This window comes from Bidens hawaiensis, unplaced genomic scaffold (assembly GCF_021521415.1).
Source record: "Bidens hawaiensis isolate Kalapana, Puna unplaced genomic scaffold, B.hawaiensis_p1.1 tig00001960_1, whole genome shotgun sequence".
Taxonomy (NCBI): Eukaryota; Viridiplantae; Streptophyta; class Magnoliopsida; order Asterales; family Asteraceae; genus Bidens; species Bidens hawaiensis.
The window spans coordinates 3,135,706-3,196,039 of record NW_027491108.1 but is presented as its reverse complement, the minus strand read 5'-3'; the positions used below and the strand labels follow the sequence as shown (position 1 = coordinate 3,196,039).

Genomic DNA, 60,334 nt, shown 5'->3' with positions numbered 1-60,334 from the left:
CATGTTCTCAAAAATTTTGTTTAGTTTAGGAATAATGTATTCCATGACTTGTAATAAATATATATTACAATGTATCCAAAGTTTTATGATGGAGTAAAAATTTGTAACTTTGTTTTTAATTATACAATTTTATATTCACTGCTAAACAAATTAATAAAGGAGCATCAAAGACAAATGGTTTCCAACGGCCATGTCCAGTTGGCAATTATCGAAAGATGTCAATAACAAAAGAAAATAAGAAAATCAAAAAATAAAAATAAAATAAAAGGGTTTAAAAACAGATTTTGGGTATCCATCGACTCAGTGACATGACATGGGCTAGGACACCATATTCCCATGGACACCGGGTTGGAATATTCTGGCCTCATAATTTTTGGGAAAATTATCAAAATAACAAGTTTAACTAAAAATTTTCTAAAATAACATGTCTAGTGAAGGCTACATCTATCCAATCATTGAATTCTATTCAATAAACAAATGGCATGTCAACGAAGTTGGCTAAGGTGGCTAAGCTTTAACCGCTACTTTACAGGTACATAATTTTGTGAAAAGTAAATGGCATCCTTGACTCTTTATAGGCACATAATTTCTTTTTTCTTTTAGCCGTCAATTTTTTTTACTCCTAGTTGGAGCTGGCTAAGATGGAAAACAAAGAGTCGGCTAAGTGAATAAACACATATTCCAAAGCCGGTTAAGAATGCATAAACAAGTTGAGTGGAGTTCACCCCCTTTTGATTATGTAACAAGTCCACGTCACCAAGTTATGATAAGGTGCTTTATTAGGTAGGTAAAAATATTTAATTTTGGTAGCTAAAACCTGCCGGCTAAGGAAAAAAAAAGAAGTCGACGGCTAATAATAAAAAAATGAAAGCGGGCTTGGTGTTTTATTCGGTAAGTAAAAAAAGCATGACGGCTAAGATAGAAAATGAAGAAGGCTAAGAGAGAAATAAAGTGTGATATGGCAAAATATTAGTATTTAGTATGGCGCCTAAATGAAGACGACTAATATAGAAAAACAAGAAAATCGGCTAAGTATTTAATTGGGTAGGTAAATATTTTAAACTTTGACGGCAAAAATTAGATGGCTAAAATGAAAAAAAAGAAAACGGCTAAGTGAAGCTTTAGCCTACAAGCTAAGTTGGAACCGCTAAGAAAGAATATACGGAGCCGACTAAGTGAATAGACACATATCCCGAAGCTGACTAATTAACCAGAGATGTAGGCTAAGTTTAGCCGTCTTTGACACGTGTCGAATTTTATAGTCTAAAAGTGAGTCCCGTTTACTTTCACAAAATTCCGTGCCCATAAAGTGGTAGCTAAGCTAAGCCTCAGCTAGCTTCGCTGACGTGTCTCTTGTTTATTGGACTAAAAACTCAATGAATGGATGAATGTAGGCTAAATTAAACATGTTTATATTAAATTTTTTTTGATCAAACTTGTTTGTTTTAGTAATTAGCCCTTGATTTTTGAGGTGGGGGAAGCTTTACTTTACCTTAGGGATGGCAATGAAACCCGAACCCGATGGAAAAACCCGAAACCCGACATAAATGGGACGGGTTATACCCGACCCGTTAGGGTTTGAGACGGGTTTGGGATTAGTTTTGAAATTTTTTGCGGGTTTGGAATTTCTATTATACCCGATTACCCGACCCGATTACCCGATAACATAGACCGATTTACCCGATTATATACACGATGTACCCGATATAGCTTATTATATTATATATATACTATATTCCAAATATATTATTTGTCGAAACTTGTTTATGTTAATTATTTGAGATATTTTACCTTTATGGTAACCATCTTTGTAATCGGGTTAGTTATATTTTGTCGAAACCTCGGTAGAAACCCGACGGATTTTGAGCCAAGTATATCCGATGAGTATTTTGTCAAAACCCGATATGAAACCCAAAAGCCGATGGGAAAACCCGAAACCCGGTGGGTAATTGCCCGATTAAAACCCAACGAGTTTAGACGGGTTTGGGATGAACTTTTATAACCGGGTATGGGTTTGGGAATACATAAACCCGACCCATTGCCATTCCTACTTTACCTACGACATTTTAACGGTAATCCTTCGCTAAATATAACCCGATGAGATTTTTATATGATTCTTGCTCATATTTTGAGAGCTTGCCTCTGGTGGCCCAATTACTAACAGAGAATCCGTCTATAAACATATCTATAAATAGCAACGATGTTCTACAAAAATGACAATTGAACATCAATTATTCGTTTTTGTCAATTGCTTCCATTTGATGCCTATAACTAGGATTTCTTTCCTTAGTCCACGTATCAAATGTTGGAATATAAAATGCCACAAATGTAATCTCGGAATCCCCGGTTCTTAGAAGTTAGACCATCTCCAATGGTGGTTTTTCTTTGGTTCAAACCAACCCAAAAACCAAGTAACCATTGAAGAGTTTGGTTTATATCAAAAATCAAAGTCTCAAGTTTGATTTTTCAAACCACCAAAAAACCATCCATTGTGGGCCCCAACATCACATCTTTCACACACATATACACACACATATATACCCATTTTTACATTTATAAAATATATTAAAATATTATACATATATACATATTTTTTTATATTTATTTCAAAAATTATGTATTTTTTTTGTTTGTCTATTTTTACATAACGGCAAGTTTAACGCTTAAATTTTTTAACGGCTAATTTTAATTATTTTATTATCTATTTTACAACGCTTAATTCGAATAAAAAAACATTACAAGAAGTCTAGAAAAAAAAACGTTACAAGAAGTCTTAGAAAAAAGGATTTACGTAACAATGAAGCTCATGATGCACTTCAAAATGATTTAATGGAATATTTGTGGACGGTTAATAATAATAATTCATAGGTTTTATTATTAGGCAAAAGTTTTAAATTAGCCCTCTTTTATTTTGTTAGTGTAATTATCATTTTAAATTATGTATTTTTGTTTGCTTATTTATTTGTTATATTTTAGTTAATATATTTTTTACAAAATTTTTATTATATTGCTATTTATTTAAATAAAAATTAAATATTTTATAGTATTGTGAAATTCTTATTTAAAATAAATGTAAAAGTAAGTGATGATGTGAAAATGTAAAGATGGTTTGATAAGGTGTATTGTTAGAGTAAAAAATATTGTTTTTAAGAAAGCTAATACGACATTGATGTGGATGGTTTGAACAACAAACTATTGGAGATAGTCAACTATTGGAATATGGTGTCAGACTCAACAGTAGTAAACTGAGATGGTAGGCAGGAAGGTAGAGAAATTATAGCATGTGTACCAAAATGCTACCACGCGAGACGTTCGAGTTTGCTATAATTTCTCTAATTGATTCGATCACGATTTAAGAATGGTATAAATGACTTTATATTATGGACAGTGAAAAATGCACAACTTGTGCATCTGGGACTAAATATTGAATCTCTTATTACTAAACACAAATCACAAACGGTCGTGGAAAAAATGTACGAGATCAAAGAAATACAATTTTAAATCAAAATAACAATGTAGAACGAAAAGTGATTAAGATGACACTCTATAACCATAAAAGATAAAACATCCATGACTTTATTCACACTCATCATATTTCACATCATAAAACCATTATTACACTAAAACATTAAACATGGATGATTGTGTTCTACCATATGAAAATATTTATATATGATATGCGTTTATTTATTTTTATAACTACGGGTTCTACCATCTTAAGGAGTCGCTTCATTTTCGTTAAAGGCTATTGCTTCGGTAAGAGAGCGACAACACCGACTACATCCTCCTCTATAACGGTACCAACTACCACAGCACCCAAATCTACAACCCCAACGACCACCCCCACCACCACCACCACCCCCACCAGGCCCACCCCAACCACCACCACCTGGTCCTCCTCCACGTCCACCCCATCCACCGCCACCACCGGGACCTCCATATCCACCACCACCGTAGCCACCCCAACCACCACCACCACCAGGACCTCCATATCCACCACCACCGTAGCCACCCCAACCACCACCACCACCACTACCATACCCTTGGTTCACATGATATTCTTCTGGAGCAGTTTGCACTACAACCATGAAAATACTATTAGGTTGTATACACACGTACACCATTAATTAATTTATTAAATACTACAAAAATGATCTCATAAACAACCAACACTCACCATCTTTTTCATCCCTAGACGTTTCGACATCTGCGTTCGATGAGACAAGAAGAACAAGCGCAAATAGAACACATACAAGTGTAAATGATCTGATCTTCATATTTCAAGAAAGAGAAGTTTATGTTTCTATTTGATGAACAAGTTCGATGCTTAGGTATTTATAGGATCGACAAAGGATGCGTTTGAGAAGCCGAATGGATATCGGGCATTTACTCCCGTGTATGGTTGGTGGTTGTACGGGCATGATTTTGGATTCTCACTGCGAATTCAAAGTGTTATGCCAAGTTTGAAAACAATTTTTTCTATAAATAGTAAAATTCAGCTCGTCCTCATCTTGTTCATAAGTTTTTTAATTTGTATGGATTAGCTATTTCTTATTCAATCTAGGATGCACCTATTTATGCCCAACATCCAACGGTAACAATATTTCATACTACTAAAAGGTAATTAAATATACGCACTAAAAAATTGGTTAGTAATATATATCGGGCGTTATACGATACGATGACATTTGGCAATCTTGATTTCACTGGAGTGGGCCATATGACTATAAGGTTGAGTGGGCTGCACAAGAATATTGGATGCAATTAATACTAGTCTATAATGGATTAATGGGTCGCATATGAATTGGGCTATTTGGTTGTGAAGTAGGTCCAGTCGAATTATTTAGACAGCAAAGAATTCGGTCCAGTCTAATTATCTTTCATCTTATTTTCAATTCTATTATTTTAGAAAAAAAAATTGAGCTATTATTGATAGTTTTCATAAGGACTGACCAAGACTTTTTTTATGTCCGCTTGTATGAAATTGGAGCATAAAAAAACAAATACATCGATCATATGCTTATCTAAGATTAATTTCCATCATGCATAGCGTTCAATGAATATAGAGCTAAGGTATCATTTTATATTAGGAATGATCAATCAAGATCTAGTGAAGTTTGAATATTGTAGTACACATGAAAAAGCCGTAGATATGTACTCGCCAAAGCCCAATCTTGTGCAAAGTTTGATTTCTTTCGTTACATGATACGAGTAAAATAGTGTGAATTACGAGAGGGTGTTGAAGATAATTTAAACTAATGGGTCATCGATCATGGATTCGGGTCAACTGAAGATTGCAAGTCAGATAAGTTCATTTGATTTACCAAAAGACCTTCGGCCTAGTATCAAGGTGCTAAATAAGGTTTATCCTTTTTAAAAGGTGATGGTTCAAGTCCTCGCCCTCTGGCTAATGAATAACGAAAAAGGGTGTAATAGTTTAGGAGTAGACTAAAAAGAAAGGATAAAAGTCCATTTGAATTTCAAATAACGGAGTAGTTGGTCAAGTCTTCTTGATTAATTTGTTTTCCTGCTAGTCTTTAGCTTTCTTATATTCACGTCTAGTTTGTTTGACAAACCAGTTTATTTATTCGTGAATTTCCTTTTGTATTTGAAATTTACAAGTTTACTATTAATAAAAAGAGCAACCTTTGGCTTCATCTCTCTTGTTTACAATTTGTGTTATATATGTGAATATTTAAGTGTACGTTCTGATCCAACACATGATCCAATTAATTTCCAACCGTGTCATACTTTCAAATCTCATCAGGTTATCTTCACAAATTTAGAAGGATGCAATGCATTTGGAAAAAAGAAAACCAACACAAAATTTCGTACGTGTTCTTTAATCCTTTCACTTATCTATAATTCTATCCATACATTGATCATACAATCTATAGTTTAACGTGGAGTTCACACCAACACCCAAGGTGCAAAATTCACAATTCGAGACGATAATTACGAACGCAAAGTTTGACTACCAAGTAACGTTTGATCACGTACTTTCCCCTCAGTTTCAACGTGCCATCATATCAAGACACCTGCAACAACCTTAGTCCAGACACGAGTTATCGTATGCATGCATGCTCATTTATCCAAAAACTAAATTCATATATAAATATTATACTATGACAGTTTGACTAAAAATAACAATATTCAACTTTATCCACCATGCATGCATGCACTGACGTTCACTATAAATACAAGCCCAAATACTCGGTTTTCTCACATCCTTACAAAACAAAACAAAATGAAGATGAACTTGTGTTTGGTTTTTGCACTTCTTGTTCTTCTCGTTTCCTACTCTTTGGCCGACGAGACTTCAGAGAGTTAGTATTCTTACATTATAATAATTGGGGTCGTCTATATACACACCACCACAACATTATAAACAGTTGTTCAGATAAAAGTCGGCGATCGTTTGACAAAAATTTTTAAAGTTTGACTGTTTATGGTCATCCGTATATTTGTTCAAACTCGCACCGCCATGACATTTTAAACAGCTGTACGAAAAAAGGTCGATAGCCGTTTACAAAAACTTTTAAACTTTATGACTGTTTATCGTTATTCGTATATTTGTTTAAATTGGCGCTCTGCCCAATAATTTTTAAAAGTGTGATTCTATTTTATTTTATCAAAACGGTCGTATTAATGTATTGTGAACGGGCGTTTGATGGTGTGATATCGTGTGATATTCGATTGGGATGGTGTTGCTATAGGATGACCTGAAAGTTATTTATACCACTCGAATCATAAATAAAACATATTTTGAAAAGGTGCACTAGCTTCCTGATATATACTAGGCTAACATATGTTTTCTTTTACCGACTTTATACAGAAGCTACTGATAAGGTTGAACCAGCTGGCGGCGATGGTGGAGGCGGTGGACATTGGGGTGGCGGCGGTGGTGGCGGTGGATGTCATTATGGATGCTGTAGCCGGGGACCTTACGGTTGTCAGCGATGTTGCCATTCAGCCGAAGAAGCCAAAGCTTTTGCTGAAAAACAAGATAAGGTAGAACCAGCTGGCGGTGGTGGTGGAGGAAACTGGGGTGGAGGTGGTGGTGGTGGACACTGGGGCGGTGGATGTCATTACGGATGCTGTAACCGTGGACCTTACGGTTGTCAACGATGTTGCCATTCAGCCGAAGAAGCCAAAGTTGTCATGGAGAAACAAGCTAGTGCTACTGCTCACCCGTAGATGGGAGGTGGTAACTAGTGCGAGAGCGTACTAATCCATGTATTTCAGTAGACTATATATAAATAAAACGGTACATGGTATGTAATACAAGCTAGTATGAATAAAAAATCAAGTGGAAAAAGCATCTTTTTCCACCTTGTCTTCTGTTTAATTTACACCAGCTACTTATTTATTTATTGTATGTATGTCTTGTGTGTACTGATTCATAACGGAAAAGGTGAACACCAACTATCCACCTTACTATCCAAATCATCATGTATCTATTTCCCTCATTATTCAAATCATCACTTATTTTATATATATTTAAGTAATAGTTTATTAAAATAAAACTACCTTTTTATTTATTTATTTACCTAATTTGATACAACTTTCAAACAAAAGTATGATGATGTGGATAATACAAATAGTTACATTCATAATGCTTTTCGATAACAAACATGATTTATAAAGCGTGTATTTTTCGTGTTGGAACATTGTTGCAACACAATTTTCAACGAAAATCGCATTTTTACAATTTTAGTGAAAAGCTATAACAGAATCCGTACAATCTTTATTTAACTCGTCTAAAATTTGTTTTGACAAATTTTTCTTAAGTCGTCTGAAATGTAGGAATTTTGATAAGAAAGATAAGATTTTTCTAGTGGTCTATAGCTTAGAAAAGCGTGGTAATTTTGTTTTCTAAAGAGCGTACTTTTATAAAAAATATGTAGTCGATATGTGAAAGAAAACAAAAGTGGCAGTCGCAGCCTTGCCCCCCAAACAAAGAAGTCGCATTGTGGTCCCAAAAGTCAGTAGTCAACTAGGTCGCGGAACTTAGTGACCGTTGCAATCCGGTCACAATGCTCACGGCGAAAAAAGTGTTCACAAAATAACTCCTCGTCGCAAAAGTGGTCACAATATAAGAAAAAAGCGTCCACAAAATAACTCCTCGTCGCAAAAGTGCTCACAATAATATTATGAAGGGTTTTGCGACTGATTTGCAACCGAAATGAGGCAAATTCCCCATTTTCTAGTAATGATGTCACCATGCATGCACAAATGTTAATACGCAATCCTGACTTCACTATAAATAGATGCCCAAATATCAACATCTTCTCATCATTGTGGTGGCACACCATTCGACTTCTCTAACCATTTCTCATTATTTTTCACACTCTCTCTTAATATTTACATTAGCGTCACATGCATCATTCCATCCCTAAACATCTCAATCCATATTTCAACCCTTACAACCATCTTAATGCATCTTTCAATCATTTAACTTTTTTTCTTTAATTATATTAAATAAAATATTTTTAGATTAAAAAAACATAATATAAATTAAAAAATCAAACCAATTAATGTTTTTTAAGTAAACAAATTAACTAAGTTGTTTTTAAACAAAACTAAGAAATAACGTTAAAATTAAATTTATTTTTTTACATGCATTCTCCAAAATTAAATGTTTTTAAGATATAATAAAACAAAAATTAATTAGATTATGGACTTTCAAATATATATAGGCAAAGTATAGAATGAAAACCCACTTGAGTTGTGAAAACCCGCGAAAACCCTATGTAACATCGTTTTTTTTTGTTACATGTAATATATGTTGTAACATTTAATATAAAACATCGAAACATTAAAAAAAATTGTTTTGCTATTTTTTAACATTTTTTTACTAATTTTTTTATATGTTTTTAGGAGAGAGAAAAAGTCATATTTATGTTTACATTTTTTATTAACTTTAATTGTGAACCACAAGATTTAATTTTTAATTAAAAACATGTGGCTGAGAATGAGTTTCTAGAGTTTTCACAACTCAAGTGGGTTTTTATTTTAACCTAACCATATATATATATACATATATATATATATATATGGTTAGGTTCAAATAAGAAGTTTGATTTTCCTAAGAAGGCTAGAAAGGAGGGTATTTTAGTCAACACTTAAATATCAAAACCCACTTACTTTAATCTCAAAACCCACTTACATCTTTAATTATATCCTACAACCACCACCACCCCACCGCCCACCGCCACCACAACCGTCACCCACCGCCACCACCTTGCCGGAAAAGTCCAAAAAAACACAATGGAAAACACTATGAAAAACACAATGGAAAAAAACACTATGAAAAAAAAACACAATAATAAAAACACAATAAAAACACAATTGTATGACACAATGAAAAAATACCATGAAAAAAATACAATGAAAAATACTGTTGTATAACACAATTTTGTAAAACACAATTTGTAAAAAACCCACTAATTTTTTTTTTATTTTTATATTACAATATGGTACTCTTATAAAAGATAAAAAGACACTCATTATTATTATGAATTTTTTTTCCAATAAAAACGTCGTAAAAAAAGTTATGGATGTTTTAAAATGATGGCGGAATTTGGCATGTGCCTTGCATGTGGAGAGAGAAAATCAACAAATGTGTTGCTCCTTTTAAGCCCTCCCCCTTCTTTCACACTTGATTTTTGTAACATTCGTATTTTGAGAATTTATAAATAACGAAAAGTTTATTATTATCGGTGTATCGTTAGCTTGGTTGTGTGCGTGTTTGTATTTGGATAAGATTAGAATGGAGGTGGATGGCGGGACCCATGGTTCCCTATATAAGGCCATTCCCCATCCTCTCACCATTTCTTTACACAACACACACACTAGAAAACACACACTTTCTCTTTAGCAATTCGGATTCGGATCCAAGCAAAAGGAAGGAAGAATCTTGGGTGAAAACACCATAAAACAACAAGAAACACCACCAATCTCCACGGATTTGTCCAAATCCGAACCCGAGACCAACAAAAGGTGAGTTTTGGTTTTAAAGGCTAAGTTTTAGGTCGAATTTGACATGCAAACCGATAGAAGGATAGAACGGGGTATATGATGGAAGAAAAACATGAACTTGATAAGTTATAACCCCACGAGAATGTTATATGGTAAAAATGTGATGTTCGGGCCTTATAAAACGCAAGTATACAAAGTTGGTACAACCCAAAACCTGCACCACCGGAGCCAAGGTCCCGGCAGTGATCGTGTTCGGTGACTCTTCGGTGGATGCCGGTAACAACAACCATATCGAAACGCTTTTGAAAAGCAATTTTCATCCATATGGTCGTGATTTTTTTGGTGGAAAGGCTACCGGGAGATTCTCAAACGGGCGTGTTCCAACTGATTTTATGTCCGAGTCGTTTGGTCTCCGGAAGTTTGTGCCAGCTTACTTGGATCCTGCATACAATATTTCGGATTTCGCTGTTGGCGTTTGCTTTGCCTCTGCCGGTACCGGTTACGATAATGTTACATCTGATGTACTTGTAAGTTTCTCCATGTGGATTTTTATGCTAATTTACCTAATAATAAATGTTATTACTTTATGAAAAATTAGAATATTAAAAGTTTAAAACATATATAACTATATTAGATGTGATGCATGTGTAGATATATGTTGCAATGAATGTAGCATTAATGGCCAGTTGTATAATTTGTTAATTACATTTTACAATTTTCAATGTTTGTTATTTTTAGAAAAGTTGTTACTTTTTTTTCTATATATTTCAAAACCTTTGAAGCAATAGGCATTTCGGGCTACAAACGAATTTAGTCAATTTGCAAAATGAGATATGCTGTTTATTAAAATCAATATGACCAATTCCCAATACATTTATTGTATTTTCGGTGGATTTATTATTGAAAAATATTTAATAGGAACTCAAAATTTTGATATAATTACATATTTACTTGCTTTAACTAGACTTAATATTAAAAAAAATAACAATAATACTAATAATGATAAAAGTAAGGTCATGAGATATACTTTATTTTTCTTTCTTTCACATAAGCATTACATCATTTATTTTTTTCTCTTTAACTTAATCTAAATCAAAGGTATGGTTTAATCCATTTAACTTCATCTCACTCCTACTAATTTTTTAATTTAATATATTGTTTTTTTGTCTTTTAACCCGTGAAGAGCATAATACATTACCTTTTTGACAAATTTAACACAAGTCTAGATTAGTCGAATTTATATTTAAAGTGCCATATCATCTTAATTTATATTGGACGTTAGAGTATACAAATAGGCGGTAGACCCTTTATTTCAACGTCTTATCACCTCATTAAATGTTTAATGTTTTCTTAGGTTTTAATTTTCAATTTTTTTGTTGACTTTTACTATTTATAAAATCTTAACTTTATTACTAATTTGGGATTATTATAGAGTTTTTAATCTTCTTTTTTCCTACTTATTGTTACCAATTTGCTCCGGTAAGTTTAATAGTCTTAACCTGCTTTTCTTAACAAAATCATTAGCATATTTAAAGCATGTATTTATATCAAAACTTAGTTCTCTTTTAGAATAGTTATTACTAAGGGATTACTCTATAGAATAGTGATCAGATTTTGAAATTGTTCTAATCAGACCACTCATAAAATATTATGATTACTCCTTAAAATAGTAACAAAGTTTCAGATTTGTTCCAATCAAATGTGTAAAGTTTTAGTCTATTCAGGTCACTTAACCTTTATTTAGTGTTTCAATCCTAAATATTTGACCTGGATAGCAGGTTATCTAGGTATTTTTTTTATTTTCAAATATTTTGGCATTGCATACTAATCTTTATTTTCAAATTCACGGATATGGGTTTCACCAAACCCAGATATACGGGTCTCACCAAATCTAGGTATTTTTTTTTTCAAATATTTTATAAGATGTTATAACATGTTTAAGAGTTATCTGGGTTTGGCAAGACTTATATTAAATTCGGGTCAAATACATAACAAGCCTCCCTTTACAAATAAAGCAATATGGTGGCTTGAGAGAATACAGGGAGCAACCAGAGAGCCGTTAAAAGTTTCGTTTATATATATATTTAAGATGTATTCACTAAATATATAAAAAAATGTTTTAAAAATTGGTCATCATAATTTTAATCCTCTAAACTTATGGGTTGTTTTTAAATACAGTCAGTGATACCTCTATGGAAGGAAGTAAAGTACTACAAGCAACACCAAAAGAAATTAAGAGCCCATTTGGGTGTCAAAAAAGCCAACACCATTATATCAGAAGCAGTCTACCTTATAAGCATGGGCACAAATGACTTCCTAGAGAACTACTATACACTTTCCAGCAGGAGATCCCAATACAACATCACCCAATATCAAAATTTTCTAGTCAACATTGCTGGGTCTCTTATCAAGAAGCTCTACGGCCTCGGTGCAAGAAAACTTTCACTCGGGGGTCTTCCTCCTATGGGTTGTTTACCATTGGAGCGGACCACGAGTTTCATAACTGGAAATGGAAGAAAATGCAATGCTAAGTATAACAAAGTGGCCAGGGTGTTTAATCTGAAGTTGAGTGGTTTACTCAAACGGTTAAATGCTGAGTTTCCCGGGAGCAAGATCGTGTTTTCCAACCCGTATCCTATTTTACAGCAAATTGTTCAAAATCCGTCTTCTTTTGGTAATCATTTCTTCTCTCTTTGGTATGCACGTAATTACTTACACGACCTGTTTGGGTTGTTATATGTAACTTGTTTAATAAATGGGTCGTGTTTGGATTTATTCATTTAGTTGAATGGGGTCTGTTTCGGTTGATCTGTTTAAACTGTTTGTTTACAGGTCAACGTAGAAACCGTTAGACCTATTGTTATAGCGCGCCGACTCATTTAGCACATTTAAAACTTGCTTACAAGTTATAACACTTCAACCCGTTTGACTTGTTTGTTAACCGGTTGCGTTCGTATCAAATGATTTAAACACAAAGCCCACCAATGCAACACGATTTGACACTTTTTGTGATACAATTTTTTAAACAATAACTTTTATGATGGGTCGGCGGACCCCACGATCCCTAGTTCCACCCGAGCTTCTTAGTCATGTATACATTGCAGTATCTCTACCTGCACCAGAAAACATAAATATTTGATTTGGATTTTGTCTTTTTAAATAATAATAGTAGTTAAGAACTAGAACTTTTCAACTGAGCTCACAATATAGTTATCATTGTTGAATTTTACACAGGATTCGAGTCAGCAGCGGTGGCATGTTGTTCAACGGGAATGTTTGAGATGGGATATATGTGCAATCAATATAATCCATTTACCTGCTCAGATGCCAACAAATACGTTTTCTGGGATTCTTTCCACCCTACCGAGAAAACCAACCATATCGTTGCTAAGCATTTGTTCAAAACCGTTCTTTCTAAGCTATTATAGTACCTTTGAAATGATGGATTTATAAAGTGTGGTTTGGTGCCATATTTATATGATTTGCCATATTCATGGCTGTTATGTATGGTGCATAAAAAAGAAATTGCATCTTGTGGTTTCAAATTATAAGTGAATTGTCATTGTTTGGGTTGGCGTGTGTCGATAACAATATGTTCGTTTGTTTAGGAATTATCGTTTGCTTTGTACTTAAAAGTGATGGTTTTTCTAGATTGTTGCAGCTGGAATATAAATTAAATAATGATAAAACGGTACAGCCCAGCCCAGACTAGCCAAGCCCATCCCATCCCATCCCATCCCATCCCATCCCATCCCATCCCATCCCGTTACGTTAAAGGAGGAACCTGATAAAACTAAATTAAACATACAGTCTAATTAAATAACATCATTAATCAACTAACCACTTAGACAAAGGCAAATCGTTGATCATCACTTAAAAGTGAAACCACGTACCATAAAGTAGTAAGTTTTATATGCATGATCGGAATTTAGGAAAATACTTGATCAACTTTTAAATGAATTAGACCGTTACTGTTTTAATTTAAAAAATACAACTCGTTTAAAATAAAACTATCTACAGTAAAACCTCTATAAATTAATAATGTTGGACCGAAATATTTTAATTAATTTTGCGAGATATTACTATATCGATAAATTAACAATTTATCAATTTCAAAAGACTTTGCATATGACCTTTAAACTTCCAAGCGCAATGTCATTCACAAATTAATTGAATTTGCCGATCTCATTGTTTTTGAATAAGTAAAAACCTTTTCACAACTTTCTGTTGCAATACGAGAACACAATGGCCCAACTCTTATGTGCAATGAGAAGATTTAAAGACGAGCTTAATATAGATTTGACGTTCAACAAAAAAACAAGTGCGTATAGATTCAATTTTTTCTAGACAATCTTAAAATTTAGAATCTTTTAATAATTATTAATTTATAGTTTCTTTGGGACCGACATATATACTAGGATATCAAAAAAGTTATATTATTATTTTATTATTTGTGATCCAATTTTGCATTGGCCTCAAGTTGGGACTGGACAAATAAGAGATTTTACTGTACTCATGAGTCATGAGGCTGCGTGCTATGGTTGGGGGCTTTGAAGCCCCTCCACAGCGCCACGTCAGCACCATGTGGGCACTGGGGGCATCGAAGCCCCAGGGCATAATGCCCCTCTATAGAAAGGGGGCTTCGAAGCCCAACCTTTTATTATTTTATTTTTTTTATAAAACAATAAACCAATACAAATAAAAATAAAAACTATGCAAATAAAAACACCAATACAAATAAAAATAAAAACCTTACAAATAAAAATATAACTAATGCTCGTCGTCGTCGTCGTCCTCGTTTGCATATTTGGCCAATATCTTTGCTCTTCTTTTTTCCATCACCGCCCGCGACACAGGATCTAGATGCGATAGATCTTTTGTGATGAGCTCGAGTTCCTTTTGTTTCGTTCGCTCCAAGTGGATCGCTTTGTATTCCGCAAGCATCACCTTTCTTTCTTCGTGCATCTTCATGAGGCCCTCCTGTCTTTGTTTTTTAATGTTGGCAATCTCGGCTAGCCTCCGCTCCAAGTTTTCAAGATGTGAGCTCGTGTCGGAACTCTTAGAGGATGTGGTTCTGGACGAAGATCCTCCACCTCTAGCCGCCGCCTTGGCTTTATCTCTTCCTACCGGCCGTGGCAACTCATCCGGTTTGTCAAAAATTAATTCCGGATCCAACTCGTTTAGATTAATTTGACAACGACCATCGGACATGGGTTGCGATGGCGATTGATCGGCCGAAATAGACGTTGTCTTTGACCATTTGGACAGTCGCGGTGGTGATGATGTCGGGACCGTATGCCACTTTGGCGAGCTTATGCATTGTCTCCAAACATCCAACATGCTAAAATCTTTATTATAAAGGGCTTTGTATTGTTTTAAGCAGGCCTCCAACACATCGGCATCGCTCATGCCGCTTTTTCTGTTGTTCTTCACGCGGGTGTGAACGGCTGTGAAGTCGGTTATTTGTGTGCGTAATGACTTCCATTTGTTGTAGACGGAATCATTCCCGTGATACTCTCCTTACCCATTAAAGCAAAGAACTTGGTGCGTATTTGTACCCAAAACTCCGGCGAATGTTTTCCGTCACCTTCGATACATATAAAAGCTTAATATTAGTAAACAAAAAAATATAACATGGAAAACATATAAATATTTTTATAATATACCTTGAATCGAGTATTCGGAAGAGTCGATCCACGCTAACGCTAACGCCATTACCTCGTCCGCTTCCCACATTTGTCGTTCGCTCTTTTCGGTTGTTCGAACGTCACCCTGGTTCTTTTTTTTTATGACTTCTTTTCGGACGCCGGATTTGCATTTCGGATACTTGCGTTTCGGGTATTGGGTTTGTGGTACTTGCGAGGACGTATACGGCATTGGCGCCCGAAAGAACATATCGGAGGTAAACGATGGCATGGGTGGAGGAATCGTCGGTCATTGTTGGTTTGCATAGAACGGGTTGCCAAGGTCGACGTTATTTGCGAGCAAACTAGCCCACCACATACAACTCGGATCCCATGGGTTTTGATTCGGGTTCGGGTTTGGGTTCGGTGTTGAGCTTGAGCTCGTGTTCGGGTTCGGGTTTGAGTTAGGATTCATGATTTGGTGTGAAGATGGTTAAATTTGATGTGAATATGAAAGTTGTTTGAGTAAAATTGAGAAAAAAGTTTGAATTTATATAGAAATGTTAAATTTTTTTTTTTTAAAACGGCTACAAATTGTGACCCCCCCTGGTTCTTTTTTTTATGACTTCTTTTCGGACACCGGATTTGCATTTCGGATACTTGCGTTTCGGGTATTGGGTTTGTGGTACTTGCGAGGACGTATACGGCATTGGCGCCCGAAAGAACATATCGGGGGTAAACGATGGCATGGGTGGAGGAATCGTCGGTCATTGTTGGTTTGCATAGAACGGGTTGCTAAGGTCGACGTTATTTGCGAGCAAACTAGCCCACCACATACAACTCGGATCCCATGGGTTTTGATTCGGGTTCGGGTTTGGGTTCGGTGTTGAGCTTGAGCTCGTGTTCGGGTTCGGGTTTGAGTTAGGATTCATGATTTGGTGTGAAGATGGTTAAATTTGGTGTGAATATGAAAGTTGTTTGAGTAAAATTGAGAAAAAAGTTTGAATTTATATAGAAATGTTAATTTTTTTTTTTTAAAACGGCTACAAATTGTGCCCCCCCCCTGGTTCTTTTTTTTTATGACTTCTTTTCGGACGCCGGATTTGCATTTTGGATACTTGCGTTTCGGGTATTGGGTTTGTGGTACTTGCGAGGACGTATACGGCATTGACGCCCGAAAGAATATATCGGGGGTAAACGATGGCATGGGTGGAGGAATCGTCGGTCGTTATTGGTTTGCATAGAACGGGTTGCTAAGGTCGACGTTATTTGCGAGCAAACTAGCCCACCACATACAACTCGGATCCCATGGGTTTTGATTCGGGTTCGGGTTTGGGTTCGGTGTTGAGCTTGAGCTCGTGTTCGGGTTCGAGTTTGAGTTAGGATTCATGATTTGTTGTGAAGATGGTTAAATTTGGTGTGAATATGAAAGTTGTTTGAGTAAAATTGAGGAAAAAGTTTGAATTTATATAGAAATGTTAAATTTTTTTTTTAAAACGGCTACAAATTGTGCCCCCCCACCGTCCCCTCCACCTCTCACCTCCCTTCCGCGCCTATCGTCCCCTCCACCTCTTCCCCCCCCCCCCCGGGCGGTGTTTGAAGCCCACCGGCCCCCCCCCCTCCCTTCCACGCCCCCATAGCGACCAGTCTGACCATTTATATCTAAGATCAATTGACTAGATTACTTCTCACACTTCTAATTTTCTGTTTACTTTTATTTTAACATAAGCCGTGGTTTCATATGGGCTCGCGTACATAATATTGCTATTATTAATAAGCTATATGTGGATGGATATGGGTGAGCTGCAACTTTTTTACGACCGTATAATCTCAACGAATTACATAAGGCATACTTTTTTTTGGGTAACTTTTGTTAAATTTTATAAATAGTTAATATTTAAATATTATATATAAATAGACCAAAATAATGCTAACTTAAATATTTTCTATAATTTTGTCTTAGGGTTGGTGACATAGTGGCAAAGACAAAATATCTTAAGCACCTAAAAGGTCGTAAGTTCAAGTCTTAAAAATTTAATATTGAAGTTATGCATTGAAAGCTGTTTTTTAAGGATAGAACCAAAGCTATCAGTTGTTTCTTGTTTTTTTCTAAATCGTAGTTGTTCTTTGATCATGTCACCAGCCTTTTCGGGTTATGCTATGTGAAGCCAATGCAATCCACAAACTTAATGGCATGTTGATTATGTGATGCCGACCTCACCAACAACCTTCACTATCCTTCTACTAATGAGATGTGATTTTTGCAAACGATATCTAAAGTTAGAAACTTGTTTTTTTTAAATACATATTTTAAGAATTTTCCATTTTCAATTCTTTCATCTGTGTTCCCAATGATCGATTTGATTTTTTACACATTTACGAATTTTTTTCTCATTCTTTTGAAAGTTGGAATCAAAATCTTCTAGTCGAATACTCACATCAAATAATATTAGGTGGCATACCATTTTCTATGTAGATATTGGGACATTACATAATGGTCGGTATATTCAAAATTTTGAAACCCTGATATGTAGTAATTTAAACAAGAATTTCTATGTTGGTATTGAGATAATGTGTTTGCACACTTAGATTCGGCGTACAACATCTGCTGGAGTTTGTTTTGCCGATGCCAACAGGTTATGGCTAATGGTGAAGTTTGGACGAAAACGTCGGAGGAGGAGGATCAATAGGTATAACTAAAGCCAAACGACTTTTAAAAAAACCACAAATTTTGATTTTTTGTTGAGTTTGATTCAAAAATCCATTAAAACCGACCTACATGCTCCTATTTCGCACCCACCTCTAGATGTGTCCCACAAGGAGAAAACTACCAAATAAGGTACGAACAAAAAATAGGCTAACCATCTAAATTCTAAACCATAAAACTAAACTAGTACGAGTGATCAAACTAATCACTAACCCAAAGACAAAGCACAGGATTTTTTTTAAGTTTTTTGCACTATATTGAGTTGCATTTGTATCATCTACATTCTAATGAAAATCAAACTTAATTAACTTTTGACTAATTTGAGGCCTTCAATTTTTTTATTTAAATAAACGCGGCTCATTTAACCTTTTACATCAATCGGCTAAAGTTGTATCTTCTAATTCTTTATAGTGATCTAAATATTGTCTGTTATTACGTCGACCTATAAATTTTGACCATTAATTTGCTATCCTTTTCTTTGTCATATAATGTGGTTTCATATTGGTATCCGTATATAATACTACGGTAAAGTTATGCTATAAATAAAAAGACAAATGAGAAAAATTAAAAGGATTTGTAGTTATAAAAAAACCCTCAAAAATATAATAAAAAATTAATATTAAAAAATCATTACTCAAAATTAAAAAAAAAATAAAAATAAAAAAAGTAAAACACAAAAATGTTTCCACTATCTTCCTCGTTCTCAGTAGAAATAAAAGAAGAAACAACGTTGAGGAAAAAAGATCATTGTGTGTGTGTGTTTTTTTTTCCATTATTGTTGTGTCTTTCTTTTTCTTGACATTGTGTTTTTTTTTCTTGATATTGTGTTATATTTTGTTCGGCATTGTGTTATATTTTACGATATATTGTGTCTTTTTTATTTATTATTGTCTTTTTTTATTTATTATGAGCACGTCTTTATGTAGGTAACCACTTAGGAAAATCTTGACATCAATCTACTAATATCATTCCAATACTAAAGGGACCCTTCTGTAATACAGATGAGAAGGTTTCCTGCTTTTCTAATAATACTCCCTTTTGAGTATAGCCTTTAATAGTTAATCTTGCACTATAATGTTTGACGTTTTCATTCGGGACTCATTTGATTTTGTAACTTCCATTAAAATAATTCTACAAAAGTTACTTTATTTTTTCAATGTTTATTAAATCATTTAAACTATGTTAATGAATAAATAACAAATATTTTGCATATTTATAGGCTCCAAATCGGCACTCTAAAGTTGGGTCACACTTCCTACCACTAAAATTATTGTTGCATGATTAGTAGTGTACTATTTTATCATGCTTAAAGTTGGGCCTCCATTTCCTTTGTTGGTTTTTGCACGTTTTTATCGATTTAAGTAGACTCGTTCATTTATGTCTAGTTTTAAGTTAACTCATAATCAAATCAGGAGACTAACGGTTTCCAGTTTAGTTAATCGAATGATCTACTTTCAAGGAATTACAGATATGCATTACAAAATTATAAATAGGACCTTGCGCACAATTATTTTTATAAACTAGATGAGTGCATGAAATTGAAATAATCGAATTCAATAAAATACGATGATTTAGTTTTATGTTTTATTAAAAGACGATTTTAGTCAGTTGTGTAATAAGTTAATCATTAATTAAACAAAAAAAAATTGATTAAGCCCACATTCATTACTTTGGGCTATTTTTTTAACCCAAAATTTTTAAACACAAATGGTAAAACCGAAAAAACCGAACATGTTATAAAAACCAAAAAGACTTGAATCAAACATTTTTTAAAACTTAAAAATTGAGTTTTCAGGCTTTTAGTTCAATTAAACACAAAACTATACATCTATTACTAATTAAATTTGTCGTTGTTGTTGTTGACTTCTTGTTGTTCATATGTGTTAAACTTTTCAACTTTTATGCTTAATTGCAGTAGTTAAGTTTTAGGGTTAATATAATAAAAAAGTAGCATAGCTTTCTATTTCTTATGACAAAAATCTCAAAAATATAAATAAATAACACGAAGAAGTCCAGCAATCTCATTGTGTTGTATGAAGTCTTTAAGTCGTTTAAAATAAATATACTTATAAATAATATTTAAAGTAATGATTTGTTACCGCTAAATCGATCAAAATAAGATTATGATCTCACTTCATTAAATTTGGACTAGTTTAAGGTTCGTTTATATAAGTTTAGAGAGTGTGATAGTGTGATATAGCAACTAACATGCATGACTACATATTATAATATATTAAAATATGATAAAAGTGTTTTTTTTTCAGGAAAAATAAATAGTATATATATTAAATTATTTATGATATTATTCCTAAGTTTATTCATTGGATTCAAACACACCCTTAGCCGGATAACATTTACATGTATTCGTACTATATTTAGTTATTTTAATCACTTTTAGTACATTATTACAAACAAATAGCTCCAGTTACTTTAAAGTATCAAGCAAAAAACTGGAATACGAATATGTTCCCCAAAGAAAAATAGGTCATGTTCAAAAAAGCATAATTAAGTTTGCCAATTTGGTATATTTTATGTTATCATAATCCGTATAGTATTTTAGTTTTACTCTGATTAAAAATCAAGAAAACATGTTTTTTTAAACATGACCTATAAAAATCAACACTTAATTGAGTGTTGAGCGAAATGCTTAAATCTACAAGCGAAATCGAGTATAATCAAATGTAAAGTGAGTGTAAAATCTACGAATTATGCTAATGAGATTGCTTTTGCCAACAACAGTAAACATTAAGATTTTTTATTAGTCAAATTGTAAGTATAAATTATTATCGACCAGTGTGTCATAGTTTGAATAATTAAAATCAAATTTATTTATTTATATATTACGAAGAGGTTAAAGGTTAAAAGAAGGGAGAAAATTGTAATTAAGTTGGGCTTACATAAATTTAGTAAATGACAACGAATAGTTGCTTATTTAACAATGGCATTTTAATTCGATTATCTTCTCAAAAACTTTGTTTGTAATTAAATAATTAGAAATCACACATGGTGTGTAAATAAATACTATTACTCACCGTACATAATTGATAAATATATATCATGTGATATTTTAATACAATATCTCCTATCCAATTAAACTTTTTAAAAACATATATTGTTTAGTCTTAAAACATCCTAGATAATAGTCATTGATGAACTATATAAAACAATTATTACCAAACTTTTATCCCACAATGGTTATCAATGGAGTTTGGTATTTTGTAAATAATCCAACAATTACGCATGGTATGACTTGTTAACTGGTCATCTCTAAGTTTAATAAAACTTGGTTTCCTTGTCTTAGGAGGTATTCAAACTAAAAAAGGAAGTCAAAGTAAATATATAAGTTGTAGTGTATACGAAACAAAAATTGTAATTATTATATTTTGTTTTAGTATATGATAAAATCAATCAAATTTGAACAATTTACCTTGACATTTTCAACAAGTAAAAAAAAAAAAAATTAAGATCAACTTCTTCTTCACTATCTTAACTAAAAAAACATTTGTTTATAAAATTTGACTCCCATCTAAAAGCTTTCCGCATTTCATTCTCTATATCTACATAAATAATACTTTTTACTAATTTTTTTTTAATTATTTTTTCTCCTCCTTACAATCAAATCAACTTACAAAAGTATGAAAAAGATGCATAGAAAATGAATAGTATATCTCAATATCTTCTCTATAATTATCTATTTTTATACACGTGATTTGTTCAGTTACGCAACTTTAGTATCGTTTTTGAATTTATTGCAAATGCCAACTTCAGTTTTCTAAAACTTACAATTTTAGTATCTTTTTTTCTAGCACTGTCTATTTTGTCCGTTAAGTCAGTGATACTTTTAAACATTTTAATATTAAAATTATATATATATATATATATATAAAAGATTAATTTATCTCTCTCAAACTCTCCCTCACTCTATTTGTTTGGATGACCGTACACCGGCTGCATAAACGCCATCATTTGCATCGCTGGCGAACTAAACACAAATCCACAAAACCCATTGTTTCACAACCAACTAGAGCTCCGTCAAAGTACATATACCTTGTAATTGTATAGACTGGTGGTGGGGGAATCAAATCATGAAATGCTGAATAGAAAGTTTCACATCTAGATTCTGTTATTGGGTCTTGAAATTAGCTCCAATTGTGGAAAGCAATGATGAAATTGCATGCCGGAAGAGTTATTATTCCCCGTCGTCGTTGATGAACTACCTGCCAGAAAAAAAGATTTGATCAAATCAAGAGATGCAGGCAAAAGGCTCGGATTTTGGTTATTACCCATTTGAATATAACAAAATTCTCATATGGTTGTTCCTCCAGTTCACTTAATCGATGATGATTTGAATTTTCAAGATTAGGGTTTGGCAATCGAAGTTAGATCGGCACTGGGTTTCCACAGTGGAAGTTCGACGAGCTCGTTCGTTAATAGAAGGTTTAGCTTTTTTAATAAGCTTTACTGGGTTTCCACGGTGGAAGTTTTCAAGAAACAAACTACCTATTTGTGTTCACTTTTCAGAAACACACCTACCTAGAAACAGTTAACAATCTCCTAACCCCCTACCTCCATGTTTGTTGGTCAGAAACACACCTACCTCTATGTTTTCCATGCCCGACTCCATGTTTGTTGGTCTGCCATATTTGTATGAAATTGAGCACACCTAGAATTTGGCACTTCTAATAAGAATCAAGATCTAAAATCTAACTATAGAATGGTCTCAATAGCCCATTTTCTTCCACTGATATAATATTGACTAAACTCAACATCATGTGGAAAACATAAAATTGAATACGTCATATTTTGGGTTTGAGATTGTGCTGAGAGCTTTTCATAAACTAAACGAAGGATGCTTCTATGTTTCTTTGAACCATCCCTTGTTCTTGTATGATTTTGGATGTGTGGGTCTTTCTGTAAGCAATAACTATTTTCATCTTGTTAATAGCTTTGATATATATATATATATTGTGTTACCATGTATGATTGTTGTTGTAAACTTGCATGCTTAATGTATTTTTTTTCACATCTCACAACCCACACCTCCCGCAAGACATAGGATAAACTAGACAGGCCGAGGTGTAACTAATTTAAAATTTAAATACTAAGTAATGAAGAGTCTGACGTCAGCACTTAAATTGTTTATCCCAATAATACCCCTACATTATATGACCTCACCTTTTGATTAAATGCTTCCTCCTCCATCTCCATCTGACCACAAATTCTTTTCAAAGAATCCACCGCACCCTTCACAAATGAGGAAACTCTACAACCACAATAAAGGCAAAATCCACCCGTCACCACCACCGACCACCACCGACCACCTATCTCTCTTACCGTTAGCCATCGCCACCCTCGCCGCCTCCTTGTCACCGGAGGACAAAGAAGTCTTAGCTTACCTTCTCTCATGCTCCTTAACCACCAACAACACCGTCGCTAAAAACTTCTCCGGCAACACCGGAGCCGGCGGAAGCCACCCTCCGAGGTTCAACTGCTACTGCTTTTCATGTTACACTAGTTACTGGGTCCGGTGGGATGGCTCACCAAACCGCCAGCTGATTCATGAAATCATTGATGCTTATGAGGATGGATTGATTAACAACAACAATAATAATAATAGTAACAAAAAGAATAAGAAGGATAGAAAGAAGAATAAAGTTTCTCCAACTCCAGATTCTTCTCACGCGCCGCCGAGTGTTGTGGAGGAAGTAGCTCACGCGCCGCCGCAAGAGGAGGAAAATATGGTCAACAATGATGACGATGAAGGTGACGGTCAAGATGGATTGATTAGTGCCACGTCATCATCGGAGAAAGGATCGGTGAGAAAATTTGTAAGTTTTATAGGGGAAAGGATTTGGGGTGTTTGGGGGATTTGAATTTTTATTGTTTTTTTTTTCTTTTTTTATTTTATTTAAGTTAGATTTTGAAGAACAGGAAACAGATTTTCCCATCTTGTAATGGTTTTTTGTGTGTTACTTTTTTTTTGGTATTATTTCTCCAAGCATGCTTACATTGGGAATAGGTGCAAATATTTAAGTTGATGATTCTTCATTATCATGTCGGTAAATTGGGGGATACTATAACATTTTTTAACTGTAAGAATTTGTAATTGAAAAACTTATGTAACCTTTCACTATCTACCATGCTATAGGTAAGTATGTTAATCATATTATTATAGGTTGTGGCACTGGCAGGTTAACCGGTTACATCGTTCTATCAGAATGCATTTTAGTGTAACACAATCAAGTTTATAAATGCGTTAACCAGAATGATAGTATGTAAGAAAATGGGTTAATAGGTCATGTTGTTTAATTAAATAGGTTGATATGTTGACGTGAATAATTACATACAGTAGACATAGGGTTAAAAACAACCGTTACTCATGGTTATATTTGATCTTTAGAGAGAGTATTAAAGGGATTTAATTGGGTTTTGGTAAAAACGTGTGTAATTCTTTGTCTTATGATATTAAAATAAACAGGTTAAAATATCATTGGTTTTTCTATAAAGGAATAGCGTTTCCTCCAAGAATTTCTCTGACCAGGAAGCAGAAGTTGGTGGGTATTTTCCTCAATTTTTTCCTTTTTTAGTCTTAATGTCTTAACTTTATTTATTTATTTTTTTTTTATCTTCATATATAGAAAGAAAAAAGGTATTTTTTCTAGAATATTCTTTTCCTCATTTTTTTTCATTTTTAACCAAATATTACAAATTTGGTTTTTTACTTTGCTAATTCATCTTTATATAACATTTAGCTTAAAGATAAATTGGATTTTTAATTATCTATAATAAGTTAGATTTTAATAATTTAAGCTATGATGTGTTTGATAATAATAGGATGTGATGCTGAGTGAGAATTCTAACATCTAGTTTTGGGCAATGCTGTTTGAAGGAAAAGTAACTTTATGTGCAAATAATGAACAATTGGTTTTTTTTATAATCAAAATTTGATAAATTGTTGTGTAACTACTTTTAATAAAATCAAATAAATGCTTAGTTACTTTTTCGATAATGATATTTACTATTGGCAACAATAGTGAAAAGTAAGAGTGTTGTGCTGTTGTTCGTCATATTGTTGGGATTATTAAGACTTTGTTTGTCCTAATTTAATTAGATCCTTATTAGTTATAAGGCTGAATGCTATGGTGAGGGGCATCGAAACCCTTCACGGGGTCACGTCAACGTCACGTCATCGCCTCGTAAAAAACGGGACATCGAAGCCCGTCCCGTTATGGTTAATGCCCCTTGAGCGCCCCAATATATATATATATGTGTGTGTATGTGAGAGAGGAGAGAGAGAGCGCCCTTTCCGCGACCATCTTCACGACCACTGGAACCCCTTCTGCGGCCCCACCGACGGCGCCCCGCGGCGGTGTTTGGCGCCCACCGCGCCCTCATCATCCCATCCACCGCGTCCATAGTGCATAGTCTAATTATAATAGTAGTTGAGTTTTTAGAAAGCAAAATTTTAATGATTGATTCATTTATATAGTAGTTGGCATTCCTCTATGGTTTGGAGCCATTTTATAAACCTTCTTAAACATTTTAGTATTAATTTTAAGCATTAACCATATCCAATTGTTTAATCAAAGTAATTATTTTCGGAAAAATTACCAAAATAAGTATTTATGAAAACAAAATTCTAGTTATAGGTATTATTTGTAAAAGAATTCCAGAAATAAGTATTATAAACTAGTTGTGACGAGTAGTTTTTAAAACCAATTAAAAGTTGTCACGTGTCCTTAAACTGAACGTAACAAGCAAGTTCACTGATCATTTACTCGTAACGACTAAATAAGTTTCATGCCTCGTAATCAACGCCCACGAGTTATTTATAAATCCTTTAGTCGCGACGACTAGTTTACCTGGTTTACATTCCATACACTAGGGATGAGATCGGGACCGTACCAGTACCGACCGGTCCCGGTCCCGAAAATCACCAATTTTTGGTACCGTTACCAAAGGTAAAAAAATTGGGAAATACCGGTACCGGTCCTGGTCCCGATACCGAAACTCAAAACTTTGGTACCGATTTCGGTACCGGTACAGTATCGGTATCAACTGTTACCAGTACCAAATTTGCCCATACCTACCCTACACAAGTAGTTTATTAGTAGTTTAACACGTCGCGAATAGTTTAACCTTATAATCTACTCCTCGCGACTAGTTTAACCTTATAATCTACTCGTCGCGACTAAAGGACTTATGAATTACTCGTGGACGTTGATTACGGGGCATGGAACTAATTTAGTCGTGACAGGTAATTGATTAGTGAACGTGCTCGTTACGGTTATTTTAAGGACACGTGGAAAGTTCGAATTGGTTTCTACAAACTATTTGTCACGACTAATTTATAATACCTATTTTTGTAATTTTTTGCAAATGGATCTAAAACTAGAATTTTGTTTTCATAAATGCTTATTTTGAGAATTTTCCCATTATTTTCCACGTAATACAATTGATGGTTATCCATATCATTTATAAAAGTCAAAATTGTGCCTTGACTCGAACCGTCTAGCCTACGACAAGGTTAGGTGCCAAGACTTTGACCTATTCAATATGACCACAAGTCCATTTTTTAAAATGACCGATTGGATAAATGAAAAACAGTCATCAATTATTGATTTAAGAAAATGTTATTTTTATTTAATTCTTTACGGTCTAGAGTATCTTAAAAGTAACCAATAAAATTTTCTTGGTTTTATCTAGTTTTTGAACACGTTTTTCAGGTTATACGAAGAGTAAACCATTCATCACAAATATTCGAATAATAAGAAAAGAGAACAAAACAAGAGATTCATAAATAGTCGATGAAATCAATACATAATGAATACAAGAATATATGCCATTTGCTATAAAGAATTGAGTTGAATAACATCAAGCGTCATCGTTTATGTCATAATACCTTGGAGGTAATCGTCGATTTAAGATGCTAACTGCTCGTCGTTCTTTATTGTTGAGGTAACAAATGTAACTTTTATATTATTGTAATACATATTTAAATCTCTCTTTTGATAAATGAAATTTAAAATTTCAAGTCAAATATCAACTAATATGAAATTTAATCAAACACGATCTAAAAAAATGTGCTATTGTGATGCAAATGGTCTAGACAACAAACTTAGCTCATGAATGGGAGATAGCAACCGTTGAGTAAACAAGCAAATCATTTTTTTTTTCTAACTAACAATCATTTGAACTCACTTTGCAAATGTAATCTCATCATATTTGCTCTCTTTGTATGATACAATTGTTAAGTAATAAAGAGAGATATTTGCAATTCAAATCATTTGATACGAACACTAATAGGAGTTTCTACTACGTCATGAATGCATGTATATGCACCGGTCGTGCTTTCATCTTTTGATAAGTTAAAAATGTTATATAACACTACTTGCATGTCTAGTTGGTCCATGGATATGAATCAACAAGTAATGATTGATCTTGTGATCCTGAAAGCCTCTTGTATGCTTGAATCACCGTTATCACTAGAAAAAATAACCAACAATTTTGATCTCTTTATAAATTTGTTTAATTACGTGTTAGTGGTTTTGTGACCTTGATTATCCAACGGAAATGCTGTGTTGTCAATTTTCATCCACAATATGTGTAGAAAAGGGTGTTACGTAAAAAGTTGATACACAATATAATTAAGTTGAAATTATTGATTCAACTTACTTAATAAGCAAGAAATTAAAAGCCCATGCGTAGTGGTGCCTTTTCTTTGACATGGTTACTTTTATTATTTACTCATAATTATATGGTATATACCCATAATGTTGTCCTATAATAAAATAAAATGCTTTGAAAATCAGACTTAAGGTTAACACCTAGTTTTATAACTACAGTATATATTTTTTCTTATATTTGCTGTCTATGTTGCACTTTATGAATTTCTGTTTCCTTTTTGTAAACTTTGTTGAGGTAACTTCTAAAACATATATGCATAATTGTGCGGTTAACCATACAAACCTTACATACCATAAAGAGCAAAGTTAAAGTTAGTAGAGGTACTTATGTTCACCCTAGAAAGTTTAGGGACCAAAATGAAATATTTTTAAAAACATGTTCATAGTTATATGTAGGATAATTGCACCTATCTTAGATGCAACAATAAATAAATAAACAAAATTTTCATAACCATCATCTCATCCTTCAAATTTCAAGCAGGATTTGCTTCACTTGGATTATGAGCCATTCGACTCGACGTCTCCACAGGTTCGGGTGCTTTGACCGCACCATTTGATTTTTTAAGTCGCATTATTGGACGCTTCAAAAACTTCAGTTGCCACCTTTTCGGTTTAACTTGGCCCAAAAGCTTCATCTGTTCCCTTTTGAATTTACGAGTGGTGTACCATCTACCGCCTCTCCAACCCAACCTGTATCTGCAAATTAAAAAAAAAATACATAAATACAAAACTAGAAATTTTGAAGATTATATACACTCAGGAATTCAGAATCATTTCATAACATCCAATAACTTAGGAACTCTTTAACAACCAATCATTCTATTTATGTTTTTAATATCTTCAATATTATCTGAGAGTAGTTTTGTCATTCATTATAAGCAAGTTTGTGGTTACATATATGCAATTTGGTTATTACATATAATAAATGACAAAACTACCCTTAGATAACATTATATATATAGAATAAACTAATAGATAAAATGATTGGTTGTTAAGAATTCTAAGTTCTTAAATAATTTGGGTGACAATTTTAACACATTAATATGAAACGGGTGAATTCGGGTTGTATCTGTTTGATCATTGTCAAAACTAGTCAACTATAAGAAAGCAGCCGAAACTGAAATGGGCTAAACGGGTCCAAGTCATCTGATGTGTATTTGGATGCTTACAAGTTACAACTACGTAAACCATTTTATTAAAAGAAAACATACTATTTTCAAGATATTAATTTTCCAATTAAATAGATAACTATTTACAATTTTTTTTTAAAAAAAAATGAAAAAAAATTGTTGACGGGTCAGCCCAACCTAACCCATTTTGAGCAGTTAGAAAGTCAACCCACCCATTTTGCAGCATCTAGTAAATATGATTAACAATCATATAACTTTAATTAAGATCACTTGTAGAAATCTGAAGTGGCATTTGGGAATTTTTATGCAATTAATAAAAGTTAACAAACAAAAATTTACAAACCCGACAATCAATGAAACCCCAGCTGTGGCAATACATGCTGCAGCGGTAGAATTACCGGTTCCAACCAACTTTTTAAATTCTTTGCCTTCGATGTCATAATTGTTTTTCATCTGCACCAAAGTTAATAAATCAAATCTTGAAATGCTACATATTTGAAAAATACTTCAATGGAAACATCAAGATGAGTTCTTATGGTTTAGAAGAAGAGAAAATACTAACAGCGTTCTCAATTGACTCAAGTCTTCGTTCAACTTTTGTCTCGTGAAGGTGGCGTAACGTATAGCCTGCATGAGTAACAAAATATTAATTTCTTTTTTAGATTATAAAAAATAAAAAACAAAGACAAAAGGTTCTTATTTTCTTGTTTTTGCAAATGTTTATGCCATAGTAGTCGAAGTGTGCACTCAAAAAAGGTACAATAATAAGGAAAAACTATATAGCTATAGGGCTGTAAACGAACCGAACGAACACGAACAACACATTGTTCATGTTCATTCGTTAAGAAAATAATGTGTTCACGAACACTTACCGAACGAGGTTTTATGTTCGTGTTCGTTCATTAAGGAAATTAGTGTGTTCACGAACGATTCACGAACACAAACGAACACAAATAAAATCGGCAGAGCCTAGAGATTGAGACCGATGTATTCATCAATGTGAATAATGAAAGCCTGTAAACGAATCGAATGAACACGAACAAGGGCATGTTCGTGCTCGTTCATTTAACTTTAAAAGAACATGGACATTTAATCGAACAAATATTTATGTTCATGTTCGTTTATTTAGAAATGGACATTTGTGTTCGTTTGTTTAAAATCTAAACGAACATAATTGAACAAATATAAATGAACATGTATGAACAAATGTAAATGAACACAAATATAAACGAACTTAAATGAACACAAATTAACAAATATAAAACCATTAAGAAGATGACCTATCCAGATAATATTTAATTATTTTCTATTAATACATAAACAAACATAAATAAACAGACATAAACGAACGTTCATGAACATAAATGAACGAACGGAACATGTGTTCATGTTCGTTTGTTTAATTAAACGAACACAAATTTTTGTTCGTGTTCGTTCGTTTATTAAATAAACGAACATAAACGAACTTCCCGCCGAACGGTTCACGATAGTTCGCCGAACGTTCGGTTCGTTTACAGGCCTATATAGCTATAACAGGCATAGAAAATTAAAAAGATTATATTTTTATTTGCTAAGCGATTAAAAGCATGCAATATTCTCCTAATTGTCTCATGTGGTTCAGATTTATATTCCACATTATGCTCTATTTTCAACTGAATTCTTGTGAATTAACAATATGAGGACACTTGTTGTCCCGCTTTCTGTAATCACATAGTGTTGTTCAAAAAGCTCGCAGCTCAAGGCTCGCTCGAAATCGGATAATTCGTAAACGAGCCAAGACAAGCTCAGTCATTGTTGGCTGACTCGTTTAAACTAAAGCTCAAAGTATATTACAAACTTTGTAGCAAAATTGAGCTACACTAAAACTATAAGTTTTTGCTTTTACATGTATCAACAGCAGTAGAAAATACAAAATTAGAAAACTTCAAAAGTAAACGAGCTGACTCGGCTCGTTTATAGTCCTAATCCAGACACCACAAGATCCGAGCTCCTAGATTACAAGTCTAGGGTAGAGTCTCTTCATATTTCAAACGCTTAAAATAAAATTAATCAAAAGTAATCTGTGATTGTCTTAAAGATTCAAGACTAGCATTATTCAATTTATAAACTCACTTTAATACAAAATTAAAAAGCCCTAAGGAGGAATTTGATAATAATGAGGTAAGGTAAACATAAGATAACATACCAGCCCAAGCAGTGGCAACAGATGCGATTGAAGTTAATATTGTAAAGACAACTTTATGCCTCTCAAATGTATCCTACAAATTGAAAATCATCAGGCGTACAATTAATCAAAAGATGAAACCTAAATAAAAAACCTTGGTTGATAGGAAAGTCGGCAGACCATGAATTGGAGACTTTGTTTCTGATCTGAGGGACTGAGAAGGCAGATGAACCCCTTTTTAAACCCTGCATACTGATTCGCACCATACATACAGGAATCTGAATTTAGGTTATGGTTTTGATCTTTATTCCTTGGCCTACAAAGAAAGAGGAAATGCGTTGAGGTTTTTTCGATTTTCGCTTTGCTTCCGGAATTTTCTTTTTTTCTCATCAAATTTGTTATTTCATTATCATCTATTAAATCCTACACACTTTTCTTTTCTTTTTTAATATATTAAGACTCAGTTCTCACAGTTTCATTAAAGAAAATAATAGATGGAAAAAATATGTTGTGTTTTCGGGTTTCATTTAAGAAAGGAAAATTTAAAAAGGGTGTTCCCGAGTTTCATTAAAAGAAAGAAAAGATGGGAAGGAGAAAGAAAAAATGATGAGTAAAATAAGAGAATTTGTATCTTTTCAAATTGAAAAGATTTAGAATGAAAGAAAATTAAAGAGAAAGAGGAGATGTCAAAAGGAAATATAAGAAGAAAAAATTTTCTTTTCCCTTCTATTTTCATAAATGAACCCGGGAACACAGCGTAAAAGTAAGATAGAGCCTGTGTGATACACGGGTGGTTAAACATTAAAATAAAAAAGTTAAATTTAGCAATATATATATTAACTTATCTTATGGATTCATAAGATATAAACAATTTCCTAAAATACATAGATTAGTAACAATAATTTGTATTTGTATTTTAAAAGAAATAAAATGTAAGGTTGAATCTACACCAGTTAAGAAAAAGAGAAGACTAACAACAATTCAGCCTAGTTGAGTTGATAACTCATATACATTTTAAAAGCAAGGTAGTGAGTTCAAATCCCACCAATAACATATTTTTCATTTTATCATTCATGAAAAGGAAATTGTAAAAATGGAAACACGTACATTTGGCAGCCTATATGGAGGGTCTAATTGAATGGCATGTGAAAAATTGTGTTGCTTTACTATTACAGGTAGATTTGTTATTTTGGTTCATGTGGTTGCTTAGCATTTGCAATTCGTCCAACCAAAAATGAATTTTTTGGACAAATAAACCCTTACGTTTAATTTTGTTAACGATTTTGACCCCGAGCTAAACAAGCACTAGCACACTAGCACTATATTGTTTTTGGTATTATGCTTAGCATGCTGGTGGAATTTGGAGCCGAGTGTTTCACCAGAAGCGACATCTCTATCTCTTTGGATAGAGGTATGGTTTGCCTATAATAGCTTTGCTATAATTTTTCTAGATATGGTTGTTGTTTTGAGCCTGAGCTATAAGTTTATTATTAGCTTTGGATGTGTTTGTGTTCGAGTATGTTAACGGTTTTGACACTCGCAAGAAGAAGGTAGGAGCGGCCCACATAAAGAAAGGAGGGATTAATCCGAAACAAAGAGAGAAAAATTACAACAACCTAATCCAATTCCAAAAGTACTCTTTTACTCTATTTTTCATCTAAAGAAAGGACAAGGTCTTCACACCTTCTAGGATTTTGTGTCTTGTGATGAACTTTCATTTATCCTTTTCTATATACACCAACTTGTACAACAAATTGCATCAATTCTCTTCTTATAGCCTTCATCACCATAAAAGGTGATTATGGTAGTCCAAAATGTGTTAGCAGGAAAGGCAAAGATAAGCGAGATCTTACACCGACAACCTATATACTACTCCAAACTTCTTGAGCAAGATGTCACGTGTGATAAGGATATAGTCTATAGTCTCCGACCACTGCTACATATTGAGCAAACTATTAAGTTAAGATAAATTCCATTAACAAATTAGTTATACAAAAATCACATTATATGCCTGTTAAGCTGACACCATTTTAATTACATATTTCATAAAGCTTACATTTTTTTGCCACATTCCTACTTTTTATAAGATGCTATCAGCATTACTATCATAAACCATATATAATACTTGTTGCCAGACACTTTGGATGCTTGACACCAAATACTGGTTGTGGTTTTTACTCTATAGAACATTAATACTGCCATACTATGATGTGTTATGACCTGATTTTCAAACTCTTTATGTCGATTTCTGTAAATGGTCATCAGCGATGCCACAAAGATTCCAAAATATTTAGAAGGGAGTCCACTTCCAATATAGTTTAAGGAACATCAACCGCTAAGATCTTGTATAACAAACCACATTTTTCCAAAACACATCCAGATGTAGATCATTCCAACAAGATTTCATTCTTGAACGAGAATTTGAATTTAATTTTATTGGTTTATTTCTTCCTGAATTTCAAATTTCAAATCAAATTATATTGGGACATTCAAAAACCATAAAATAAAAACAAAAGTTAATATCCATTTTCGTCCATGTGGTTTGCTACTTTAGCCACTTCAGTCCAAAGTTTGAAATTTTGTTAATTTAGTCCTTATAGTTTTAAACATTAGCCAATTACGTCCTCTCGTCTAACGGCATCCAACTATGACATTAGTTTAAGGGGTATTTTTGTCTTTCTCTTGTTTATTTTTAGTTAATGGTCAGTTTCGTCCTTGTGGTTTGATGCTTTTGCTACTTCAGTCCAAAGTTTGAAATTTTTTCAATTTTATGTTAGTTTATTCAGGGTTTTTTTTTTTTTTTATTGTCTATAGCCCTTAAGAGCATAATCCAAGCCCAAGACCATCAAGAATCGACCAAAACAGGTTTACGTTTACTCTGTCGATAACAATAATCATACCCCCTTCGTATTTAGTTTTTAGACATTTTCTAAACACTCCGCCCAGGTGGAATACATTGGTAAAGTGGTCAAGGTAATTCCCTAAAACCGTACTATACCGATAAAACTAAAATCGTTTATTTGGTTAATGCATAATAGTTACGGTTTAGAGATTAACATATCGTAGCAAACATCTTGGTCGAAATCAACATCAGAAGGTCGAATATCCTACATTTCCATGTTTGCTCAAGAAATCGATAAACTAGATCGCATGTGTGTTCTTCAAATTGTGGTGGTGTTCTTGAATTTCATATCGACTACAATTCTAAGGTTGAATTAGACGAATTCAAGAACAATATTACGATTTGAAGAACACATATGCGATCTAGTGCATCGATTTCTTGAGCAAACATGGAAATACGGGATATTCGACCTCTTGATGTTGATTTCGACCCAGATGTTTGCTACGACATGCTAATCTCTAAACCCTAACTATTATGTATTAATCAGATAAACGATTTTAGTTTTTCGGTATAGTTCAGTTGTAGAGAATTACCCTGACCACTTTACCAATAAATTCCATCATGGACTGAAGTAGTAAAAAGAAAAAAAAAAACTGAATAAATTAAACATAAAATTGACAAATTTCAAACTTTGGACTGAAGTAGCAAAAGTATCAAACCATAGGGACGAAACTGACCATTAACTAAAAAGAAAGACAAAAATACCCCTAAAACTAACGACATCATTGGATGCCGTTAGACAGGGGGGGCGTAATTGACTAATGTTTAAAACTATAAGGATTAAATTAACAAAATTCCAAGCTTTGGACTGAAGTGGCGAAAGCAGCAAACCACGTGGACGAAAATGGCTATTAACTCTAAAAACAATGAATCAAGAAAAACAACAATTCAAATCAATCATCTTCCAATTCTTTTTAATTTTAAGTTTTGATTTTCCATCACTCATACAACAACTTTATGCTGAAATTCAACATGACACAGTAATCTACAATCATCACAATTAATCCAAACAAATTCATATTATTCAACACAAATTCATAACAGAAGGGTTGTGATTATATCATCATGGTCAACGTTTGACCAAACACCAATCTCATCAACCTCCGGAGGAAGATTCAGATCAAACGGCAAGGGTTTCCGATTATGATTCAACGACGCTACCTCGCCGGAAAACTCATCCACAACCGTAGAAGACGAATCGCAGTTACTCCGGCAATCCGCGTCATCGGAACCAACCGCCACCGGCTTTACCGGCTGCTCCGGCGCCGGATTCGACAGCCGCGACCAGCTCGCCGACTCCACGGTGCTGCTGAGACTGCTCGTCGTCGGCCGGATTTGACAAACGGTGGCACCATCGTAATTATCCTGCACCGGCAGGGGCAAAATCGGAAAATTGGTTTTGGCCTTAGCGCCTGTGAAGGCGCGTGCGGCGGTGTCGTAGGCACGTGCAGCGTCTTCGGCGGTGTTGAACGTACCTAACCAAACCCTAGCTTTTTTAACCGGATCTGTGATCTCGGCGGCGAACCGGCCCCACGGCCGTTTTCGCACGCCGCGGTAGCGTGGCTCGTGGGTGTCTTGCGGCGGAGCGGTTAATTCGCCGGCGGCGGGTTTGGGTTTGGCTCTTTGATGCATGATGGGGATAATATTCTTCCGGTGGAGAATGAAATGGGTTATAACGACGTCGTTTGATGGATTGATTAACAATAATAATATTTTGGGGGTGATCTGATCTGAATCTGATCTTCTTGGGACTCCATATTATTTTTCTGTTGAATTTCCGAAATGAAATCTGTCTCTCTGTTGTATATTATTAGCTTTTACGTCTTTTGTTTATTATTTCTCTCTCTCAAATGTATTCTTTCTTCTTATCATCAATTATTTCACTTTTATTTTTATATTCAAATTATTTTTTAAAATAATTGAAAGCTCTTTAGAAATATATTTAGTTTTATTAGCAGCCAAGTTATTTTAATTGGATACTTTAATAACATATTTGAAAATATATTATTGTTCTATAAAAAATTGACCTTAAGAATGTTGGGTTAACCAAACCGAACGATTAACCGATAGTTCAACTTTTAGTTTTGAGATTAGCCGATGCTCGCTTTGGTTTCGGTTGGCATACCTCACAAACTTAACTGAACCAAAAGTAAGTATAGTAAAAGGTAGAATTTAAGTAAGTATAGTAAAGGCTAGAATTTCAAATATATTGTGATTTGAGAAAAGGGTAAAGAGTAGATGAATGTAAATGTTTTGGGCGATTGCATGATTTTTGTTTCAAGTTTTGAATATATTGTTTTGATTTTAAAGAGTTAAGGTTTGTATGTCTACAACATGTTAGGTCATTTTCATCCACACCAACTCACCCACTACTGCCACCTCTTTTGAAAATTTATCGGAATGCTTGAAACCAATCAAGGGCTTACTATGGAGTTGAAATCGGTGGGGTTTCTCCTTGCAATCAGCCGATATGGATAATGATGATTCTTCGATGAAATAGTTGCAATCGGAGATTTTTAAGATTTGATTTTTAAAAATTTATTTAATGAAGCGATTTTATGTAATTGAATGCGCGGTGTTTGGAGCAAATCATTCGGATTTAAATATGTTTATATTTATCATCGCATAGTTGAAGTAGTATAAAAGATTAAATGTTCTTCAACGATTGTGTCACTATGTTCTTTATTCAATGTTGTTTTACTTCGCTATATGTGCATGGATGTCGACAATTTCACGAAACGAATAGATGATGATGTCGTTTCCCTTGGATTAAGTTAGTTATATGTGTTTGATAATATTTGGCTAAACGTTGATTACTCGAAAGGACCAAATGTTTTATGCTGTAATTAACGTTGAAGACTATCAGAGTAATTTCTAATATTTTTATGATCAAAACTGTAATATGATCTAACTATAGGGACTTGGGACTATTTGTGTAATGAACTCTTGAAGAGAAACTAAATTAGGCATTTATTGAGATATATTGAATAATTTTAAAAGTGTTAGAAGGTATTATCATCCGTTTTTTATTTTTTGAATCGCAAAAAATATATAACCATGAGATAGGGATGAGCAAGTGCTACGAGCACTGGTATCGAACAGGTACCCTATCGTACCGGGTAATTTGGGTATTAATACGGTATCGACTTTTATTTTATTTTATCGGGATAAGTACTTTCGATATCGTACTTGTATTTTTGTTTATTTATCTTAGAATGTCGTACCATACAGAACACTTTTTATACCAAAACCTAATTTTGAGGATTTTCATGATCGAAACATTTGGTACAGATATTGATTTAGTATTGTACCGGTCATTGCTAGCATGAGATACATAAATCCACTATCATGCATTCACCTTTTCTTAATCCCATAAAAAGCATGTCATCCATTTCTAAAACACAAGGTTGATAGCATTTAGGGTTGTTTTTTTTATCTAATGCTTGTATTTTTTGTTTACCATCTTCAAAATAGGAAGAAAATGTTTTTTCTTTACATACAAAAAGAAAGTGTTAACAAACCTAAAACAATACTAGATATTTTATAAGGAAAAAAAAGATACATTTGTGTGTAAAGTTGTTTCCTTGAATTATCAAACTTAAAATTAAATAAACAATAAAGATTAAATGCATTGAGTAATCAAATATTAGTGATATATTTAGTCAATAAAAATATTACAAAATGAAGCCTTCTTTAATGGCAAACAAATACTTCAAATGAGTAATTGATTAAATTTATCACATCGGAATACACTCGTCTTTTAATTCAGGAAAAACCCTCACATAAGGCCAACGGCCATGAACTCGTTTAAAGACACGACAATGTGGTAAGAAAAAAGTAAAACCCTTCAGTTCAGATATCCAATTGGTGAACACCAGAAACTCCCTTAGACACCCATAATCGCCCGATGTCGGCGAAACTAAATGAAAAGAGACAAGAATCAAACCTGGGTCATATGAAACACTAAGTTTTTCCTTTACTACTTCACCAGTAACTCATTGACACAACATAAAGTGAAAAGAACATAACATCAATTAAAAGTGATTTTCGTTGATTGTGCATATATTTTTAAATTAAGGGGATTACTAAGCACTACATAACATCTTCTGTTGGATATTTTAGTGTTATTGGATTAACTTGTCGATGGAGGAAATAACGTTATGAGATTAAACGAGTTAGGTGACGCGGGAGTGCGGGCTTGTTTAACAATAATGTTATTTGGGCTTTGTTATTTGGTTTTATACTTGGGCTTAAGTGTAATGTCAAATGGGCTTTTAATTATTATTTGGGCTCATAAGGGAAATGATTATATTAAACCATATTTTGCATTCCCTGGTTAAAAATAATAATAACTTCATCGACACACATATAGAAGACGAACGAGGGTTACTTGGTTCTCTCTGGATCTTCATCAAAGAACAATCAAAATCCAATTCCATCAAGAGAATTCTCTGTCTTATCCGATCTGTAACACCCCGACCGATAGCGGATTATACATCGGGGCGCCACGTATTGTTTCATTACTCGTGACACTATTTGGGTGTCAATATTTTATAAATACATTTTCATTGCGCACGCGCAGAACACAAATCGTAAAGTAACATAAATCATATCATAACTTAAAATATTCAAATAACATAATTTGTCTTGTTACATTTTAATCTAGGTCCAAAGAAAAGAAAACATCCTACGTGTCCTTGAGATTCCCAAAAGCAGCTACAGCAAACCTGAACATGTGTTAAAATAAAACGTCAACACTTGCGTGTCGGTGAGAAATCAAGTTTAATAGATATAAATAGATAATAACAAACACTGCGCGCAACATGTGCTTAACTGGGGTTTATCATAGGGTGTAATCAGTTTGTAATACACTTAGATTAGGGCATCAAATGTGTGTGATACATATGTTGTTGTGATACACTTAGATTAGGGCATCAAATGTGTGTGAATTGTTGAATTAGATATTTATTCAGTTTTTCGCATGGAATCTGCTTCCGTGTACAATTTGCTGCTACATAAAACTGGGAGAAAAAGGATGACGCCTGCGTTGGTGTAGTGTGACACCCCACGTCAGTTGAAGAGGATAACTAAGCTTTCTTTATAAGGAGGTGGATGTCTTCCCCATCATAACGCGTTTTTGGCGTTTAATGGTAATTGATGAGAGGAGAACTCCACATTTAAGTGTGCTCATGTGGGAGTAGTATCAGGATATGTGAACTCGTAAGTCTTCACTTGGGCAACCAAAATCAAATCCGTGAGGTGATGATGGTACGTCCCGGCCAAAAAGGACAAATATTATGGTGCGGCGGTAGCTGGGCTGTTACATGTAGAACCGACGATGCTGGAGAGCCTAGAGGGGACGATGGTGATTGGTGGTGGTGAGAGGTTGGTGCCTAGCGATCATGGTTTAAGAGGGAGAGAGTTTAAGATTCAGAGTGCGTTTAGGAGGGAGAGAGAGAGAGATTAATAGTTAAAATGTTTTTAAACAAGTAGATTTAACAACAAAATTACTCTCATGTGCAAGACACATGACCAGATAACAAGAAAAATTAACTTCATTAGTGACAAAGGACATGGCATGAAAGGGACTTCAAACATTATAATTTCAACAAGTAATAGTCTCCACCTATACTAAATATTATTTTTCTTTTAATACAACTCCCCCTATCTTAAGCGGATTTCAAAATAATAGCAATTCAGTCTGTTGTTTTCTAAAACAGCCAAAAATGACTCGGCATGTAAACCTGGAAAGACTTATTGGAGTGTAATTCGGCATAGTTTAGTTTTCTAGGAAACATAGACAATGCTAAGCTACAAATATACACAAGACCGATCATCTAGATCTTTTCTTATTGATTCACATAAGACCCTCTAAATACATGCATGAGATCATTGATGGCGGCGGTGTTACAAGTTTACAACATAGGTTCAAAGGTTCCCAATCCTGTCAAAGAAAAAAAATATCAGCATGCTGTCAACCAACCTAAGGCCAAAATACCAAATCTAGTAGCCCAATCAGTTAGTACAACAACACGGTACAAGTGAGGAAGAACACTCAATTGGAGGATAAATGCCAAGAAATATAGAGTGAAGAAACAGTGACGAATTTGGGGATGAGAGTCAACTCTCTATCCCCGCATATTTGAAATGGGAATCTATTTTACCTCCTTTTGTAACATTGACCAAACAAAATATGATCCAATTAATTCATACATCTCATGTTCGAAACAAAATATGATCCAATTAATTCATACATCTCATGTTCGATTGTAACATTAAACCTTACAACCAAAACAAAAATCCAAACATGAATTATTTCACAAAGGTCATATTATCTCATTATATATCCATCTCTACAAACAGATAAATCATGTGAAGTTCATCTATGCAGTAAGTTCAAATTATTTGGACAAGTGTATCTTTCCTCAAATTCTACCAACTCTGTCACCTCTTCCAAAATGAATCTTGATTCCTAAACTACTTTCTAACTTAAAACACTGCCTACATAAATAACTTATTACATATTTTCATTCAATTGTCTTAATCACTTCATTTTATTATAAACCCAACAAACATTAACTTTTTAGCGGTAAATGACCTTCGCAAAACAATTCTTGATGGTAATTTATACTAAACATTATGTGTAAAAAATATGCCAGAGGAAGGCTTAGCCAAGATTAGTGATAGTTACCAAATCAAGGCATTATAACACCCTCACAATGCACCTATTTATGCCTCTAGAACAAAGCCAGCAAGAACAAACTTGATAATCAAACCAATGATCTTGCAGCCGAAAGAGGAGGCAAATTTACAACTTTACTAATCAATTATCAGTATTAACAGCTACGTATAACAAATTATAATTTTCTTTTGTAAAATAACAGTAATTATAAAAAAGCCTCAGATAGTCGATCTGTCATCAGTAAGATATATCAGTCGGTAATTCCAACATTTAAATTAAATCATCATCGGCAAAAAAATAACTTCAAATAAAACATAAATAAATGTAATCGCAAAAAACGGCTCTGTGAATGAACGAATTAAAAGCAGTTCACAGGTTCCTATAAAATGCGAAACACACAAAGTTTGTTATGGGTTCAATCATAGCATCGTCGGTTAATGCACTGTTGGCTACCGTCGACGTGGCATCGAACCTAATAATAATAATATAGTGAAATTAGAATTGACGAGCCCTCAGAGACCCGTTCCAAATCACACACACAGTGGAAGAGGCTAAACGACGAATCCAGGCCAACGAACAGAGCACGGAGATCGTGTTAATTGGGGGATGGAAACGCGCCGCCGTAGTCCGCTGCGGTATAAAGTGTCATACGGCACTTCCTATACTTATTGGGGAATTCTACCTCATCGGACACATCTCAATTCATAAACGAAATCGAAATAAATGAAACAAAATGATAATGATAACAGATCTAAATGATGAAGCTGAGTGAATGGATGATGGAGTAGCAGATATAGAACAGAGTAAACCCTAATTTAGGAGGAGGTTATGAAAGACTGTTCTGAGCCCACTTTCGATTCAACTTGTATTATGGACTTGGGCTTGGGCTAACAAGTGACTACTGACTGATGCATGTGTAAGTAAAATTGCATGGGTTATTTAGTTGTGGAAACATGAGGGCTTAATGCTTGTTTAATTTTTTTCACTTTCAAAGTTTATTGCTAATAGTATTTAAAGCCTGAAATTTATATTGGAGAATGATGTAAAAATCAGAGCAACTGTGGTTTATTCGAGACAACCGTTAATCTTTCAGGAACAAAAGAAAAAGAGAAAATAGACCAAAAATAATAATTATTTATTTTTCTTTTTTTTAAATGAGATTACAATATATAAGAAAAAAAAAGACAAAATATAAATAATAAGAAAACATAATTTGACTATAATAAGAAAACTAAATAAAAGATAAACTTAAATAATAATAATAATAATAAACTTATTAATATAACAGGATCGTATCAATTCGCGACCCCTTGAAAACGTCCTTGTCCTCAAGGACGGAATGTTTTTGCCATGGTGGTCGCCACTGTAGTCGTACAACAAGTGGGGCGGTCTCAACGTGGAACCACGGTGACCGCCATTTGAGTCTTCCGGTGTTATTCGGGGCAATGTCAAGGGACCACCACAAGGGGCGTAACACGGGTCGCCTAGTTGCACCTTTTAACGGTGTCAGTGCCAATGTGCTAATTGTATTGTTGTAAATTTGATTGGCGTCTTTATTAACCATCAAATTACCACTTTGTTTATTAAAGAGTTAGAAACTTATAGTGATTGATTTAGGGGTTTGACCGGCGGGATATTATTGAGCTCCGGACAGAAGCCGGAATTAGGGTTTTGTTAGTTGTTATTAGGCGAATTGGAAATAAATAATCTCAACTTTTGTGTATTAGCCGATAATAATAACAATTTTAAAAATCACTATCAGTGGTCCCAACTTTCTAACTATTTTTGTCTCAATGGACCTCTGCTAAAAAACATTTTACGTCGTTATATTTTTTTCCGAGTTTCAAACTTCTGTTTTAGTGCTTTTGATCGAAAGAACGATACGAGTCGACCGATATAAACTTATCTCGAAACGGTGATCCAAGCGACGAAACAATGTTTCATTTCGGATGTTTGAATTTCCAATCAACAAAAATTAAATCATTTGAATCACTGTTTTGAGATGAGTTTTACATTAATCCAATTGTACCATTCTTTCGATCAAAAGCCTTAAAACATCGGTTTGAAACTCGGAAAAAAACTTAACGGCGCTAAGTGTTTTTTAATGGAAGTTCATTGAGACAAAAAATAGTTGAAGTTGGGTTTTTTATAGGTGCACAAAAAACCCGAACCCGGAACCGGTTTTTCTTATACCCGGGTTTTTTATACCCGAACCCGACCCTACCCGTAGGGTACGGATAGGGTATGACTTTCAATGCTGAAACCCGAACCCGTACCCGATACAAACCCGATAATACCTAAAACCCGGTTCTAGTTATACCCGAAACCCGAAACCCAGTTCTAGTTATACCCGAAACCCGGGTTTTTTGCATACCCGAACCGGGTTTTTTGCATACCCAAACTGGATTTTTTTGCATACCTGATATTAGTGTTTGTGCACATGTGTCTGTGTGACACTTGACAATGGTTGTGTGGCTACCCACAGATCTATAGCCGTTCTTCAACGAATCTTTTTTGAAGCACATATTTGATATAAATATTTTGTTTAGAGCAACATCTTTTGATATATCAAACAACCATTTAAAACACATAAAATATATGTTTTTTTATATCATTGTTTAGTTATTACATATGTTTGAATGAACTTTGAAGTTTGTATGCAAAAAAATGAAGTTATAATAAAAAAACAAAGTAGGCCCGTTAACAGAAGAATGCTGCAGAAAATTGGTTTTTTAATACCCAGAAATAAGGTATTCAAATACCCGGAAAATGGGTTTTTTCAATAACCGAAAATAGGGTATTCAAATACCCGGGTATTGAAAAACCGGTTCAATACCCGACCCGGATCCGGTACATAGGGTATGGTTTTTCATGCCAATACCCGGACCCGACCCGGTTATTACTAATACCCGATCATACCCGTACCCGGTTCCATACCCGAACCTGGTTTTTTTTAATACCCGATTTGTGCACCTCTAGTTGGGATCGCTGATAGTGATTTTTAAAGTTGAGATTATTATCGACCAATACACAAAGGTTGTATTATTTATTTCCAAATTTCCTGGTTAATATGGGCGTACGGTATGATTGATGTTGCCAAATGGGCCTAAATGCCCAACAAAATCACTATAAAAATACCATATCCATTAGAGTTGGGCCTCAAGCCACACATGGTGATGGTCCCTTAATTTCCTAACCCAAATACTGAACATGGATCAATTGATTGAATTGTTATATGTAGCCCACATCAATAATAATGTAGCCTAGGACTAGGTTTGATAGAAAGCCAGGTTAACCAAATAAAACTGATGTTCGATGCAATTAGCCGATGCCGAACCGAATTTCAGATCAGTCCTGTTTATCAATTACAAGAATATTCATATCTCGGTCACAACCTGGTCATCGGTATGGGTTGAGGAAAAGTAAGAAAACCATACCATGAAAGTTTTGACCGATTTTTTAAATAACTAGTGGCCTAATAATTTTAAACCTACTCATCCAATTCCCACATAATAATATACAATAATTACTTACACCAAGGATCATACACCTCACGAATTCATACTCGAGAACCAACCGAAAGTACAACTACCATGAACCATATATCTCATGAATTCATACAATAGCAAGGATCATACGCCATCAAGAATTCATGCACCACATGAATTTATTAAGCTAGAGCCTAGATCACATCCATGTCATGATCGATCAGAGAGACTAGAGATCAGACATAACACATATTGGGGAAATTAAAATGCAAAATTCAAAAAACTCTGTCCAAATTGCAATATGGTTGTTTTAAAGAGTATGGTTCGCATTGGGGATACGATAAGCCTCTTTGGCCTCAGTCTTAGAATAATACCCAAAGTGGTGCGAATTGATCATACCCAAAACATGCATTGCCCTCCTTAGACCAGCGGTCTTTGGTCATGTTTCATATAATTATTGTTCTTGGTTAATACTAGGTTTGATCTGAATAAAGCATTTTGCGATTCTTTAGAAAATCTGGTTATAAGAGACCATTATTTGGAAAACTATAAATACTTCTTTGGTTTCCATCAAATGGTTTCATTGGTTCACTTCTTTCAGTTAACATGTTATTTGCATTATGTAACAGAATCATAACCCTTTAATGACCCTCATCACAAATTCCTTAATGACCTTACTGATGCCATATCATAAAATCATAAATTGCTTAAGGGCCTCACGGATTACATGCAGGATGATATTAGGAAGAAAACCTGTAAGATAAATATACTTCTTTAATGTGTCAACATGATATAACATAAAATGTCATTTATCACATAACCTAATTAGTGCAATATAAGACTATTGTTAGGTCATGCTTCACGGATTCCACTCTCGGCACTTTCCCCTCTATGTCCATGGTTTATCTACCACATAGGAAAACAATGTAGTTAAGCCAAAATGGCAAAATGTAAGTACAAAATAGAACAGATTGAGGCATAACACGAACACAATAATCTGATCATTTCATATGTCAAAAAAAAAATTTTCACTTTCTCGCATATAAGAATCAATCACTATTTCTTTATTAATTATTATTGTTGTTTTTACATGATAATATTTTATTTATCTAATTATTGTTTAGTGTATTAGGACCATATATCCTTATTCATAAATAACTATGCATATGTTCAAATTCAATGGTATCAACTAGAGACAAGAAAAGACATAAAATATCCAAAAGCAAAACAAAGTAAAAGGGAACTTCAAGGAATATAACAAGAGAATCTGGTAAGGGCCAAGTAATCATATGATTTCTAGTTAATTTCGCTTTATGTTCGAATAATAAGGTCAAAAGGCTATTTAAAAAAAACATTTTAAAATAATTTATTTTAAAAAGTTTTAATAAACAATTACCCAACAAACAAATGCCCCCTAACCACAAGCAAGAGTATTAGATATCTGGCTATTTTTCCTTCGCCATTTAAAGAATAAAACCAAATTTTAATCAAGTTTATATAACCAAACTCATCTAAATTGGATATGTATCATCAGCATCATCATCATCATCATCGTACTCAGTATATCCCACCAATAGCAAAGCTATAGTAGGGTCTGAGGAGGGTAAGATGTAGACAGCCTTACCTCTACCCCATAGGAATAGAGAGGCTACTTCCGGTGAGACCCCCGGCTTGAAAATTGGATATGTATAAGAAGACAAAAAAAATACCCTTTTGTTTTCCTCTTAGAATATGAACATGGAGATGCTGGTACATCTTTAAAACCAGAAGCATCAAACACCTCCATAAACCTTTGATCTGAAATTCTAGCCTTTGCAGCTGCAAATCTTTGATACTCATCAAAAATTGATGTCAAACACCATCTTTCAATCTTTCTTAAACATCCCACTAAGCAACCCGTTCGATGCTGAATCAACACAAATTATTACCATTGGCAAAAATCTTTTGCGAGACAAATAACATTATACATAGTCTACATTCTACAACTTTAGAAGGTACTTTAGAAGGTTGATGTACAAACTCCTAAAGAACCTAAAACAATTAACTTAATATATGACTAGCATAGCCTCTTTCACTTTAAATAACTTACAATATAGGGCTTATGGGGCATATGGGCCTTTTCGCTTTAATTAAACTTACCATTTACACCACTTTTTCAAAGTTTTTTCTTAATATTATAACCTTAAAACTTTAGTAGCTTATGTGCAAGTTTTGTTTCTTGTTTTGGTTTCTAAAATATGATGTTTTTATAAAATCTCAAATGCATTGTTTAGACGTTTCGATGTAAGTTTTGTTAAAATAAGAGCTCGTTTGCTAATTTCAAGTCATCAAATCATCTATATACACATCATTAGAGTCGTACACAAATTCATCAATTTTTTCTACGGTTCAGCGCCCTCGCCTCACACAACAGACAGGCTTACATAAAGTTTTTTTAGCGCACAAGCTATTTTCTTTTATTTATTTTTACTGTGTTTGTGTTAAAAATTGGACGTTTAATACACCTGTCCTATTTCTAGTTGGTGTCAAATTTAGAAATATATAAATAAATATATCTAAAAGCTTATTTATATAGCGTGTACCTTGCCTCTTTTGCAATGAATCAGCAAGGGGTGATTGTTCACATCTGGTGAATAAAAATAACAAAGTATAATAATAATAATAATAAGAAAAAGGTCCAAAATAATAATAATTGATTTTATATTCAATGTGAATGAATAAATTGTACACCTAGAACAACTTTCAATGCTTCACGGATTGTGGTTTCTGTTATGTTCACAAACGGTTCCTGCATATATATTATTACATAAAATTATCAACTTCAACTACTACTGCAATCGGAAGCTAGAATGAATATGTACCTTAGTTCCTTCAATTCCAAACTGAAACAGATGAATCCGATTAGCCTTCAAAAACTCAACGTTATGCTCAGGATACGGTTCCGGACACAAATATCTAAAAAAATAATAATAATAACACAAACTGGATCTATTAACTGATTAATCTCACAATTCATGACTAATTAGACGCAAAAAAGTGACGTACACAATAGATCGTAGACCTAGGGTTTTGATGAACGGGAAATTGGCGGTATCGGGGAATCCGGAACGGAATACGCCATTGTCGACCATGGAGAAGTTGAGAGGTGGCGTGTAGAGCTCCTCCTCCTCGCCGTTGGATTCGAAGTTATCGGATTGGACGGTTACGATGGACGGATGAATGGCGTGTTCATGTTGATCGAGTTTCATTGCAGTGGGAGTATTTGGCGGTTAATAGTTGCAGTTGCAGTTGCAGGTATGAAGTTTTGTTATATAGAGTGTGGGGGTCAGTGACGATGGCATATCTTACGTGTCATGTGATAACAGGTTGGTCAAAAATAGCATAGAGGTGACGCTTTTCCACTCCTTAATTTTTATAAACGATCACATTTCAAAACCAAGTCCCATTATCCGGAGTTAGAGTGCAGATGAGCTGAGTTGCTTGGGAGCTATTTAAGATTGGCTTGTGAAAAACTTAATTGAGTTGTGCTTAAATAAGCTCGAACTTGAACTTTTTTTTTTAAAGAAAACTAATTTTTGTATTAAATTTTTTTTTTGGGTTATATATATATATATATATAAATATATATAAATTGTTTATTGGATTACATCGAAACAGAAGGCAAGCGGGCAACAAGCTGCGCCGCTACCCCTTTTTGAATCGCAAAACCCAATCTTTTAAAAACTATATTTGTTGATCTTTGAGTCATAACATTACTATGCATGACCCGCTGAACACGGGTAAGTAGCTCCACAGCTTCAAACGCGAGGAAACCAAAAGTGTCAAAAGCAAGTTAGTTTGATAAACGAGTTCAAGCCCGAGCCGGCTCGCTAGTCTAAACAAGCCTTTCATCAATATGATCTTTATAATATGTATTTATATATGTTTAATAATTATTAATTAATCTCTAAAATGTTATGAAAAAAATAACTAAATAATATATTATGTTATATATAAAAATACATGAACAATATTATATATACAGTATTTATATATATGAATTTAATAAAGAAATAGTAAACAAGTTAACCTCGAGTTTGAAAAACTACTCACGAGCCGAGCTCAGGCTTTAGAAATAGAGATCGAAATGAGAAGAGCTTGAGTTAGAGTTTTGTGTAAGTTAAACGAGCGAAGCTCGGGCTCAGCTCGTTGCAGGCCTACCTAGAGTAACCCAATAACAAAATGTGAACCCATATGCCCATAATCACAAATAGCGCACCATCTCTTGTTACAGGAAAAGTCAACCGCCTCAAGATCACTGTAGTAAAACCAGAAAACTAGGGACTTTGCAGAATTTATTCCAAATCTTCACTTTCACCAAATATCATTTCAGCTAAAGCTCTTTATTATTCACAATAAAAATAAAAAATAAAACCGTGTTGTATATGCAGTGCAATAAATTTCACTAATCAATACATTATAAACTGAAAAATTATATTTTTTTATAGATCAATGTATGTAAAAGTCAAATACTCGAATTTGATTCATTGAATGAAGAAAGTATGTCTACACATAACACATGTTTTATAGTCTTCCAAAATTTAGATTCTTGCAATTTAAGCGAGCATGAAGCTCTTCCGTATTTACATAGTAGAGTCACCTCTAGAATCAAGTTCATGTATCCTTTATTTGCTAGTATGTTCTTTTTGCTGTTATTATATGTTAATGCCGAGTTATACGACAATGTGCTTGAAATTGTTGTTACACACATGAACTTGTTATAGAGTTTTTCCTGCGTCTATCTCGATGTACTAGTTTGAATTTTGTCTATATTTTTACTTAAATCAATAAGATGTAAGACATTGCGATTTTGTTTTAAACCCTTTGAAATAATGTATGTGTGTTATTAACATCTTTGTATTATAGTAATCACTTTACCATGAGATAGAAGACCACTCTTTGAATCATAAATGACCTTTATATGATAATACTTAATTATCTGAATAACATGAGCCCGTGAAGCTCCTGGTTTTTCATTTTGTAACCCTTGTACGATGGAAGATTAATCGATGAAGTAAACAATATATTCTTATGAATGCCTAACATTATTTTTAATGAGATGCCGTAACAATATTGTTCATGATGTTTGATTATGGTTGTTCACGATATTCTATATAGTTGATTAGCTAAGGTTCTTGGATGCATGTATGTTACTATATGCTTCAATATATTGAGTCGCATACAATAGTTACACAATGGTACAAAAGATTATTTCATGAAATTCTACATCACGGGAGTTTATACAATGTAATGTGGCATCTTGATATTTGTAATTATAATATTAGGGATTGATAATACAGCGATACATATGACGGTTGCTCACGATACAACCAGAAGTACGTGTTCACAACCAAACATCTCAAACAATAACATATAAAAAAACTAACCATAATGCTTGATTAATGGATGGGGTAAACTATAAACTGAACTTTTAGAGTGGAAACAATTTAGTATAGGTTAATTTTCAAAGGAAGCACATGGCTTTTGCAGCTATGCTCATATAGACATATAGTACATCCATGTTCAGCCGATGATGCATTGAATGGAGTTTTTCACAAATAATAGCCACATGGGTGATGGGTATGTGGATAGTTGCTTCTTTCTTTGTCTTTGTAAAGAATCTATGATTTGAAAAGTTTGGCACGGTTTTGAAGTATATCTTACACCGATGTGGTTCAAAATTTACTTGAATACATGACGCCACTATAGGAAATAGTTACATAGCCATGTCCTAGTTTTTTAGTTACTGTGAATACAAACCACATGAATATGTGCTCACGATATTTATATAAAAAAAGTTATACCGTAAGAATATTTTATTCTCTTTAATTTAATTATCATTTCATTATTCTTTTTAAATTCGTATGTTTCTGAAAACCCAATTATTTGTGTGTATAATGTATGTGATTACTTATAAAAGTTATGTTACATATAATTATGAGAATAAGGTGCATGATTATCTTATAAGTTGCGTAATTATTTGTAACATCTCGGAAAAACCCATATTTATTTTGGGCTAAAAATGTAAATTTTAGAAATTAAAAGGTTAAAAATGAAAATTTTGAGTTTTGAGACTCATCGCGCTACGCGATGGAACATCACACAAATCAAGAAAAAGGGGGCGTCGCGCCAACTGGTCCATCGCGCTACGCGATGACCAGGTTAATCAACTCGGGACACGTGGCCAACCACGTGGCATGATCTGATAAATTGCGGCGTCGCGCTACGCGATGGCCACTGGGAAGGACCATCGCGCTACGCTATGGGTTGCAAAACTCGGCTATAAACCATCCGCTACGGGTTCAACCCTAAACCATCCCATTTCACCTCCACTTTCACATAGTTAACCTAGGAGTGCGTGCAAAGGTGTTCCGACGTTCCGAGGGCTTGTTTTCGGGAAGAAACGAGGTGCCGAGACGCTGTTAACGATCTGTTGCTCCATTAAATGAAGCGCAAGCTGAGACGCTATTGATTTTCTTAATTCTTATTCATGATTAGCCGACCTCATGGAACGTGCCAAGCTCCAAAGCTCTGACGGTTTAAGCTCTAGTACACGACACAAAGTAGGAGTACCGCTATATCAGTCACAGGCGTTTAACTCCGAATACCCATGCGAGGTAGGGATTATGATTAAGTTATTATTTTATTATTACGGCTCAGACCATAGTCGGGGGTATAGCCCAAACCTTGATTACTGATAAGCATAATATAACTTTTCATAAGCTAAGATTATAGACAAACTATTGTTTCTTCATGATTAAGAAACATAAGCATTTTCATACAACGATTATAGATGAAGTAATGTTTCTTCTTGAAAAAGAAACATGGTATAGATGTTTCTTCCTGAAGAAGAAACCTGGCATATAACTGATAAATAAACAAAAGGACTAAAAGTCCAAATGTTTTATACAAACAAATGATTTGTCAAGGTTAACGCTATACAAAACCAGACTTAAGGTCTGATGAGTTAAACCAGACTTAAAGTCTGCTGATCAGACCAAGAGTCTGCTGAACTGAATCAGACGTAATATCTGCTGATCAGACCTAAGGGTCTGCTGATTAATCAAAATATATTTATATTTATGCAAACCTATTACAAATATAGGTTAACAGCATACTGACGGGCAAGGTTTTCAAACGTCACCGAACTGACAACACCAGGTGAACACGTTAACCTTTTACTGTCTGAACTAATTTTACTCTTGTAATAGACAGGTTGTTTATTACAAAGAGTCTGATAAATGTTTGCATGAGATATGATCTCTAAAATCGTTATAATACAAAATAGATAATAAAAAGCAACTCAGACCGAATACACATGTGTCTGGATCCAAACATAACTGATAATTGGCATACAAAACCAAGTCGGTCATAACCAGTTCTCCAACAGGGTCACATAGCCTAGGGGAAGGCTGTCTCCGAACAGGGGCTATGTACTTGGGGAACCTTTGAATTGTGTGTGTAGGGCAGTGGTACAAATCCTGGGAATGAACAGGCATTCCTGCTGAGTTTGTGAAACAGAAAACTATGTTTGTATTTAACGACTGTTATAAACTGTTTTATTGAGTCAACGATTCACCAGCTTTGTGCTGACGTATTTTTCCCCCACATTTCAGGGAAACTGTAAATGATAGAACTGACAAGCAAGACTGATAGAAGATTTGAGACATAGTCATTAGAGGTGATCTGATGACTCAGATATTTTATTTTAAAATATTATAAATAATTATATTTTGAAATGACTGGTATTTAAATTATCAACGGGTATTCAATTCCCGAGTTTTCAATATAATAATATTTTGGCTGAAAAAAATACCTCCGCTGATATTTTATACATTCAAACGGGTATTTTAACCCGACATTTTATAAATGATTATTATATTTTAAAGACTTCCGCTAATAACTCGCAACTCTGATATATTTTAAAAACAGATACCAACTAACGGGTGTCGCACCTAGGCCCTAAGTCGGGGTGTGACATTATTTATATAAGTTGCATAATTATGTACGTGCACAGTTATAAAATAGGTTGCATATTTATTAAATAAGTTGTGCGATTATTTAACTCTGTGCATGATTATGGTGCAGATGAACTTAAATCTCTCATCAAAGACATGCCTAATACTTGTGGCTTCTTTCGCTTTGTACATTCAAACTCCTTTTATACAAGAATTTGCCCCATAAAGAATGAGTCATAAAGGTAACCATGTTATTCTGGTTTCATATATACATATAACCATAACATATCTATTAAAATGCAATTCAAATGAGTTGTTTAAAGTACAATTTAATTTATTGTATGATTAGGTTATTGCAGGTAAGGATTGCTTAAAGTGTCGAGGGCTATTATTGTAGCTAGAGTATAATTGAAGGACTAGAAGTGTAGATAAGAAGATCTGGATGGCTAGGAGCGATCGTGTAAAGTTGGAGGACTTGAAGTGAAGACTTAAAATACATGAAGGACTGCTTCGTTGTTTGAAAAAGATGACAGAGTTTATAAAGGTTTCTCTCTCCTCGAGATTTTTTGATCGATCAGTTTATTCTAGAATCATTTCATATTGCAACCCTAATCTGCTACTTCAGATTGTGAGAAGAAAGTTGTTATTTCCGCTGCATGATCTTGTAATGTTTTTTCTTCTTTATTTGTAATCTTGTTTAGTAGTATTGATTGTTTAGAGTTGTTTGATTGATGTGTAGAGATTGGATTTTTTGTTGATTCTATTTTCTTTGAATGAATCTGAGTTTTGATTCAACAAAACTCGGTATAAAAAAACCATAACTTGAACATTCATTTTTCTAATTTATTAAATTATCTTGATTATAACATTATTTTTGTTACTCGGTTTTTCTACTTTTCTACAAGCTAGTGCTTGTTTGGCTAGTACACTAGGTTTGTCATAACAATATCTTATCTAAACAATAGGGTGAGTTTAATCTGTACTATTATTGGTTCATATGTCATTAGGTCGGTCCTATCAGGATAATGCATCATCATCCTTGTTAGTCTCTCCACGTCTCTTCTTTTACTTTTTTTGTCGTTTCTTATACGTTAAACCTACTTTATCATTTCTCATACGTTAACCCTACTTTTATCTTTCTTCTTCTAATTTAAGCAACTTCAAGCATTATTGTACACCAATTAACAATTAGGTTATAAAGTCAAACTTTTGCAACCAACACAACTTAGGTTCATGTATTACTATATTAGAAACAAGTTTTATGTATTATTGTTGTTGGTATTGAAAAGGGGATAAATGAGAACATTCCAAGAATATGCTCTTTTAAAAAAGTAGGTGCTTTGTTGTAAATTGTAAGAGCTGCCCGCCACGTAATTCGGGTGGTTCTTGTATCTCGGTGACTAAGCAAAGAAAGTGCTACTTTTTATAAAAGGAAAAGAAAGCGACCCGCATATTCCACCGAATCAACTCGCATCATCCGGTTCACAAAATTAAACCAAGTGGGCAGTGAATCAGAATAAAGAACTATATGTGTTATCACTTTTTGTTTGCAACACTTGTATAGCCCACACCCATCAACATCTTTTCGTTTAGTCAAAAGAGCTCGACTTTGAACTTGTAAGGATGTATACCGTTCATAATATTTGAACAAATATAAAACGAAACATAATTACAATACGATTGCAGTTGAAATAAAGAAGACGTGAACATACGAGTAGAAGTAGAGACGCCGCTTGTCGAGACACCATGTTATCTACGGTCCCTTGAAAACATTTTTTCAACATATAGCACTATAGCAGCTCAAAAAATAAAAAAAACAAAAGATAAAATATTTTCTGTTTTCCGAAGACGTTTTGTGTAGTCTATTTTGGACACACCTTAATTGATTTCAAAGCTCTCGTCGAGAGAAATATGAGCCCATCATATAATAATTATTCAACTAGTAATTGCGTATAATTATATATGTCCAAATGTAGTGAATAATACATTTTCACTATCTTGTCCATAGCTATACTTGTTTCAAACACTATCTTTAAAAATTGATTTTGAACAACTAGAAAGAAGATGAAACTGGATCGTATATGACACACCCCTAGTGGCTATTCTAAAGTGGATCCCACATATGGCGTCACTTAATGCTCCAATGCAAACGGGGTGCCTTGTCTAACTGGAGAATGAGTTCAAGTAGCACCCGGCCCACACAAAGACATCGTTAGTCTCATCGCATAGGAGTCTTGTGGACAGCCTCCGACGTGAGAATAATTAACGAGTTCTCTAAGTAAAGATAGCAAGGAAGGTATAAAGAGAAAGTGAGGCTAGCCGAAGTTGAGAAATAACAGATCTCTTGCTTTCCTCTTCGAGGAGTCTAGGAATGTGCCTTTGTGCTAAAGTTACCTTGGGTTCGCCAATACTTCCCTTTTGGTGTAACTTAGTGACCATGACATTCTAAAGAAGGAGGCTTGATATTGTTTGCCAACAGTCCAACACTCCTCTCTACTCATACCAAGTTTCTATGCCGCAAGGTTTGACCAACTCATTGACAGCTCTCACTCTTGTCCAAACTTCTTCGAATCACATGCCACTTTAGTATTTGTCCTTTGGTCCTAGACATTTTTTTGAGCCCAGACAAGGATTGCCCTTGACTCGTTCTTTATTGCATGTACCAACTACTCTCCTACTTTCTTATATGGAGTATTGTCTATCACCGAAGGGAGGAAATGTATCTCACCTACTCACCTTACCACATCATCAATTACAAGAGCACTCACATCTTCTTCATCATTTCTATCTAATAATTTAACTAAAAATCATAGTATTCAAAATTTATGTCTCATTTTAAAAACCTTCAATGTCACATTCACCATTAGTTTATTCTATTTCTCGTTTTTAAGCACTTAAAATAACTTTATGAAGGATGAATAGTAGCTTTTTAAATATGAAATCTATGTAGCAACTTTTTATAATTTAGGAGATGAAATGATAGAAGATACGTATTGTGTTCGTAAAAGAAATTTTTTATACTTTAAATTTTAGGGATAATTTAATGAATGGGTTGTAAATAACTTACTAGCTTATCTTGTTCTTTCAATCACTACAATTTAGGTAGGAGTCTACTTAGGATTAAGTGCCGCCAATATTCAAGCCTTCGAGAAAGTGTAAAATTATTAAAAATATTAAAAAATAATACACCCGACTCGTTGTCAAATGATTTGTTCAAAATTGACTTCGCAATCCTAGATTCGTTGTTTGCTTGTTTCGATTTGTTAGCTATTATTTATTGATTTCAAAACATTAACTTTTTATTGGTTGTAATAACAATCATTAAGTGTGACGTCATTGTTGACGATCAAAGTGAGTTTCGATTTTTGATCCTCGATTTATCTGGAAAGTGGAACCTATTAGATTTTTAGTCAATTTATTCTAGGGTAGAAAACAACAGGTTCTATTAGGGATACCCAGATACCCCCTATATGCCCCGTAATAACTATACGGAACGTAGAGGGCCCTGTATAGCCTCCGTATACAGGGGCGTATTGGTGGGTTTTTTTAACAAAATGGAGCGGTGTCTCTAGAATTCCCCAAAACAAAACCCAAAGAGCATGAAGGTAATTGAAATATGAACCATTTAGAGCGGTGTTTGCTTATGAGACAGGAAAAATAAAATATTTCATGATGAGATCAATAATATTATATCTGACCTGGTTAGTTAAATTCGTATAGCTGGATAAAGAAAACAAGGTATGAGTTAGGTTGGGTTGACCTCATTAATTGTGAAGTGCAAGACACTCAATCAATATACCACAACAAACCGAACCTATATCATATACATGAACCTATATACCTATATACGATCATGTCATTTGCGAGTTGCCACAAACACAACCTGAATAACCTAAAAGTTATTTTTTACATTTTGCATCTTATTAATTTATAATTGTAAAATTACATATATTTTGTTAATTATTTAAAGTATTTCATGTTTAAACTCATTTTTAAGCTTTAACCTTTTACCATAAAAGGTACCAAAGGAAATGTGATCTTCATGCATCACTCCTATGATGACTGTGCAGACCTATACAACAGGTATAGGGCTATACAGTTATACAGGCCATGCATGACAGACAAATGTTGGAAGTAGATACGGAAAACAGCTTTTTCATGTCCTGTATGGCTGTATAGCTAGAAGTGCAAAAAAAAACCTGAACTCGGAACCGAACCTGAAAAATAAAACCAGAACCTGGTTTTTTATACCCCGGGTTTTACTACCCGAATCTGTACCCGACCATACGCGTAGGGTGCGTATAGTGTATGCATTTTCAGTATCAAAACACGTACCTAGAACCATACCCGATTTGTCCTGGTAATACTCGAAAACCGAAACCGGTTCCATACCCGGATGTCCGGAACATAGTTTTTCCAATAACTGAAACCGTTTTTTTGCAAATACCCGATCTATACCTGAAATTACTCAAAAATACTCCAAAAAAATTGCAGCCCCTTAAAAACAATCTATACACAAAAAATACATAGAAAAAACCCTGAAAATAGGGTTTTTTTTTTCAATACCTGAAAATAAGGTATTCAAATACACCGGTTTTAGAAAACCCGGTTCATTACCGGGCCTGAACTCGGTACGTAGGAAATAGTTTTTAGAGACAATACCCGAACCTGACCTGAGTATTGATAATACCCGATTTTCAGCTGAACCCGGTTCCATACCCGGAACCTGGTATGAGAAAAAACCCGAGTTGTGCACCTCTACGTGTAGCCGCATACAAACTGTATAGGCGAAAGATGGTATGTGAAGATCCATGCTGGTGTATGAAGATCCTATCTACCAAAATAGTTTAAATTATTATTACGTAAAATAAAACACATCGAATTTGTCCACTATAAATCTGGCAAGTCCAATGGGCCGGGTTCGAACCAGACCTTTGCGAAACCTTTGATTTGTTCCTGAGTCCTGACCAGTGATTGGGCCACCAGTGACGCTGTCGGTGTCAACTAACAGAATGACAGATCATGCACTTTTTACTTTTTTTAGTGAGGAGCCCAGCTCGTCAGATATACAAGCCCATCAGAAAACAATTGTTTGTATTATATAAGATGACCGAATTACTTGCCTTTCAAAACAAAAAAAAAAAAAAAGAAAGAAAAAAAAAAAACCTGAATTAAATTAACTTTACAATAAAAGACAACTTTATAATAAATTGGATGTGGCTTAATGATAGAGCACTCACTTTATTAATAAGAGGTATGAGATTCAAACCTCATTATCATCAATTTATATGGGAGATATGAGGGATGACCCTTGCTTGCCAGGCTTTGAGTCCTGATCTCATCCGGTTTTACCGGCTCCTCGCTGTCGTGCCGTTTTGCGGGCGTGGGGGTCAGGTTTTATCCGGGGAATCCCTTAATAGGTGGACCGCTAGCGGCTCCGTCCATCCGGACTCATGGCTGGCTCGGGCTACCTTTAGCCAATAGGGGCCGCGTACGAAGTACGCGGCGTTACTTAGTTGCTCGTTCCCAAAAAAAAGAGACAACTTTATAAACTGTGATTTAGGAAAAAGAAAATTGGGTTAAGTTGTATAACAGAAATACACACGGTAAAGTTAAATAATTAATTATATTTTTAGTTTTGTGATAATGATTTTTTAAAGTGATATTAAGTAATTTTTTGTAATAAAAATTAATCTAAAATGTAAACGAATATTTTGTTTCGACTTCAATATACGAAGAAAGGCATGTGCGTCATTGCAACATCAACGACGTGATTCCATTCATGGCGACGTGGTCAAAACCAAGACGTCTTCTAGATATGTAGTATAGAGGAGTGTCGATCGGTACCACGGTAAACTGTTTTGAATTTTTTATTGTATTTTTGTTTTCCTATTATGTATTTTATTGTAAATGTGTTATATATCTTTTATTAATATATTTAAGCATCTTAATAGAAAGGGAAAATTCTGAAAATGATCCTTTTTTGGAGAGAGATTCCCATAATAGTCATTGAAAATCTAATATTTCATAAATAGTCCACCCAAATTAATCGGCGTCAATAGATTTGAAAAAAATCCGATGATTTTGGCTAGCCAATAAAAAACTGTAAAGTGTCACACTACCCACCAACCCCCGATTGTGTTCCAATGAAATCCGTCTGGACCGATAAATTTGGAATGAAAATCATCTCCCATGAAAACCATCTCCAAAAATCATGAAAATCCGTGTTTTTTTTAAATTCATCTGAGCTGATAAATTTCAAGTGAATTTCGTTTTCGAAGATAATTTTCAAAAAAGCATGCACCACCACAACCACCATCATGATCTCCACTTTCCGGCCACCAGCCAATCTACCGTCGCCACCACCACCACTCCCACTTTTTCGGCAAACATCACCTCCATTACCCGCCCATCATCATCACACATTTCCGGCCACCACCCCACCCACCACCACCACCACCATCATCACACCTTTCCGGCCACCACCCCACCTACCACCACCACCACCGATCCTGACAGTTTAGTAGTGTTGGTAAAATCGCAATTAGTCACTGGTTAATCGGTGGTGGTGGTGGTGGGTGGGTGGTGGCCGGAAATGTGTGATGATAATGGGCGGGTAATGGAGGTGATGTTTGCCGGAAAAGTGGGAGTGGTGGTGGTGGCGGCGGTGGGTGGGGTGGTGGCCGGAAAGTGGAGATCATGATGGTGATGGTGGTGGTGGTGCATGTTTTTTTAAAAATTATCTTCGAAGACGAAATTCACTTGAAATTTATCGGCTCAGATGAATTTAAAAAAAACACGGATTTTTATGATTTTTGGAGATGGTTTTCATGGGAGATGATTTTATTCTAAACTTATCGGTCCAGACGGATTTCATTGGAAAACAATCGGGGGTAGGCGAGTAGTGGGACACTTGGCAGTTTTTTATTGGCTGGCCAAAACCATCAGATTTTTTCCAAATCTATCGGCGCCAATTAATTTGGATGGACTATTTCTGGAATATAAGATTTTTAAAGACTGTTATGGGGATCTGAAAGGATCATTTTCAGAATTTTCCCAGATATAAATATACGCATTCATGCACTAAGAATAAAACGCATAGTAGGAATATGGGTATAGACAGGAGTGGCTGAAATTACAAGATAAGCAAGCAATAAACATGATTATGGAACTACACTAAGAATAACACTCAACAACATTTGGATTTTAGAATAACACATTTTATAAGACTAACCAGAGATGGATACGGAAAAATAATTGTGCATCATGTGATTTTAACATTCAACGACTTTAAGAATAACACATATTCTAATACAACCAGAGACGGATACAATTATATCAAACCCCCCCCCCCCCCCCCCAATTTTTACCCTCTAACATGAGATAAACTTTTTTCATGTCACGTTCTATTACTTGATACCTCATTCAGATAGCTCAGAGACGTATTTGATTCGTACATGGTTCTAGTTAAGAAGAACAAAACCCTATATTATATAACAAATAATACTCTGTTAGTAAGTTAAACCAAATACATTATCATCATCATGTGGTGGCGTTAATAGTTGAAAGACAGTGGTAAATGTACCAATTGATCGATGGTTGAGTGCTATGTGTCTTATGTCCAAATCTTAATACAAAACTACTATCGAGCCAGGAGTCTCACAAACAGCCTCTCTATTCTTACGGGTTATAGCTAAGACTGTCCATGTCTTACCCTCCTCAGACCCTATCATAATTTTATTATTAATGGGATTTACCGAGTAAGATGGCATAACAACACGCACTAAAAAGTGTGGTATATTAAAGTATTTAGTAAATTCTTAAAAATAAATATTGATGAATGAAAATGAGATAAAATGTTTGTGGTGTGACATAACAACAAAAGGTAATGATGATAGTTTGTGATATTTGGATTGTGACTTGAACCATCAATCCATCATCAAGTGTACAAACCAATAAAAGACAAATTATGC

General features: G+C 34.2%; 5 protein-coding genes and 3 non-coding genes across 8 annotated transcripts; 2 read left to right on the top strand and 6 right to left on the bottom strand.

The window, feature by feature from the left end:
- Positions 1-6,922: 6,922 nt before the first annotated feature.
- Positions 6,923-13,438, top strand: LOC143602428 (GDSL esterase/lipase At2g04570-like). The gene is made up of 5 exons (XM_077079537.1): positions 6,923-7,011; positions 8,881-8,929; positions 10,179-10,508; positions 12,160-12,655; positions 13,216-13,438. The coding sequence occupies exons 1-5, from the start codon at positions 6,923-6,925 to the stop codon at positions 13,407-13,409; spliced, it is 1,158 nt and encodes a 385-aa protein (XP_076935652.1). The 3' UTR covers positions 13,410-13,438.
- Positions 13,439-23,523: 10,085 nt separating this feature from the next.
- LOC143601027 (uncharacterized) lies at positions 23,524-24,194 on the top strand. Its single transcript, XM_077078544.1, has one exon. It carries the CDS (start codon positions 23,565-23,567, stop codon positions 24,183-24,185), a length of 621 nt encoding a protein of 206 aa, XP_076934659.1. The 5' UTR covers positions 23,524-23,564; the 3' UTR covers positions 24,186-24,194.
- Positions 24,195-28,317: 4,123 nt separating this feature from the next.
- Positions 28,318-34,754, bottom strand: LOC143602416 (uncharacterized). Its single transcript, XM_077079531.1, has 6 exons — positions 34,728-34,754; positions 31,447-31,506; positions 31,314-31,386; positions 29,691-29,755; positions 29,472-29,581; positions 28,318-28,694 (listed from the first exon to the last, which is right to left on the bottom strand). Exons 1-6 carry the CDS (start codon positions 34,752-34,754, stop codon positions 28,472-28,474), a joined length of 558 nt encoding a protein of 185 aa, XP_076935646.1. The 3' UTR covers positions 28,318-28,471.
- Positions 34,755-35,229: 475 nt separating this feature from the next.
- Positions 35,230-35,886, bottom strand: LOC143602406 (ethylene-responsive transcription factor 3-like). The gene has a single exon (XM_077079522.1). It carries the CDS (start codon positions 35,824-35,826, stop codon positions 35,230-35,232), a length of 597 nt encoding a protein of 198 aa, XP_076935637.1. The 5' UTR covers positions 35,827-35,886.
- Positions 35,887-41,086: 5,200 nt separating this feature from the next.
- LOC143602582 (small nucleolar RNA snoR77Y) lies at positions 41,087-41,169 on the bottom strand. The gene has a single exon (XR_013147871.1). It is a non-coding gene; the product is annotated as a small nucleolar RNA snoR77Y (small nucleolar RNA).
- Positions 41,170-41,196: 27 nt separating this feature from the next.
- LOC143602563 (small nucleolar RNA snoR2/U65) lies at positions 41,197-41,349 on the bottom strand. Its single transcript, XR_013147868.1, has one exon. It is a non-coding gene; the product is annotated as a small nucleolar RNA snoR2/U65 (small nucleolar RNA).
- Positions 41,350-41,383: 34 nt separating this feature from the next.
- LOC143602576 (small nucleolar RNA Z112) lies at positions 41,384-41,569 on the bottom strand. The gene has a single exon (XR_013147870.1). It is a non-coding gene; the product is annotated as a small nucleolar RNA Z112 (small nucleolar RNA).
- A 3,542-nt stretch (positions 41,570-45,111) lies between these two features.
- On the bottom strand, positions 45,112-47,612 carry LOC143601017 (inositol diphosphatase DSP1-like). The gene is made up of 6 exons (XM_077078536.1): positions 47,410-47,612; positions 47,226-47,319; positions 47,095-47,152; positions 46,947-46,990; positions 46,074-46,270; positions 45,112-45,270 (listed from the first exon to the last, which is right to left on the bottom strand). The coding sequence occupies exons 1-6, from the start codon at positions 47,610-47,612 to the stop codon at positions 45,267-45,269; spliced, it is 600 nt and encodes a 199-aa protein (XP_076934651.1). The 3' UTR covers positions 45,112-45,266.
- Positions 47,613-60,334: the final 12,722 nt, after the last annotated feature.

Coding starts and splice junctions, on each gene's coding strand:
- LOC143602428 (XM_077079537.1), top strand. CDS start 6,923: ATGGATGCTGTAGCCGGGGACCTTACGGTTGTCAGCGATGTTGCCATT. Junction 7,012..8,880: donor TTGCTGAAAAACAAGATAAG/GTAGAACCAGCT, acceptor ATATGTTTTTAG/GAGAGAGAAAAAGTCATATT. Junction 12,656..13,215: donor TCAAAATCCGTCTTCTTTTG/GTAATCATTTCT, acceptor AATTTTACACAG/GATTCGAGTCAGCAGCGGTG.
- LOC143601017 (XM_077078536.1), bottom strand. CDS start 47,612: ATGAAACTCGATCAACATGAACACGCCATTCATCCGTCCATCGTAACC. Junction 47,320..47,409: donor CTAGGTCTACGATCTATTGT/GTACGTCACTTT, acceptor TTATTTTTTTAG/ATATTTGTGTCCGGAACCGT. Junction 46,271..46,946: donor TTCATTGCAAAAGAGGCAAG/GTACACGCTATA, acceptor GTGTTGATTCAG/CATCGAACGGGTTGCTTAGT.
- LOC143602416 (XM_077079531.1), bottom strand. CDS start 34,754: ATGGAATTTATTGGTAAAGTGGTCAGG. Junction 31,387..31,446: donor CGACTTTCCTATCAACCAAG/GTTTTTTATTTA, acceptor TTCAATTTGTAG/GATACATTTGAGAGGCATAA. Junction 29,582..29,690: donor TTGAGTCAATTGAGAACGCT/GTTAGTATTTTC, acceptor ACTTTGGTGCAG/ATGAAAAACAATTATGACAT.
- LOC143602406 (XM_077079522.1), bottom strand. CDS start 35,826: ATGCATCAAAGAGCCAAACCCAAACCCGCCGCCGGCGAATTAACCGCT.
- LOC143601027 (XM_077078544.1), top strand. CDS start 23,565: ATGAGGAAACTCTACAACCACAATAAAGGCAAAATCCACCCGTCACCA.